Source organism: Anabrus simplex, chromosome 1 (genome assembly GCF_040414725.1).
Source record: "Anabrus simplex isolate iqAnaSimp1 chromosome 1, ASM4041472v1, whole genome shotgun sequence".
Lineage (NCBI taxonomy): Eukaryota > Metazoa > Arthropoda > Insecta > Orthoptera > Tettigoniidae > Anabrus > Anabrus simplex.
Window position 1 is genome coordinate 1,443,548,479 of NC_090265.1, and position 72,089 is coordinate 1,443,620,567.

The 72,089-nt window shown below is 41.3% G+C and overlaps 1 protein-coding gene across 1 annotated transcript; it reads right to left on the bottom strand.

Moving 5' to 3' along the window:
• Window positions 1-19,005: 19,005 nt before the first annotated feature.
• On the bottom strand, window positions 19,006-52,354 carry LOC136860605 (uncharacterized). The gene is made up of 4 exons (XM_067138768.2): window positions 52,305-52,354; window positions 37,760-38,381; window positions 19,453-19,751; window positions 19,006-19,192 (listed from the first exon to the last, which is right to left on the bottom strand). Exons 1-4 carry the CDS (start codon window positions 52,349-52,351, stop codon window positions 19,006-19,008), a joined length of 1,155 nt encoding a protein of 384 aa, XP_066994869.2. The 5' UTR covers window positions 52,352-52,354.
• Window positions 52,355-72,089: the final 19,735 nt, after the last annotated feature.

Here is a 72,089-nt window from a genome sequence, read left to right on the forward strand (position 1 = left end):
GTCGACCAGCACATCCCGTGAGACATATTAACGAGTTTCAAGTCGCAAGGGCCATCACTTGATCCAGGAATGGTGGACTTTTCGTCGTGTTGCTGTGAATCTTAAAGCCTCTCCGTCAATTATTCACCGCTTGTGGAATCTCTACAATGAGACAGGCCATTTCACAAGGAGGGTTGGACACGGTCGTGGACACATGACAACCCCACAGGATGACCGATATCTGACCATCTGTGCGTTGCGGCATCGTTCAACAACTGCCAGAGAACTGCAACAAGACCTCAGGAGGGTCACTGGAGTCACAGTGCCTGATCGGACAGTAACGAACAGGTTAAGAGAAGTGTCCTCACGACCCAGACGTCATGTTTGAGTACCTCGTTTAACGCAGCAACATCGCGCAGCTCGCATTCTGTTTGCCCGTACCCACGTCAACTGGCAACTTCACCAATGGAGACCTGTGTTATTCACTGACGAGTCCAGATTTCCCCTGACACAGCGTGATGGACGTCAACGTGTATGGAGACGCCGTGGTGAGCAGTACATGCCAAATGTTGTCCAGGAAGGCGACCAATTCGGACAAGGTTCTGTGATAGTGTGGGGTGGCATCAGTATTGATGGCCGTACGGATCATGTAGTTGTCCGTGGTAATCTTACCGCTGCGGGGTACATAGAGCAGATACTACTACAGCATGCGTGTGTTGCTACATACGGTGTTGGCCCTGAATTCGTACTCATGCACGACAATGCCAGGGCTCATATAGCGCGCATCACCAGAACTGTCTTGCGAGAACTGGACATTCAAGAGATGGAACGGACAGCAGTGAGTCCCGACCTTAATCCCATCGATCATTTTTGCGATAGGCTTGACATAAGTGTTCGTGGGCGTTCTATTCCACCACAGACTCTCCAAGACCTCGAGCAGACTCTCATTGAAGAATGGGACCTGATACCGCAACGCGACCTCGGTCGACTTTTACGGAGCATCCCACGTAGGTTCCAAGCTGTGATAAATGCTCTTGGAGGACACACACCATACTTAAGCACTCCAACTGTGATAAAAATCCACCCTGAAGGACTGTTATCACTTTGTTTTCGCCCCTATTTGGACATTTCCGTTTGCGTTCAGAAAATAAACGCGAATCCATCGATGTTATTTTGTATACCTCAACGGTAAAGAATAAAGGTTTAGTTGGTAATATACTTGGGTGTGAGGTATTGTTTTGTGAAGCATGGCATACGTTCAAAGACATGTTCCCCTAATTTTTTGAACTGTGTACTATAAAGCATTGAGCGACATCGTAGTCAGTCTAACCTAGTCAGCGTTCGGGGACGGACGTATTGTGTGGAGGTCTCAGGAGAGTCAGCGTGGAATGTGAACGGTGTGTGGTATAGTAATTCGAGTGGGAAGAGGACGATGATTGGAGTGGAGCAATATCGTGCAGCTATTGGGAGATGGCAGAGGAAAGAGGGAAAGGAGATAGCTAGAAATAAAGGAGGTATAATGGAAGCAAGAATGATGGACGAGATGATATTAGCGGCAGCGGTGATATTGGTACTACTAACTATAGGAGGTGTAGAGGTAAACCCTGGCCCGACTTCTAGTGGCAACATGAACTGGGAAGACGTGGAGGTCATAAAAAAGTGGTGAAAGAAGTGGTGGAAGAAGTATGCCCGTTTGAGCAGATTAAGAATATGATGAAGGAGCAAATGAAGGAATTTGAGCATATACGACGGTGGATACAGGGAAAAACAGACGAGATAATGAGCAAAGTGGAATCCAACGAGAGAGAGATTATAACACTCAAGACAAGAATAAGGGAGATGGAAGGAGAGGTGGTGAAGCTGCGATCGGAAATTGAAGACTGTAACCGAGAACGGAGGAAGAAACACCTATTTATATATGGAGTACCGGAAGATAAAGGAGAAGATAAAGTACTGACAACATACAAAGTAGTGGAGATTATCCAGAAAATGATGAGAATTAACTTTAGCGAAGTTGACATTGATGATGTGGAAAGGATAGGCAAAAAAAGGGGTGACAGACCGATAAAACTCAAGCTGTTTTCCACCTTGATGGCGGAAGCAGTGTTAAAAGGTGCAGACAACATACGTAGCACAAAAATTTGGATCAAAGAGGACATTGGCAGAGAAGGGGTAAAGAACATTAACACACTGAAGAAACATTTGGCCAGGGCTAAATTACAAGGGTTGAGAGCCTATATTAAGGGTCAAAAATTAGTTGTGACTAACGGTATATGGACCAGAGTGTGGCCTGCGAAGAAATTACGAGAGATGGAAAATGACAGCAAAGACGAAATGGTAGTGGGGAAAAGTGTGGAAGTAAGACAGACCAGAGACAGTAAAGTGGGCGAAGACGGACATGGAGGTAAAGAAAGAACCAAGGACAATAAAGCACCGGATCCAAGCTCGCAGCAAGAAAGAAAGAAAGAAAGGGATGGATGCGATAGCTGAAGTATTCGAAGTAGCGAACAGGGAGGTATTAGCAGAGATGAGGAGGGAAATAAGGGAGACCAGGGCAATATTAAAGGAGTCCAGAACGGACGCCAGTGGGAAAGAAGAAAGAAGAAAACAGGGAGCGATTGTGGGAGTAGAAACGCAGGATGTAACAAGAGCACGCAAACGAAGCGAAAATACGACTGGGAGTCAGGAAGAAGAAGCAAGAGGTGCCCTAATGAAAGGGAGAAGTTTGAGCTTAAGAGAGATATGGGGCAAAAAGAACAGAGAAGACGAAGGCATAGTGACAAGAAGTAAAAAAGGTAATTTGTAGTTGGAAGTAAATTGCTGCGTTCTGGAGAATAGTGGAGTGTGTGCATGTTATACATAGCCATGACAAGAGTGGTTAAATGACAAGTGGGTCTGAAGAGGCATGATACCAGATGGTGAAGTGTGTAGTGAATGAGGAAGAGAGTGTGTGTAACTAGGACAGGTGCTAAGGAGAAAGTGAATATATGGGGATGGTTGGAATATGAGCTGGGGCTCTAGTAGCCTAGTGATATGTGAGTTAATATAGTTTCATCTTAGTTGACGAATTGCTTGGGCTTTAAAGGTAACTAATATAGTGAAATACTAGATGCTGATATATGAAAAGACAACAGTGACTTATTGACAATTGATTATTATCATTTCCAGTAACTTTCTTTTTTTTTTTTTTTTTTTTTGGTGTTAGTTATTTTTACTATACGAGCTTTATGATATGTGTACAGCAACTTAAGCAGACTAGGCTAGGCATTATTATTTTTCTTCTGTAAAGGATCAATAAGGCTTCATTGCTGTAGATCTAGTAGAAAAATAAAGATTACGATTACGATTACGACATCGTAGTCAGGGTCAACAGCAAGAATAGGATGGTGCTAATGGGCGATTTCAACACGAGAGTTGGAAGTAGAACTGAAGGGCACGAAAAGGTGATCGGTAAATATGGGGAAGATATGGAAGGTAACAGGAATGAGAAGAGTTTGCTGGACTTCTGTGCTAATACGGTTTTAGCATTTACGATTACATTCTTCAAGCATGGGAGGGTAGGGGCACCAGATCCATAAGAGGCTACATCTTAACAGACTTTGAATTCAGGAAATATGTTAGGAATGTGCGGGTTTTTTGGGGATTTTTTGATGATACGGACTACTATCTCATCTGTAGTGAACTAAGTATCCCTGGGCTGCATATGATTTTTTTTACAAGTTGCTTTACGTCGCACCGTCTTATGGCGACGATACTACAGGAAGGGGCTAGGAGAGGGAGAGAATCTGTCGTAGCCTTAATTTAGGTACAGTCCCAGAATTTGCCTGGTGTGGAAGTGGGAAATCACGGGAAACCATCTTCATGGCTGCCGACAGTGGGGTTCGAACCCACTATCTACCGAGTACTGGATACTGGCCGCACTTAAGCGATTGCAGCCTATCGAGCTTGGTGTAGATGAATAAGGGTAGAACATTTCCAGGATGAGTAAATTAGGCAGAAGTACACAAATATGATTACTGAAAAGTTCCAAACAATGGACAGTAAACAGGTTCTGGATATGGAAAAAGACTGGGTGGCCTACAGAGATGCTGTAGTAGAAATCGCTAGAGAATGTCTAGGAACAACTCCGTGTAAAGATGGGGAAACAAGCAAACATCTTGGCGGAATGATAAATTAAGAGCAGCTTGTAAATGTTAAATGGAGGCTTATCAGTAATGGCTCCAAACAAGGACTGACGCAGACAGAGAATTGTATGTAGTTGAAAGAAATAGAGAGAAAAAAATAATTGTTGAATCCAAGAAGTCGTGGGAATTTTTGGTAATAACCTGGAAAGGTTAGGTCGAGCAGCAGGAAAACCTTTCCGGACAGTAATAAAGTGTCTTGGCAAGGGAGGGAAAAGGAAATGAATACGGTAGTGTTTAGGGTATATCAGGTGAACTCATGATAGATCGCAGGGAATCACTGAAGAGGTGGAAGAAATCTTTTGAAAATCTTATTAACTTAAAAGGAAATCTTCCTGGTGACGTCGGGAAACAACCGGGCTCATGTGGAGGAGGACAATGATGTTGGCGAAATTATACTTGAGGAAGTGGAAAGGATGGTAAATAAACTCCATTGTCATAAAACAGCAGGAGTAGATGACATTAGACCGGAAATGGTGAAATATAATGGGAAGGCAGGGATGAAATGGCCTTCATAGAGTAAAAAGATTAGCATGAAGTGTTAGTAAGGTAAGGCTGAACGGACAAAAGCAGTAATTGCACCTATCTATAAGGAAGGCAACAGGAACGATTGCAACAACTATCGAGGTATCTCATTGATCAGTATACCAGGCAAGGTGTTCACTAGCATCTTGGGAGGGAGGATGCGATCAGTGGTTGACAGTAAGTTGGATGAAAACTAGTGTGGTTTCAAACCACAGAGGGGCTGTCAGGCTCAGATTTTCAGTAGGCGCCAGATAATTGAAAAACGCTACGAGAGGAATATACAGTTATTGTAATGTTTCGTAGATCTAGAGAAGGTATCAGCATTAGAGAATGGGAGATTGGGTCATTGCTGAAGCCAGACCTCTTCGATTACGAAAATACACGAAGGCTTATCGCGCCGAGTCGTACATCCGTTTGAATTTCGTGTTGCAAGTTGTCATCTGCCGTCTGACAAGCGTGCTGTACTGCCTACTGAAATTGACCAGTATCCTATTTCATAATATTTAGTGTGTCGTTAAAAGTAAATATATCGTGTGCAGTGCGGGGATATATAGGATCCCTAAGAAGTGTTGCATAAAGTATATCATATATGTACTCGTAGGTATGATTAACCTGTAGGCTACTTACAATGAATTCTGTGAGTAATATTCTAAGTAGACAGGACAGCGGATAGATAGAGTCAACGTCCGTTAGATCGAATTAATCCATATTAAGTGACACACCGCATGAACTGGAAAGACGGAGATAAAGACAATCGGTCGATCAACGCCTCATTTACAACTATAACATGTCGGACAATATGAAGGGCGCCAAAAGCGACGTAGATTCCAGCCAAGTATGTATACAGAATACGAGTGGTTGTTTGGTTTTGATTCAAGGAATGCGTTTCTTGTTTTCCGTGCATGTTATTCGGACATGAGATGACGTGGACGAAAACCGGAGTGACAGATCTCACATGCTTAAAAGAAAAAAAAAACACGAAAGTTCCTCCCAACATATCAATTCATGCATGGAATTAGCTGTGCTAGGGAAAGTTAATATAGTGACTAAACTGGATTCTGCTTATCGCCAAACCTGTGACCAGCATAACGATCAGGTTAGGAAAACTGGGCACATAATACGCAGAATTATTCAGAGCATAAAATTCTGTGGTGTATTTGAATTGGCAATGCGTGGCCATGATGAGACAGAAAATTCCCTAAATCCTGGAATTTTCAAAGAACTCATTAACTTTACAGCTGAAATAGACGTTGCTATGAAAGAGCACTAGACCAAAAGTTTCTGTATTTAAAAGTACGTCAAAAACCATTCAGAATAAGCTTCTAAACTGTATGTTGAATGTGTGTAGGGAACAAATTTCTTCAGAAATTGGGGAATCCCAATTCGTTGCAATAGAAGCAGATGAAACAACGGATGTTTAAATAAAAATGCCAATTGGTACTTGTTTTTCGATATGAATTCGAGGGTCACGTCCATGAACGGTTTTGGGGGTTCATGAATCAAACCGACAGGACAGCGGATAGATAGAGTCAATGTCTGTTAGAGCAAATTAATTCCATATTGACACACCGCATGAACTTATTTGTCAGAGTTATGACGGAACATGCGTGATGAACGGTTGGACAGTGGGTGTGCAAGCGAAATTGAAAGTGCACTATCCCAGTGCGCATTTCATTCATTGATATGGACACCAACCAAATTTGACAATGGAGAAGGCTTGTTCGTACAATCCCCAAGTCAAATTATTGTTCTGTAAACTATCGGCAATCCCAACTTTTTTTCCAACTCGTCTCTCAGAAGTGACCTCTTGAATGACACAATAAAGACTAGAGCCCCTCGGACAATCACTACTCGCTAGAATACAACATTCGTAGGGTAAATGCAGTTTACGAGAATAGAGAGAAACTCTTTCGTAGAATAGAAGAAGAAGAAGAAGAAGAAGAAGGTAAAACGTCTATTAGCGTAAATAAAGCCAGAGTTTCGTGCCGTGCTCTTGAGGGTACTATTTTCTTATTCTGGTTGGTTCTTTTCCATAAATTAATGTCACATGTTAACAGTTTCTACAATCAGTTACAAAAACGCGAATCAGATTCAGTCCAAATAAAAAAGGCTATTTCTGACTTCGCAAAGTGTTTAACATACTGTATCAACGTGAACAAATAGATACAGACTACAATAATTCCGATAAAAGACGTAAGAGTAAGTGACAAAAGGACCATTGCAGCGAAGTAAGTCTGTGACGTTGTAATGAACCAGGTGCATGATAGGTTTACATTTACTGGGTATATTGAAGCTGCAACACTGTTGTACTCTGATTCGTTTGAAAAATCCTCTACTAACTTTCCAGAAAATATATTAAATTCTACTGTGTTACGTTATCCAATGTTTCAGAAAGAAAAGTTAAAGACGGAATTAAAAGTGATTTATAAGCGGGCAGAATTCAGGCAAATCAAAGCAGCTCTACCACTCCTCGTTTTTGTTTTAGAAAATAATCTCGAATCAACGTTCAAAGAAAGGCTAAACCTCCTCAGGATAATTTGTAACAATACTCAGTCCGCAGCCGAAGCAAAGCGCTGTTTTTTGATACTGGCTCGTGTAAGACATTTCTACGCAATACAATGTCCGAAAAACTACTCTCTGCCCCGGTAATGATTTTTATTGCGAAAGGCCCCATTTACGATATGCCTGACTTAGACGATAAAGTTATTTCAAAGTTTGTGGATTTATGGCATAGAAGAATGGAATTCGTGCTTGAGTAAAGGAATAGCATCGCCATCGCCCTACCGTATTCTTCATTTGCATGGCCAGGGCGAGTAGACTGTACTTCATTCGTCCTGGTACAGGCAAAAGTTTCAATAGTAGGCTTATCAGTAGGTACAGTAATTTGATGGACTTGCTGATTACCTGGCCATTCAACGGTAGTTCGTTCAATAATTTATATAGCGATGTGAACGTATTTCCGATAGACTTCAGTAACAGTAGGTACACTTAAACAGTTCAAGATACTTGAATCGGGATCGCCACCTTCTTCGAATGGACACCAACATTTCATTCAACATTTTCTCTTAAAATGAAAAAGAAGGGAGTGAAGTAGGTGAGTAATGATCAAGTATTAAACATTGTGTAATGTGTATCCGGGTATGCATTTGTTTACTTTTGTGCGTTTAGTAAGAACGTAAATTTGTAAAACATTAGTGCCCATCCACACCCCCAACCACCATCCCCACCCCTCAGCAGCCGCTGCCGGATTCAGTTAGGTGAAAATGTAGTAAGCGGCCTGGCCTATGCTGATGACTTGGTCTACCCTTTGCCTACTGTTGGTACTAATAAGTTCCAGTAATTTTAAACACCAATAAATGTTATACTTATAACTATTCTGCCGTTGTCTTCTGTCGGTACTCTCTAGTACCCCTTTCTTTGTATGGAAAACACACAATACTATGAAGTTTGCTGGCTGGTCACCAGATGGCAGAGGAAGAGTCGCTGTGTACATCACCTGATCTCGTGCTTGTTTTGAGTACTTGGAAACATTGTGCTTACTCATTGTGTATGCAAGGTAAATACCGTAAATGCTATTTTTTACACACTCTTGTACGTAATTGAAAAATGTATTTAGTCCATAAAAAACATACTGAATGATTGAAACATCTGAGAAAATGCAAATAATTTAACTTTGACTTATAAGTACCGTCGGTAGTCTATTGACCAATGTTGAAACCTAACTTCTTTTCATAACACTGTCGTTGAAGATTATATAGTGGGGCAATTTGTGGTGATTCTTATGCAGTTTTAGTCTGTTATTGATAAGAATTGATGTTCGTACTCTTAATAATAAATAGAACGTACATTTTATAACACAATATAAGAGGCCCAGTTTCATGGCCTATTTGTTGATACATAACCTCTTTTCATAACACCACCTTTGAAAGTTAGTGGATTTTTAAGTATTTCTTATGTAGTTTTAGCATGTTGTTTTATAATTATTGATATTCTTACACCCAAATAATAAATTAAACATAATTTTTTATAGTATGAGACAATGTAGAAGGCCTAATAGTGAGTACAATAATATGTTTCTGTGCAATAGTCCTGCTAAATGTAGGAATGTGTCACATGAATGATTTCACGATTTCTTATATTTTGTCTTCTAGATGGCGCATTCTTTAACAGATTTGGAAATAGTTAACATTATATATGCTGATATTCCAAATGTGGAGGCATCCTCAGATGTAAGTGACATTGATGATGATGATGGTGATAGTCAACCCACATCTATCCTGCATAGGAATAACTTTGATGATGTGTTCAATACAACACTGGAAGAGCAAAATCAAGCAAGTTCAAATGCATCCTGTCCTGAAAGAATGGAGGAATCGTGTGAACCTGAACCTGACTTGAATTTCAGTACTGCACTGGAAACAGCTATCAGTCTAGTCGTCGAGGAGCAAAGCAGACTGAAGCTGAACCAGATAGAAAGTGGCGGAAAAGGGAGCTGATCACGCATATACCACCGTATAACCTTTCTGAAGGTATTCTTATTCTTATTCTTCTTCTTCATGTATTTATTTATTTATTTATTTATTTATTTATTTATTTATTTATTTATTTATTTATTTATTATTCGCTAAACGACCAACTAGGGACCACGATAAGTTTCATTATGCATTATGGCGTTTAATCAGTTTGTGAATGATTATATTATTATTATTATTATTATTATTATTATGATTATGATTATTATTATTATTATTATTATTATTATTATTATTATTATTATTATTATTATTATTAAATATTCTAATACACTGTACTTGCAGAAAAGCTCACGTCGCCTATTTTGTGTTTGTTACAGATGTCATTCAAGAGAAATTTGCACAATGTGAAACGCCAACTGATGTGTTCCTCACATTACTTGTAGAAGACATTATAAAACACATCACTTATCAATCAAATCTGTATGCTACGCAGAAAAATAAGACATTGAACCTGAAAGAACATGAGTTACCCTGCACATTGGGAATCAACTTCATGATGGAGTACAATTCCTTGCCTTCAATTGAACATTACTGGACAAGTTCAGATGACATGAACGTAAGTGCTATATCTAGTGCTATGCCTCGAGCACGGTTTCAAGAAATATTGTCAAACGTCCATGTCAATGACAATCAAGCCATTCCTGCAAGTTGCAAAGATGAACTCTATAAATTGCGCCCACTGATTGATTCACTAAATAAGCAATTCCAGTCCTCATATAATGGGACCCGTGAAATAAGTATAGATGAGTCAATCATAAAATTCAAAGGGCGTAGCTCAATAAAACAATATAACCCATGAAGCCCATCAAAAGGTGTGCCTGCGATCAAAAGGGATACACATTGGAGTTTATAGTATATCAAGGGAAAGACGGAGCACTAGAAGAAGAGTTTGCAGGGTATGGTTTGGGGAAAGGGTAGTACTCCAGTTAACAAAACCTTTATGGGGACAATACAGAAAAGTTTTCTTTGACAACTTTTTTTCATCATTACGTCTAGTGGAACGCTTGAAAATGGAGAAAACATTGGCATGTGGGACAATTAGAGCTACCAGGAAAGGTGCTCCGATGAATTTGGCACAAGATAAGACTTTGAAGAGGGGTGATTTTGATTTCAAATTTTCTAGTTCTGATATTGGATACTTCAAATGGATGGACAACAGAGCAGTTCAATTTGTATCCAATTTCCATGGGTCGGAAGAGACTACAGTTCTTCGTACTTCCAAGGATGGGTCCAGGCAGGAAGTTAAGTGCCTTACGGTAGTTTCATCATACAATAAATACATGGGAGGAGTGGATCATGCAGGAGCCTTTACCACGAGGACAGGAAATCAAAGAAATGGTGGCACCGATTATTTTGGGGTTTCTTTGACATTGCACTTGTCAACAGCTTTGTCACTTATTGTTCGATGTTTGAAACTTCTGACATGCTGGCCTTCAGACGGCCAGTAGCTCGAGGACTCAAAGAGCTCCACCTAGCAAGAGAGGACGTCCAGTCATTTCACCTAAGACAACGGCGAATTCAAGAAAGCGTCGAAAATCTGGATTTTCTGTACCAAAGGATGTTTGTTTTGGCAATCGGGGCATACACTGGGTAACATTCGATACCCATCGTGGGCGCTGTGAAGTGTGTAATTGTAAGAACATTCAGTCTCGTCCTCATTCAAAGTGCTCCCACTGCAAAGTGTTCCTGTGTGTAAATGAAAAAAAGAATTACTTTGCCGAGTACCACGGTGTGGATGTGTGACAGGCAGTCATCGGTTTCATTGTGTAGTGTAGCCTATATAATACTGATATTCATTTTTTATTACTTGTATGTATTATATCATGTGCAATAAATCATTCATTTGGAACTCCTCATTTTTATCAGAAAAGTTGGGCTACAAACTACTGACGGTACTTTTAAGTACCACCTTCCACGTTCCATTAGATCATAATATTTTTTTTTTGAAAATTCCAAAAGATCCGTAGTCTGCTATTTGAGGAGTCCTATTAACAAATATATATATATATATATATATATAAAATAAGAGTTTTGTCTGTACATTGCTCAGAATTTGAAAATAATGGTATTTCTGTATCGGTCATGTCCATAGTAACAAGAAAATGCACTTTTTACTTTTCCGTAATTTCTGTCTGTCTGTCTGTCTGTCTGTCTGTCTGTCTGTCTGTCTGTCTATCTGTCTGTCTGTCTGTCTGTCTGTCTGTCTGTCTGTCTGTCTGTCTGTCTGTCTGTCTGTCTGTCTGTCTGTCTGTCTGTCTGTCTGTCTGTATGTATGTACAAGCATCACGAGAAAACGGTTGAAGAGAATTTAATGAAAATCGGTATGTGAAGTCGGGGGATAAGCCTCTACAATCTAGGCTATAAATTATTTTACTCACGCTGAGTGAAATGGTAGTTTAGGGGAAGGCCTAAAATTGAATTCTCAACTATTTATATTATTAGTGGTCTAATGAAAATCGGTATGTGAAGTCGGGGGATGAGCCGCTACAATCTAGGCTATAAATCATTTTACTCACGCTGAGTGAAATGGTAGTTTAGGGGAAGGCCTAAAATTGAATTCTCAACTATTTATGTTATTAGTGGTCGTATTTTAAAGAAAATGGGTATGCAAAGTTGGGGAATAAATTGCTACAATCTAGGCTATCAATAATTGTATTCACGCTGAGAAAAAATGGTAGTTTAGGGGAAGGCCTAAAATTTAACTTCCCAAATATTGTTGTTATTAGTAGTCCTATCTTGATGAAAATCGGTATGCAAAGTCAGGAAATAAGTCGCTATAGTCTAGGCTGTAAATTGTTTTATTCACGCTGAGTGAAATGGTAGTTTAGGGGAAGGCCTAAAATGTAATTCTCGAATATTTCTTATTAGAAGTGTAGTCGATGAATGCTAGATAACTAAGGTTATATAGTATTAAATTTCCTATTATTCATTTCTTATACATTGTTACTGTACCGGCTATGATCACCAAGATATTCATGAATTTGGATTTTTGTTACTAAGTCCATATCAGCGCCGAGTAACGAGAAAATCGGTAAACAGTATTTAATGAAAATCGGTATGTAAAGTCGGAGAATAAGAAACTACAGTTTACGGTATAAAATATTTTACAGATCACAGAGTCGAAAGAAAACTAAAAGTGTAGGCCTACAATATAGAAAGCTCATAACATTGATCAACAATAACATTACATTGACCATTGTTTGTCGTGATGTGCTTTGTGCCTTCTGTTGCCCCTCATCTCCGGTAGATAGGATTACTGCTGCGTACAGAGTATTTATTATTTTATTTCCGTCGCACCGACATAGATAGGTTTTTGGCGACGATGGGATAGGAAAGGGCTAGGAGTGCCTTAGGCCTTAATTAAGGTACAGGCCCAGCATTTGACTGGTGTGAAAGTGGGGAAACCACGCAATACCATCTTCAGCGCTGCCGACAATGGGGTTCGAATCCACTATCTCTCGGATGCAAGCTCACAGCTGCGCACCACTAACCACACGGTCAACTCGCCCAGTCGGACAGAGTGTAACAGCCTGCCTGAATAATGATGGGAAGTAGCTGGGGAGTTAGATAACTTTCTTCTTTAGCATGCCATTCCCCTGGTTTATAAATTTTCTGATACTACTGGTACGCAACACACTGGATCATCATAGCATTGGGGCTATTCAATCCCTACTCTGAGGCACTGATTCGAATGAACAGTGTGCATATTTAGCGGAATAATGACAGATGAGTGTTCATGGCAATCTGCGGCCTGGTCATCCCAGCTCTGGAACTTTGGACTATTAGATTGGCACCGCAATCTAACCGCAGCACTGTTCATTAAAAGTGATAAGACGTGCGGCTTTCCATTTCATCGAGTATTTTATATGATAGCATTGCTTTCAATCGCTATATTCATATTTACGTTTTTGTAATGACCTATGTTGATTTCAGTTAGGAAAACCACAAAGTCAGTCTTTCTGAGAATCCCATAGCGAAGCACGGGTACATCAGCTAGTAATAACATAAAATTGTAGATAGTAACCGTTGATCATAATATGGTAGTCAAAGGGTTAATGGCAGATTGTACCGAAAGCCTGCAGTCTAATATCTCGGAACTTGAAAATAGGTTCAATAAGTATGATATGAAAATCAGCCTTTCCGAGACTAAACTGATGCCAGTAGGTAAGAAATCGAAGAGAAATGAATGTCAGATTGGTGATACAAAGCTGGAACGAATATTTAGGATGTGTGTTCTCCCTGGATTGTAGAATAGTAAGTGAGATTGAATGAAGGTGCAGGAAAACTAATCAGTGAGTTCGCAGTTGCGATCAACAGTATTCTGTAAAAAGCAATACAGCTCCCGGACGAAACTATCTTTACATCGGGCTGTTTTCAGACCAACTTTGCCTTTTTTTTTTTTTTTTTTTTTTTGAGTGAAAGCTGGGTGTGCTCAGGTTACCTTATCATAAGTAAGAAGTAACAGACATAAAAGTAGCGAGAATGGTTGCTGGTACAAACAGGTGGGAACAATAGCAGGGGGTTACTCAGAATGAGGAGATAAAAGATAAGTTAGGAATGAACTCGATGAATGAATCTGTACGCGTAAACTGGTTTCGGTGGTGGGGTCATGTAAGGCGAATGGAGGAGGATAGGTTACCTAGGATTATAATGGACTCTGGAGGGTAAGACAAGTAGAGGAGGGAGACAAAATACGACAATGGTTAGGCTCAGTTTCTAACGATTTAAATATAAGAGGTATAGAAACAAATGAGGCTACAGAATAAGTTACAAATAGCAGATTGTCGCGGTGGTTAGTAAATTCACAGAGACTGAACGCTCAACGGCATAAAATTCTATAATGAAGATGTTAGTAATAAATTAAGTTGACAATTAATGTAGATCTTACCTGTCATCAAATCAGCTGTTGTCCTCGATACAAACGTTGCGTCGGCGTACATTCCGAAACACTCGTTGTATCTCCGTCTCTGAAATTTTCTATATCTGTCGTCTGATTTCATTATCCAAGGCTTTTAGGGTACGAGGATTGTTTTTGTGCAGTTTCTGTTTTAAAGTTCCCGCAAATAAAAATCACAGGTTCTTAAATCGGAGAACGAGGAGGCCAAAGTCTACGACTTATTATTCGCTCATCAAACACTTGTTCTAACACATGCATTGACTGATGAGCTGTACGGAGCTGCTAGAAGTAGGCATACTTATTCTCTTCCTCAGTCAACAACTCAAAATATGGCTGCAGTATATTTTGCACATAACGTCACCGTACTGATAGTAACACATATAACGTTCAACAACAAGTGTAGAAATGCAACAGCATATGCGTTAATAACGTGCGCTGAAAAGAAATGCACTTGTAATCACCGTTAGCCATGCTCGCTGTGCTGCCTAACCATGCACTCTACTCCCGCATTTTTGGGAACAAACAAAGCATTTTCCCAGTCTACCTGAGTGGCAACGCTGGCTAAAGTGCCGGTAACTTTTCGCTGCCTCACTCTGTACCGGTATGTAATATTTGTAATATCTATGCTTGTCAACCTATTTTGAGAAAAATAATGCAAATATCAAAGTGTGAGTGAATCCCCTGCTTGTCATATCTTACATGTTCTCACTACACATGTGATGCCCAGGAAGCAAAATTAATCTTCATAGATCCCTGTAATGAAAATGTAAATTAAGACACATTGCACAGTAACCATACAATTTGTTGGACGAAGACCAAAATTCAATATTTTGCTCCAAGATGTTTTAAAGTCTGCCTCTGTGGTGTAGTGGTTAGTGTGATTAGCTGCCACCCCCGGAGATCCGGGTTCGATTCCCGACTTTGCCACGAAATTTGAAAAGTGGTACGAGGGCTGGAACGAGGTCCACTCAGCCTCGTGAGGTAAACTGAGTAGAGGTGGGTTCGATTCCCTGGAAGTAGTTTTCCGTGGTTTCCCCACTTCTCCTCCAGGCAAAGGCCACGGCCGCTTCCTTCCCAGTCCTAGCCCTTTCCTGTCCAATCGTCGTCATAAGACCTATCTGTGTCGGTGCGACGTAAAGCCAATAGGAAAGAAAAGAAGTACTCGCCTAAATTGTCCCCAACAGGTTGCCAATTATGTGGGAAACGTCGGATACCAGTCGCCTCACTACGTCTGAATTTTGCAATCACGTGTTTCACAGCGTTGGCAATGCCCTCTCTTGTCCCAAACCGTCTCCCACGCAATGGTTCTTTCATTTCGGGGATGAGCTCAAAATCGCACGGAGACAGGTCCGGTAAGTATGGAGGATGTTCCAGTACTTCCCACCCCTAGCACCGAAGTTGCCTCCGTACAGCCTCTACTGCATGCGGTCTGGCGTTGTTATGAAGAACGATGATATTGTTGAGAAGATCCGGGCCTTCGTCTCAAATGAGACGTTGAAACTCTCTTTGCAGGAAGGTTCTGAAGTACGTTGCTGTCACCATTGTGCTATGTGGAACGAAGTGACACGTAATCATACCTCTGACGTTGTACGCCACTGTGAGCATCAGCTTCACGGGAGAAGAGTTTTGCCGAAACTTCCGTCTTCGTGGTGATACTGCATGTCACCATTCTGCAGACTGGCGTTTGAGTTCTGGTTCATACGCCCTGGCCTAAAATTCATTCGGCACATCCATTCTGCACAGAGCCTGATTCACTAATGCTGTCCCATCGCCCTGTGCGTGGTTCCTGTCCAATACAGCGTCATCTAGTGCTGCACTATGAGTGTCATGCTTCCCATGGTAGCACCGGGCAAATGTGAGGGAAAATGTAGTTGCCGCGACGTGTGCCCCAACCCTCGTATGAATGTCGTCTACTTTCTATTCATAGTTTACCCTCTCTTATAATTTAAAATCATATAACATGTGTGTCCTGTATCCCTTTGAGGTTGGAAACTCCTGCTCTAAAACGTTTCATATTTTCCAGTTGTATTATGGGATAGATAGCTATTGCGTACCATTTACATGATACTTACAGACGTATCTTTCCAAACAGACCTTTAAAAGTTATTTACTAATTAGCATCTGTAATAAGATTATGTTTACATTAATTTACAACACACACAAATAATTTACTTCGTGTTTTATTGTTAACTGCATAAAATATTATAATAAATAGACAATACATTGAAGAATAACAGCCAAAGTATGACTAATAATGTTCATTACTTATTTGTTTTCTATTTAAAGATTTATCTGAATGAAATGGCAATATACGAGTACCTCCTGCGCGATAAAACTCGGCGCGCACTTGTATCCCTTCCCACCACCTCCTTCACCAACCAACACATTACACATAGGACTCCAGCAAGCCCAATGGCATGGAGGACAATGTTAAAGTTCTTCTTAACGAGAATACAACTGTTAATTAATTTATCTAACGCAAGTTATTTGGGTTGTCCAGCTGACACACAATGTACACAATCAATGTTTCTAGAAAGTACCTGAACAGTTAAAGAGAACAATTGCACTGAACCAATCTATAACCACATGCAGGCTGCTGAGCAACAGGCTACAAATTACGTGCTGCGTACGCCATGCGGATGGTGTCCCACTATTGAGACAGAATATTTAAAGAAGCAGGTCACAATTTCATCTTGGAAACTTTTGTCCAATCGATATTTACAAATGCTGTCGGAATTGTACCCCTCGCGCCAAAGAAGAGACCCGTCACACCAATCTTAGACTATTTATGACTGAGACAAAAAGGGGATGGAAGGTCTTCGTTTCCTAATCAACGTCAGTACGTTGAGAGACAGTTGATTCGAAGAGTATAGTTTGATCTATAATATCATCTTCACTCTTCGCTCTGTTGCAGTTAAAGTAAAATGTTAGCATGAGACAAAGCACTGAAGAAAATTAGCGTTATATCTAAAGTCGTGAATATCTCCGCGATGAGAAATAATGTACTGGAAGTGTCTTTTGATCTGTACATGGTTTCGATACGACTAATAGTCTCGGATATAACTGTCAATTTACCTTCGAAAATAAGTCACTCCACCCTGAACTACTCAAGGAATCTGTAACCTGGGATTCAGTTATCTCACATTTAAAATACTTAGTTTCGCACAAATGTGTTCAGCTGTTTACACGCGATGTAACATATGAACAACGAGATGAACCATCTGACAAATATATTACTGAATAACTGAACCTAATTTTTGATTGTTCTTTTTGCCCGATTTCTGATGAATCAATAGATGGAATGATTACAGAAAAAAATATTTCATATCGCCCATGTTGGTCTACAGAAGATTCACGTACACCAGAGATGAGCACTGACCAGGTTCTTACGCGTTATGCATTGTGTTGTGTTGCTGAACATGATCCAGTCGACTTCCACAGCGTCCGAGTGCTTCAAAGGCTGGAAGAAGTTTTAAGATCATTCTAAAGTCTTGAAAGCTACCAGCTATTTTACTAATTATGTGTAACACAACTAAAATAAATATTTTCATATTACGCTGTGTATAATGAAGAGGCTTTTCCGTGAAAATAAAAGAACGATATATATAAATTAATTAATAGCACCAAATAAGAAGCCAGTCCCTTGATGTAGAGATAGTGTGTGCCCACCTCCTGCCTGGAGTACCCTTGTTCGATTTCCAACTCACCCTAAGGAGGAATTTAATCGTAGACTGAAGGTTGGAACGAGATTCACTGAGCCTCGAGTGACTATCTGAGGAGCTGTTTGATAAGAGAGGCAGCGCAACCCGTCATGAAAGCCAAGTAATAGGACTGAAGTTGTTACAATGACTACGTGGCACTCCATTATCTCCTGGTCATATAACTGAGCACAGCAGTCATCTCGACAGGACAGGGCAGACAGAATGGCAGATAAGCTAAAATCTAGTCTAATTTACGAAGTCTTTTGTCGACTGATTTAGAGATACAGACAAGATTTATGCATAGTTCTATGTGCTGAGATGATAAAGAAAACATGTGGTGCCTCTTTCTTCGATTTGGTAGTGTCACGCAATTCCAATTTCTACATTTCAGTATTAACGAGGTTGTTACAGAACTCTTCACATGGTTATGATGGACTGTAGTACGGATGTAAGGGAGGGGGCGTATAAATCTCTGGTTAAACCGTAGTTAGATAGTGGTTCCGGTGTATGAGATCCTCACCAGGACTACTTGATACGAGAACTGGAAAAAGTTCAAAGGGCAGCAGCGCGATTTGTTCTGGGTGAATTCCGACAAAGGAGTCGTGTTACGAAAAAGTTCCAAACTTTGGGCTGGGAAGACTTGGGAGTAAGGAAAAGAGATATTCGGCTATGCGGTGTGCTTCGAGCTGTCAGTGGAGAGAAGGCGTGCTGTGTCATAAGTAGACGAATAAGCTTGAGCGGAGCTTTTAAAAATAGGAAGATAAAATTGGATTTCAAGAGGACAAATTGGAGCAAATATTGATTTATAGGATGAGGAGTAAGAGATTGGAACAAATTATCAAGGGGAATGTTCGATAAATTTCCAAAGTTCTTTCAAAACGTCCAAGAAAATGTTAGGTAAACAATTGATAGGGAATCTGCCACCCGGGCAACAGCCCTAAATGCAGATTATTTTGTTTGTTTGATTGATTGATTGATTGATTGATTGATTGATTGATTGATTGATTGATTGATTGATTGATTGATTGATTGATTGGAGCATGTGATCTGAGGGGACAACCCATTTAACTCTGCTCATCCTCTATTCAACCACCGGCATATTTGATGCTACTCATTTCAAAAGTGACGGTCGATAAGGGAATTTATTTCGAATAGCTGTCTTTTGAACAGAACAGCGTTACAATGGGCTAAGCTATGTCTCCTTGTCGACGGCGTCTTCTAGCACGCTCTATGTCATCTTCTTGGCATCCTGCATAGAGTACATCGCAGCGAGAACGTCCGAGTCCCAGAACAGATGCCTTCAGGAAGCTCAGCATCATGGCAGATCTGGAATCTGGCGTTATGAAACGGCCCGAAACATAGCTCACACCCAGACTGTCAAAAGATAAAATTACACTTAGTGATACCATCAGATAATACGTATATTTGATCGCTTATAATTGTTTTCATAGAAAATCCAACATGCACAATTACGAGGAATCTCTTCCTGAGAGATAGTTCATTGGACATTTTCAGGAGAAAAATATCGTAGTGTGTTAATATAAGAGGGCCCGGGATGAGGTGGCAATAGTCAAACAAGTATGATATGATTCTTACCGCACTAAACTTATTTATCATGAGTACTTTACACTTACCTCCAAACAGGAAGCCATACGCGACTGTTTCCCTGCAAACTACGTGCGTATCTGTTATTTTCACACAGGACTCGTTTCAGACACTCGCCATCATCTTCTTGGAGCGCTAATAAAGTCTCTATGGAGAGCAGAACTCGCTGAGCCATATGGTTCAGCACCTCGTGCGAAGCCTCGGGAACGTGTGGGGTTGCGCGACGAGCTCTGCGACCGTCAGTGGTAACACCTGGAGTTCCACCCGTTCCTGCTGCTGGAACACCAGCTGCTGTACCGGCGCCGGCAGTCATCATCGTCGTCATGTTCTGTCCAGAAATAGGCAAATTTACCAGAATTACACTAAGAGTAAAGTACAATAGCTAGCCACTACAGGCTCTATTAACAGACAAGTGTAAGAGTACATTTCGGTATGATTCCACATGATTAAACACGATCAGATACATTGTAACCAATTTCGTTCTACTGGACTAACGAAAGGACGCCAGTAGAATACACCACCATGCAGTACCTAGTGATAGTGCACGACTGTGACTCGTACAAGTGTGTTACATCTGTCAGCGTTGCAAAGTAGGCTTCGGCCACGGATCGTCTCTGGTCCTACAGCTCTGCACTCCGACCGACCAACCGAGCAGAAGACTGGTGGCCACGGCCCTACCGTGGCTATACACCTCTGCATTCTGGTCTCCACCGTTATCTGTCCTGAGAATGATTTTCCGTTGTTTTCCATTCTCCTGTACTGAGGTGAATGCCCGGACAGTTCTTAGTACCGACCACGGCCGTCAACCTCCTCACCTTCTCCATATATCACCTTCACCGCTCCAAATCTTCCTGGCCTGAGAGAAGCCCGCCGCACCCCTTCAGGGCAAGGAATGAAAAATTTGTAGTTAGTTAACTATTGCCTTTTAAATCGGAAACTGGTCCTCGGTATAATTTTCACATGTGGTATTATTTTTGGAGGAGAAGGATGTAGCAACTTATGATTAATTGTACAAAAGAGCATAGAGCAGGATAATATAAAAACAAAGTGAAATAATACGAACATAGTAACACATCACTCCATATAATGAGGTACGTGAGAAAGGTCTTCCCATGACGTATCTCGGGTAACGTTTGTTACCAGAGCGGCTCACTTTCTCGATACTGATTATTCTCAAGTTTCTTTAATATCCTTGGAATCAGTAGCTTTTCTAAAATTCTCCCTTTTCAGGGAAAATGACTCAGCTCTCATAGTGATGTCGAAGGTTTCTCATCAAGCAAAGCAGGCTGATATTTGTTCAAAACCCAAGTGCGATACCCCTGTATCCAGGAGATCCACCGCGCTGCTGATCAGCGGCCACCAGCCATTCCAGGCATATGACTGATTATTCATCGTCCAAGCTCTATGTATAGCAGTGCTATCTTCTGCCGACCTGGACAGACAATCTTCTCTACATATATTAGCGAGAAGGAAGATACTGCAATTCTAACCGTAGAAATCAAAAGTGCACCATAACATCATTCTACAAACCACTTCAAGGAAGTTTACCTTTACAGAATGTGCAAACTTCAGTAACCAATGTGTAAAGGTTGTTGTAGACGACTTCAACAGCCACAGTACAAGCTGGGATGTAATAAGACTAATGAAAATGGGGAAGCTGCTGAGCGATGGGTAGAAGCAAATGATCTGAGTGTCGAATACAACTCCAAACAGCCCATATCATTCACAAGCAGGTGCTGGTCTAGTCACACTAACCCAGACAGCATCTTTATCAGTGCTAGTATAAGAACTTGATGTATAAAAGCTAAGAGTGACTGCTTCCCACACAGCCAATATCGACCCATAATGTGCAGAATAACATCTGCCATTCATCTCCTGTACTCAACAAGCCAATCCCGTTTCAATTTCAATAAGGCTGATTGGGAGGAGTTCAAACTACAGCTAGACCCTTCTGTTGAAAGTATTCCCTCCAAATGTGAAGGATACAAAGACGTCACTACTGCTATACGAGAAATCTGAAAACCGAGTATTCCTAGGGGTACACGAAGAATGTATATTCCAGGACTAAGGAGGAAAAATCACTACTAAAAGAACTCAGTTTCTCAGCAGAGGTTACCATCGTATCCAACAAGCACAGTGACCTCATAGGCAAAAGAAAGGAAAATGGCAGAAGATTATTTCTGAGATCATCTGTCAAACAGTAGCCGGAAAACATGGACAACGTTTCACCGACAGTCTGGCATTAAACAACACTACGTAGGCCACTAAAATGTTACTCCAAATCAAGTGACCCAGCAGTTAATCATTAACGGGAAGCCTGATAAATACATGCAGAAGACACTCCCACGTCTCAAGCAGCCAGTAGTCGATCAACCCTCTTGACTGGATATATCGGTTACTCATAAGGAAGTCAAAAAAACATTCAAAATCTCAAAGTAGAAACGTCTGCATGTTTAGATGGTATTAGGAAAGAATAGATCAATAATTTGGTGCAAATGTTTTGCAATTTCATCAATTTTGTACCTGTTTTGAGACGATTCCATAGAACTGGCTTAAGGCAAAAGTGGTGGCGCTCTTGAAACCAGGTAAGACACCAGACGACACCAAGAACTTCAGGGCTGTTTCTTTCCTGAGTCACCTTTTCAAACTGTTTGAACGCCTTATACTCAATAGAATGACTTCTCTTGTAGATGGTAAACTGATAAATGAATAGGCATGTTGCAGACCATGACGACCGTGCACAGACCAATTGCTGAACATTACCCAGTGCATTGAGGATGGATTTCAGAAGGACTATGTAACTGACGCTGTTTTCTTCGACCTGACTGCTGCTTGCGATACGTTCAACCACCAACTTCGCATACAAAAGATGTTTAAAATGACAGAAAACTGCATTCTTACAAGAATAATTCAAAGCTTGTTATTGAACAGAAGATCCAAAGTGGCACTTCAAGGTAAAGAAGGTGGAGGAACCAGAAAATATTCTCTCACATGGTTGTGTCCTTGCACCAATTTCCTTCAATATTTACACTAATGAACAAACTATTGGACTGAATATCTGGCATTCCCTATTTTCTGACGATCTTGGTGTTGGAATTCAGTCCAGATAATTTTGGGAAGTAGAATCCAGACTGTAGAACTGCCTTAATCAATTGTCCTTGTATTACAGGGACAACCACCTTAAGCCGAATCCTAGGAAAACTGAGATTACACTTTTCCATCTATGTAATCGTGCTTCTAATATCAGATAGGATGGAAGGCAGCTTGAGTTCACCCCTGTAATCAAATACTTTGGAGTTCAGCTTGATCGGTCTCTTACCACGTAGAAAAAGATCTAAAATGGGACACCCACGTAGGAAATGTGATTACTAAAGCGTGCGAGTCCTTACACTTCGTGATGAGAGTGCTACACGGCAGCAGTTCCCAGGCGAACGCGCAGGGCTATACATCACTCGTTAGGTCAGTACTGGAATATGGAGCAGCCGTATGGGGTCCGTACCAAACAGGACTCATTAAGGAATTTGAGATGGTACAGCGAAAGGCTGCAAAATACGTGCTCAGCTATTTCAATCCTTGAAGTAGTGTGACAAGGAAAACTTGGGTGGGAGACACTGGGACTAGAAGAAAACGAACACGGTTATGTGGCATTATATTGCCTACACGAATAAGCCAGTTTAGGAGAGTTGAACAGTTGACTAAAAAAGTCCTGTTACATAAGCAGGGTAGATGATCCACATAAAGTAAAAGGTAGATTGCAGAAAATTAATGATAGTAAATATTCGTTTGTAAATCGTGAAATTCATTATTGGAATGCATTACCTGCAGGTGTCTTAGAGCTTTTTACCAAAAGTGTAAGATGCTTCAAGAATAGACTCCAGCAATCTGCAAGTCTCAATCCACTGTAGATTGTAGTATTAAGGCATCTGAATGATTTAATGTATGTGTGAATTTGTTTATGAACGTGTTGTTTATACAATACTAAGATAATATTTGGACCTCTCAGTCTACTAAAGGTACGTAGTAAGCTCAACTTATAGTATTGTAAGCCGCAGTGTAAAGCACTGGAAATACTTAAGTTGTGTGTGAATTTGTATGTGATGATGATGGATTTAGAATGTTAAACTAGTATTTTCTTGTAATATTTTTTCATGGAATTGCTTCTTGTACTCTTCTTGTTCTTGTTACTTTGTTGTTGTTGTTGTTGTTATTGTTGTTGTTGTTGTTGTTGTTGTTGTTGTTGTTGTAAGTCGGGGCCTCTCAGGGTGCATGCACTGTGCACGGTGCAAAAGACGACTTCGCTTGGTTGATCAGAGTGCAGACCCCCACTCCTCGATTTGGAGCAATAGCGCGCTCTCTCTCTCTTTCCCCACGCCTGTTTCGCTCGCTCCCCCTGTCTCCCTCTTCCTCACTTGCTCCGTAGTGCTCCAAATCTGAGCCGAGTTGAGCCGAGCGGGACCGATGAACAGTGCACGGAGCTCTTCCACTTCGATTTGCACGCGTGAGATTTTGGGCGTTTGAGAGGCCCTGTTGCAAGTCATAGTGTAAACTTTTGAAATACTTAAGGTACGTGTATATTTGTATATGACGGTTTTGTAATGTTAAGCTAGTAGTAAGCTCAACTTATAGTATTTTAAGCCGTAATGTTAAGCACTGGTAATACTTAAGTTGTGTGTGAATTTGTATATGATGATGATGGATTTAGAATATTAAAGTAGTATTTCTTGTAATATTTTATTTCCATGGAATTACACTGACTGACAGAGCAAATGCAACACCAAGGAGGAGTGGTTCGAAAGGGATGAAAGTTGGGGAAAAAACAGAGACGGCACGGACGAATAATTGATGTTTATTTCAAACCGATATGCAGGTTACACAATGCGCACGGCATCGACTCAGTAGGATGTAGGACCACCGCGAGCGGCGATGCACGCAGAAACACGTCGAGGTACAGAGTCAATAAGAGTGCGGATGGTGTCCTGAGGGATGGTTCTCCATTCTCTGTCAACCATTTGCCACAGTTGGTCGTCCGTACGAGGCTGGGGCAGAGTTTGCAAACGGCGTCCAATGAGATCCCACACGTGTTCGATTGGTGAGAGATCCGGAGAGTACGCTGGCCACGGAAGCATCTGTACACCTCGTAGAGCCTGTTGGGAGATGCGAGCAGTGTGTGGGCGGGCATTATCCTGCTGAAACAGAGCATTGGGCAGCCCCTGAAGGTACGGGAGTGCCACCGGCCGCAGCACATGCTGCACGTAGCGGTGGGCATTTAACGTGCCTTGAATACGCACTAGAGGTGACGTGGAATCATACGCAATAGCGCCCCAAACCATGATGCCGCGTTGTCTAGCGGTAGGGCGCTCCACAGTTACTGCCGGATTTGACCTTTCTCCACCTCGACGCCACACTCGTCTGCGGTGACTATCACTGACAGAACAGAAGCGTGACTCATAGGAGAACACGACGTTCCGCCATTCCCTCATCCAAGTCGCTCTAGCCCGGCACCATGCCAGGCGTGCACGTCTATGCTGTGGAGTCAATGGTAGTCTTCTGAGCGGACGCCGGGAGTGCAGACCTCCTTCAACCAATCGACGGGAAATTGTTCTGGTCGATATTGGAACAGCCAGGGTGTCTTGCACATGCTGAAGAATGGCGGTTGACGTGGCGTGCGGGGCTGCCACCGCTTGGCGGCGGATGCGCCGATCCTCGCGTGCTGACGTCACTCGGGCTGCGCCTGGACCCCTCGCACGTGCCACATGTCCCTGCGCCAACCATCTTCGCCACAGGCGCTGCACCGTGGACACATCCCTATGGGTATCGGCTGCGATTTGACGAAGCGACCAACCTGCCCTTCTCAGCCCGATCACCATACCCCTCGTAAAGTCGTCTGTCTGCTGGAAATGCCTCCGTTGACGGCGGCCTGGCATTCTTAGCTATACACGTGTCCTGTGGCACACGACAACACGTTCTACAATGACTGTCGGCTGAGAAATCACAGTACGAAGTGGGCCATTCGCCAACGCTGTGTCCCATTTATCGTTCGCTACGTGCGCAGCACAGCGGCGCATTTCACATCATGAGCATACCAAAGTGACGTCAGTCTACCCTGCAATTGGCATAAAGTTCTGACCACTCCTTCTTGGTGTTGCATTTGCTCTGTCAGTCAGTGTACTTGTTGTACTCTTGTTGTAGTTGTAGTAGTAGTAGTAGTTGTTGTTGTTGTTGTTGGGTAGTTATGTTTTTATTTATTTTCACACTACTGTAGGTGATATTGCCACCGAGATATTTTCCAATTACGATGTATTTATTATTATTATTATTATTATTATTATTATTATTATTATTATTATTATTATTATTATTATTTGCAGAGCACATTGTTATATGCAGGTCAGAACCAGAAAAAATCTACTACGCATGTTAACGGCGTCTCAATGTGGAGAGCACATCCAACAACTGTACGAACTACGGTCGTGGCACGTTCTTCTCTACAGCTGAGTATGCTTGTCCTGTGTGGGTCAACTCTGTTCATTCCAATAAAATGGATATTATTTTGAATGGCATGTGCCGTGCAGTTTCTACCTGCCTCAAACCAACAAACGTCAAAAAGCTATACCACACTTGTGGCATTGCTCCACCTTCAATCCGACGGCAAGTAGCAGCTGAAACTGAGCAAAATCAAAGAAGAGGTGGGCAACTGTTATCTTCTTTGTGGTCATGAAGTAGTAAAACAGCGTCGTAGATCACGGAGGAGTTTCATTAATAACACCAGGCCACACAATGCTGGCAGCAACAGTCTACACTATCCGACTAGAATCGGCCAACAGAAGACACTCCAGACATAATTTGCAACCTTCGCCTGTCTGGAAGACCCTGAATAGGGTAAGAATGTTAATTCTTAGAAAATAGGCTACAGTCAAAAGATGGGGTTATGCACAGAATGCCGACTGCGACTGTGGTTTAATTCAAGATCATGAGCATTTATTTCACTGTCCAAAGTGCCCTGTGCAAACCCAACTTGAAGACTTCATTCGGTCAGTGATAAAGCTATTGTGGGAGCTCCATACTGGAACATTTTCAACATTTGAGGATAATTGGATACGATCATTATCACTCTATATAATGATGGTGATGATGATCGCTGTTTACTGTCACTGGCCCCTAAGTCCATACATCGATATGAGGAGATACCATGAACGACATTCAAAGTATAAAATAAGTTGACCAAACGTGAAAATGAAAGAATAACGCCAGTTTTGTATCGGCTCGTACTCAGTACCATAATACACTGGTGGAAAATATCCAAACACCATGAAATAAGGAATGTAGAATACTGATATTTTGGCAATATATTTGTCGAGGTAACATATTTAATTGATTAAAGGTACAAGGCTACAGGTTATACCCGCGCGAGAAGAGCCATCGCAAATGTGCCATGCTGGCCCGTTAATAACCGGTGTATCGCCTGACTGTTGAGAGCAGGCATTGTGTCGTACAGGTGCCGGACGTCAGCTTTGGGGATGGAGTTCCATGTTTGTTGCACTTGGTCGGTCAATACAGGGACGGTTAATGCCGGTTGTGGATGACGCTGGAGTTTTCGACCAATGATGTCCCATACGTGCTCGACTGGGGACAGATCGGGGAATCGAGCAGCCCAAGGCAACATGTCGACACTCTGTAGAGCACGTTGGGTTACTGTGCATTATCCTGTAGAAAAAATCCCCAGGAATGCTGTTCATGAATGGCAGCACAACAATTCGAATCACTAGACGGACGTAGGCATACACATACGCAGTCAGGGTGCGTGGGATAACCATGAGAGTGCTCCTGGTGTCGTAGAAAATTGCTCCCCTGACCAGAACTCCCGGTGTAGGTCCAGTGTGTCGATGCCGCAGACAGGAGGAATGCAGGCGCTCACCTGGCCTCCTATCCAATACCCGACCATCACTGGCACCAACGCAGAGCCGGCTTTCGTCGGAAAACACAACGAACCTCCACTCCATCCTCCAATGAGCGGTCGCTTGACACCACTGAAGTCGCAGACGGCGGTGATTTGGGGTAAGTGGAATGCACGCCGCAGGGCGTCAGTCTCGTAGCTGTTCTTCAAGTAACCGATTTCGAACAGTTCGTTTCGTCACTGCGGTGCCAACTGCCACTCTAATTACTGCTGCAGACGCAGTCCGCTGCGCCAAGGCCATATGCCAAATACGGCGGTCCTCCCTCTCGCTGGTGCCACGGGGATGTCCGGAACCCGGTCTTCTTGCGAGCGTACCTTCTCGTGACCACTGCTGCCAGCACGCATGCACAGTGGAGACATTTCTGCCAAGTCATTCTGCAATAGCGCGGAAGGGAAATCCACCTTCACGTAGCCCTAATATACGGCCTCGTTCAAACGCATTGAGCTGTTGATACGGGCCTCTTCGTCATCGTAAAGGCATTCTTGACTCACTCACAGTCACTCAGTCCAATCTCACAGGTAACTAACGCTCTCTCACAATACAGCCCGTATTTAAAGCAAACCTGATGTACAATGTCATGGGGCCGCTACTAGAGCCACGCTTATGCGATTTGCGGGAAATTTGAATCAGCGTCATCTTTCAGATGTATAAACACGCCTACCAACGTTCGTTAGTCTAGCACAACACCTTCTTGGTGTTCAGAAACCTTTTCCTCCAGTGTAATAATAATAATCGTCATCAACATCATCATTCGTCATCGTTGGCATTCACTCACTGTCATCTGGAAAGATGACGTAAAATGACCAAGTCCCTACACCGCTGGCTGCGCAAAAGCGTGTGATTGGGGAAGATATGTCCATGCGCGTACCGCCATGTAGTGGGCGCTCCTAAGCTTGACGAGGAGATCGTAGTGTGGAATTCAAGCATTAACTTACGTATATACGTACACATAAAACCACCCGTCGACAGGTTACTTTTATTCCTACGACATGGGATAACACAGTAAGAAGAGACAATGAAAATGAAAACCTACAACCTGTTTTCCAGTCATTGACCGGACCAGGGATGGAATGAATGAAACATATATAGGCTGTTATTATAATGGGGTCGCCACTCCCAAAGTGATTTATTAATGAGTGATAAATGCTATGAAATGATAATGGAGAGTGTTGCTGGAATGAAAGATGATAGGGAAAACCAGAGTACCCGGAGAAAAACCTGTCCCGCCTCCGCTTTGTCCAGCACAAATCACATGGAGTGACCGGAATTTGAACCACGGTATCCAACGGTGAGAGGCCGACGCGCTGCCGTCTTAGCCACGGAGGCTCTAAGAACAGACAATAATAATAATAAGAAGAAGAAGAAGAAGGAGAAGAAGAAGAAGAAGAAGAAGAAGAAGAAGGCCTGAGGCCTGGAGTAGGTCGTCCTGCGCGCCTGTGAGGTTTGGGCCCTACTTGTCATGAATTCTAGTGTTGAAGAAGAAATACCTCCAAACCCCCGAGCCATCGAAATTAACCAATGAAGGTTGAATCCCCAACCCCGCCGGGAATCGAACTCGTGACCCTCTGGACCAAAAACCTGCACGCTAACCATTTAGCCGTACAGCCTGACAGTAAGAACAGATGTTAATTAGATACATGGAAAATAAAATTATAAAAAGGTGTGGCAATAGGAAGCAGAAGATCCGTACGGAAATTCTCGTCATTTTGCAAACTGAAACTACTGTGTTACTAATTTTAAATGAAATACCACGCAGAAGTTAAACAGGATATTAATCCTGAGGTCTCAATTGTAAAAGTGGACCGTATTAATTGTCGGAAAGTGTCCAATAATGTCTCATAGCAAGCCTCAGGGTATCTTAGCCATTCCCTGGTCCTAGTAAATTAACGAGAGCCTACACTGACTACCATGCACACACGCAATATACATATATATCAAGACTGTGGTAATATTAAAATATACTTTTGTATAAAACTGAACACATTTTGCATTGTCATTGAACAATTTCCACAAATCCTTTGGGGAGCCTATAGGTGGCACACATAAAAAAGAGCCTTTAACCGACTGAATAAGACTGAAAAATAACACTAGTAATAAATATATATATATAAGCACATATTTAAAATTTAGTCCCCCAAAACAGAAAGAAAAAAAAACAGTAGGCCTACCTTAAAAATTGTTATGTCGATCACATTAATAAAAGATTCATGTTTGTAACTGATTTGTTTGAACGTTAGGTACAGATACATGTCATTAGGCTGTACACCTTACCTTTATTGAACATACGAGGAAATGTTCAATTGACAGCAGTCTACAACTTAAATATGATTGTAGATCGTGATATAAAATTTGCCTGTCTCTCAGCAGACTGGAGAACACATTAATTAATAAATAATGAAATATTTACAAAGTCCTGTACCGACAGCAAGAATGTTCAATATCAACAAAAATAAAATCTGAGAAATAAAATGTTTCTATAAACGGTACAAAGCTTATAATTCGTCTGATAATTACAGCAAGCTTTACTCTTTTCTGTGAACAGTTTTTAAAAGGTACTTGGTTGTAGAAACTTTTCTAAAAAGATTACATCTTTTAATCAGTTTCTGGGTGGGAAATACCGTCCCCCGGTGTAGGGATAGCGTACCTACCTCTTACCCGGAGGCCCCGAATTCGATCCACGGCCAGGTCAATGTTACCTGGATCTGACGGCTGTTTCGAGGTCTACTCAGTGTACGTGATTACAGTTGAGGAACAATCTGACGGTTAGATGGCGGTCCCGGTCTAGAAAGCCAAGAATAACGGCCTAGAGGATTCGTCGTGCTGACCACATGACACCTCGTAATCTGCAGGCCTTCGGGATGAGCAGCGATCGCTTGGAAGGCCATGGCCCTCTGGAGCTGTTGTACCATGTGGTTTGGTTTCGTTTGAATATGAAATAACTTAACTGGATGTGTAGAACTTTAATTATCACTTCTGTGTGCTTTGGATTTGGTTAAATGTTGCCTGACAATGGCTACACTGGTGCTAGTCTACCTCAGAGTCACCTCTGTTGTAAGAATGTTTCTTAAAACGAAATGAACGTCTAGCTTAGTTTCAGTTTCTCACAGTGGTTTAGGTTTCAGTAAGAAAGGTAAAATTTAAGATATAAAACACTCCTCATAATATTCTCTTCTTAAATGCCAATATTATTGCTTGTAAGGACTCAAAATGAATTAACATTATCTGAGCACAAATAAAAATTGAAAATGTATTCAAATTTTTCTGTAATATGAACACCATGATTTACATCAAAATTACCGGGCGAGTTGGCCGTGTGGTTAGGGGCGCGCAGCTGTGAGCTTGCGTCCGGGAGATAGTGGGTTCAAATCCACTGTCGGCAGCCCTGAAAATGGTTTTCCATACTTTCCCATTTTCACACCAGGCAATTGCTGGTGCTGTTTCTTAATTAAGGACAGCGCCACTTCCTTCCCACTCCTAGGCCTTTCCCATCCCATCGTCACCATAAGACCTACCTGTGTCGGTGTGACGTAAAAAAGTACATCAGAAACAAATAAATGAAATCAAATGTAAAGCACTTGCAAAAAAAGATGAATATCATAGTTAAACAGGTATACGTTTTCTAGTGCAGAGTAGGATTCATAGGATTGCAATGAGCTTTATATAAACTGAGCCCTTGTCAGATTTCTCTGGAATAGGGCATTAACAATTGTATTATTTTATTATAAACAAGTGTAAAAAAAACTGGAGAACTTAAGACATACAGTACCAATAATTTATTTTTGCAGATAATTGATAGTAATTTGAAGCAACCCTTTATCCTAATATTGTACCATATCAGAGCCGTGAATTAGTGATCCAGGCACATGTATTCAAAAATGTATTCAACATGTTCTGTATTTGGCGTGTGCGGATACGAGAGGTGGACGCGTGAGGACTCATGCCATGGAAATTTCCACGCAAAGAGCGAATACGATGGAGATAATTGTGTGGCAAAAACAGAAGAGGGCAGGTCTCGAGAGCGAACCACGTGATAATGCCGTGGGGAGAAAATCGCAAGTAGCCAACATTCCGCACAGAAATTTTATGTGGATAGCATAACGGGACGAAAAATTGGAGTTAAATTTGCACCTGGATTTACACTATAATTAGGATAACTAATGACACTATATGCCTCCTCAGAATGAAGGAGAAAAATTGATCGGAACGGATGTGGTATATATTCTCGAGTACTGAAAATTACGCAGTTGTGATACTATCACATGAATGAAGTGTCCCCACACGAGACAAAGAACACATGGCCTGCTGCGGGAATTCCCCCGATTGCCTCAAAGTCAGGGATGACTCTGGCCAATTGCAAGAAGTTTACAATCAAGACTCATAAGATCATATTAGTTACCTGTCGAACGCGCTGCTTCACTGATATTTGTGATATCAATGGAAATATTGATATCCCCTCTGAGAGGTTTCTATGGTCAGCCATTCTGTGCCAGTTTTAAATAAACAGGCGAGACAGACGCGCACCCCAATCAGTCTGGGAATAGTCACAGGGCACGCTCCACGTGACTCGTCGCAAAGTTCAGTCTCTGTGTGCGGTCTTAGACAATAAGCAGAAATACTGTGCTTAGGTATATAAAGTCTTATTCAAAAACAGTTCACTATGTACTTGTTTGATAGCTCCCGAATTTAGAATAATTCCTGTAATATTTAGAGATGGATTTGTGATTATTATATATATAATCGGGCATAAATTGAGTGCGGTACGATTGCCTTGATATCACTGTAGAGTGTGATTTGAAGTTACGTGGACGTGTGGCTAATATTTTGTGTTGATGCAACAGCTTTCTTCAGTGGAGAACGAGATACAAACTATGTTCCAGGAAACAGCTACTGAGTTCTGGACCCCTGATATTCCAAGGATGATCACCGCTGGAATGGAGTTGTAAGGCTTTTTGAAATAGGAATGCACTCGATATATACTTTTTATGTCAATTATTAGTAGTTTTTTAGCATTTGGTCCATGGGTGCAGATTTGTTGTATGGTGTACTATGAACGACGCTGGAATTCGAATCCAAGACCTCCATTTACAGTAGATAGAGCTTTCCGTACGTAAGCACTTTCATATTAATTTCTTCCCCTGAATTTTAAAGAGGTACATATACGTTTTTATATGGCAGGTCATTTGAGTTTAAGAGTGTTGTTTTTCCTTGGACGTGCTCAGGTCATGAACCACGGTCTATATTTCTTGAGGCTGTGTTAGCAGGAAATGGACAGCGAGAAAATGCCTTTTAACGATATCATTATTTCAAGTTGTGATTTGTTTGTCCTGCCAAAGGTATTGGTAGTGACATATGAGATGGGATTTAAGTGATTATATTCTCAATAGAATGAGACGTTTGAAGTATTGTGTGAGGTTTTCATGCAGAGTTGATTTTTAAAAGGGCTTTGTATGGTAGAAGACTGCGCCAGCAATGCGAACGGCGGACCATGTCTGTTACGTATCAACCCTCAACTGTCAGTGTTAACGGATGGCCTTCTTTAAGGGCATGATGACCGCTAGGGAGAGAAAGAAAGACACACTTCTTGACCTAGTTCGTATTATACAATCACAAGGGAGATTTAAAGATTTTATGTTTCTTTTAAATACTAGGAGATAGTTCGGTCGTAAGGTCAGGTAATTAATTAACGAATGTAAATTTTAGGTACCCCTATCGTAAATGAAGTATTTAGGGTTTTCTCTTCCAGCTACCCGCCTGGATGGCAGAAGATCCATAATTCGAATTCCGGCAAGACCAACGTGAATTCGCCCGTGTTTTCCTTGACCTGGACAGAAATGTACATACAGCCAGTGGTTGATTTTGTATTGTTTAATTGTTCTGTTGTTTCTTGCTTGCTGATATATGCGGTTTCGTTTGTTTGTTGTGAGTAAATTCTGACTTTACTCACGTAATGATTGTGGGTTCATATTTTCTCGGGCCCAAGTTTTGGATCATTCTATTTCACTGTATAATTTCATTTTTATGTTGTAAATGGTAGGAGGGCATTAACCATTGAAATAGCTTCGAGTAGTATTCTTGTTAATTTTAACTTGGTTCCCAGTGTCGAAGGGAGTGTAATATAGGGTTCACTGACGCATTCGTAATTACAATAATTTATTAATGGGGATGTACTTATCTGAAGCAAATTCAAAATCATTTCATCATGTGAGTTTTTTATTTTTTATATTTCGGAGGGTCACGTATCCAATGTATGGTCTTAAGGACCTATGTAAGAATATGTATTTATAATACAGTTCTTTTTGTCGTCAAGGCCATTAAATATTAGTTTGCTCATATTGGGAGAATTTGATTTGCCGTAGCATAGAGCATCCTGCATTTTCCTTCATACCCTTAAGCCTGTAAGCTAGATGTAATTTTTCTAGATTCGAATAAACAACCCCGAGTGATCCGGTAATCAAGATCAAGGGCGCGGAGAAGTGTGCGTTCGAATCTTGCACAGGCATTGGGCGTTGCCACATCTGTTGTCAAGGATACTCGGCTTTAGCTTTCATGGTGGCATAGTATACTAGGCGAGAAATGGTTCAATATTAATGGGTTTTATCAAGTTCTATCAATCATATTTTACGGATTCTAGGCCCAAATTTATCAAATTTGTATTACCGGAACACAGTCTGTATGAAAAATATGTGGTCCTATGCTTTTTCAGAACAGTTGTTCATTGGGAAAAAAGCCAAGAATAATAATAATAAGAAGAAGAAGGAGAAGCGTAAACATTCTAAATGTAATGTACATGCGTTCTCTGAATCAACCACCCTATAACCTGTTTAGTTGTCGATTTTGATCATTGAAAGCCTTTTCGTAACAGTTTAATTTCTACTCACATGTGAAAATATATACCAGAACCCTTCTGATAGCGATCTGTACAAATAAAGGCTGCACATGAATTCACCCTTCCCATTCTACAGGTAGAGCCTAACTTTCCATTTAATATTAACGATCAATTTAAGTACCGTAATGTATAAGTTCCTATATTCCTTGAACGTATCTGACAATATACCATCACTCCGTCACATATAATACCAAAACAGATTCACTAAAAGACACGATTAAATTCGAAAACAAAACAGCGCGCTCTTTGAGTCTAGATAAGTAATATTAAAGTCTTTGGAAATGACTTAGTAGGCGCATGAGTTTGAATGATATGAAGATAGCGTAAGAATTCAAGAGCAGAAATTGTGGCAAATATTATTTTATCAGAAGAGGAATTTGTGATTTGAATAATTTACCAAAGGAGATGTTCGATAAATTTTCAACTTCTTTGAAATCTTTTAAGAAAAGGCTAAGTAAACAACTGATAGGGAATAAGCCATCTGAGTGACAGCCGTAAATATAGATCAATGGTAACTCACTGAATTCTAGAACCACAAGCTGCTGCAATGTTGACACACCAAATTGTTGCTGTAGAACGTCATTCTTTTCTACAACCTATTCCATAAAAGTCGTGCCTTCGTCACGGTGCAAAATGTCGGAAGCTTCCATTGAAATGTTCACGAGCTATCTAATGACTACTTCACCTAAATTGTTTAGTAGAGGTTTTTTGAGGAATTTTGCCAAAATGTTTTCAACGCGCGAACCCTGTTTAAAAATTCCTTCCGAGGGAAGTAAGTAGAAGAGTTCTCTTTGAGAAACCGAGTGCCGTCTTTTGATCACAGAGAGTTTGGGCCTTGATTTGACGAGCAACAGACAACTTTAGTGGCGTTGAAGAAGAATTGCTTTCGGTTAGAATTTGCACTTCAAGTGGCTTTGCAGTTCACCTTCCTTCAGCGTCGGGCCCTTCAGTGTATTTCAGCTTTGACTTCTTGGTATTGTAGGGATTTTACGGCTTTCCCAAGCATCGTATGTTTTTATTTTCTAGTCTGTGAGACTTTGATTTTCTCTTTCAGTCTTGTCAAATTAGTCCCAGCCCTTTTGACAAATCCCATTGGCTCCTCACAGGTTAAGCATATTGCTCATTTAAATACCGACCTGAATTTATCAGTGCCTTTTAGATATTCAGATGGTATATTTTCATTCAAAACAGCCTGAAAGTTTAATTTAGTTGTGTCATCTTCGAGGCGTTCAGTGTTCAATTTAATCCTTGCCTGTTTATTTTGGATCCACTGTTTCTGATTAACACGCAACTCCGTTATAGACCCTATTGAATCGGTTGTCAGTCCAGTAATCATCAGCACTTTTCATGTCTCTTGTAATTCATATATCACGCTAATTTCTGGCACATATTGTTACATAATCAATTAGATGCTCTTACTTTGACCTCACCTAGGGTGTCACCATACCATTTTGAACTTATTCTTCTGGAGAAATAGTGTGTTTATTATGACGAGATTGTGCTCTTAACGTTTACTCTGCAAGTGGATTACATTACAGTTATTCTATCCCACGCCTTCTTTACACACGGTTCCTATCCAGACATTAGAATTTCTTATGGAAGACAATTTTGTCAGAACTAGGTATATTTTATAAGACTCCATCAAGTTGGCGGTAATATTCCTTTCTTTTTGTCGCCATCTGATTTTAAACATGCAGCATATACGCTGATAACAGAAGCTCGCTGGTTGTTACCGAGCTTGATACGGAGCGCCACGAGTCTTTCCCGTATTCCGGAAGGGAGATCGTCAAGGTGATCAAGGAGTTTGTTCTGTATTGCAAGTGCAATTCTGTGAATACACGATTCATGTATTTCTTTTCCTTTCCAATAGAGGGCGCGTCCTCCACTTTACTACTTGAGATGAGCCTTGCTGAAGTCTAGTTTCACTCAGAGCAGCAATATTGATGCCAAATATTTCAGTTCACAAGGCAAAATTGCTTTTCGAAGTTGCAGTCCAGTGTTGGTGTCAGTTGCTATTAAAGTTCGGAAGTTCTTTTGGTTGCATTTTGACACCATTTGGAGTAACCTCTGGATGCGGCTGTCCACTCGAGTAGTGGTTAGGCTGACTATTTAACATAACCTGTATAGCCCTCCCTACTTTTAGATTGATAAAAGGTCCTAAATGTATCAGCCTAATCACGAATGTAGCACACGAATCGATCTACACCGTGTCCTCGAGTAGAACGGCGATCACACACTCCCTGGCCACATCCTGCTTTGTCTTTATGAGCTCCCAGACTATATAGTATAACCCTGATCTCGTGGCAACTCTCCGATTGCTGTAGGACTTTTCTGCACATCAAGAACCGTTGTTCTAGCAATACGCCTGTGTGTGAGAAATACTAACGGCCCTACATACTTTCGAAGCACGTAATCTACGACGATTGGAGACTCTTGGACTGTTGCAACCTTCCAGTCTGCGGGGACATTAAAGGTCGATACGGTCGTTGCACTTGTAGCGACATAGGGGTATACAGTAGATGACCTTTCCGGGACACATTATTTGTTTGCGCTTCTTTTGGATACAGGTAGTACGGTTCAGCCAGGATGCCAAAGGAGGAGATCTGGCCTGATTATACTTTCTTATCAATCCAAAGGAAACGTAAATAACCTCTTCAGCTAAATTGGCTATACTGAAGGACTCCTTCGCTGAACCTAACGTTGAAGACTTCATTTCAACCCTGCCATGGACCATCAATGTACTACCAGACGGACCATCTGGACCAATGGTCCTTAAAGAGGTATTAATTCTCTATACCCCCTTCCGTTTGCCCCAACTTGTATATTATTGGCGTTATAGCGTTTAGAAGAATCCATTAATAACTTTATATAAACTGTTAAGAAAAAATATCGATTGTGTATATGACGACTCGTAGGCAGAGCTTGTGAAAAACAATGAGATGAATTTGAAATAAGAGAAATCAAACGTCTTGTGTGATGTATGGTTGATGTGGTCGAATGGAATAAATGTAACACTACTACATGTAATCAATTTAAAGAATTTTGTCACTTCCAAACAAGGGTCCACCTAGCTGAGGTGGTAAAAGATTCACTCATAAGGCCATCGCGAAATCGAAACATTTAAGAAACGAGCTGGAATGGTACATGCCCGTGAGGATTATTCATCCTACACAGAAATTGAGCACCAGGTTAAATCCTGGGGGCAAAGATAGCTGAACAAAGAGTTAGCCACTCTATCCCACTTAATGCCGAGGTTATGGATAATGGAATCCTTTACCTTCCACTGCTCCAAAGGCCTTCATGGCCTGTGCGGAGATGGCATAGCTTTTCGCTTTGTATTACGTCTAAAACTGCTGATTCCCAGACAAATGTCTTTACTTATCAGTACAATGTAGTGTGAATAATATATTGGTGATCGTACTGTGTGTTGCATGGAAGATGGTTAAAGTATACTCATGAAAAGAAAAGAGAGAAAATATAGCGGTTGTGACTTACCGGAGTGACGAAGCACGTCATGATGAGATTGAGGACGAACATTCCGAAAGAGAGGAAGGCAAGTGCCGTGAGAGCCAGTTCGAAGAGGTCCTTGAGCTTCATAGCCTTCTCTGCCTTGTCACCTCCTCCTCCACCTGGGTGATAGATCGGGGGAGGCATCGGTGCATGGTGGACTTGAATGATTGTCTCGGGCCCAGAAGAATCGTAGTTCGGGTGGGCACCACCGCCTCCACCACCATAACCGGCGTGCTTTCCTCCTCCTCCTCCACCACCACCACCATATCCTCCTCCGCCTCCTCCACCGTATCCTCCCCCTCCGCCAACACCGCCGTAGCTGCCGTGTCCTCCTCCCCCGTAGCTGTCGTGACCTCCTCCTCCTCCTCCATAGCTGTCATGTCCTCCTCCACCACCTCCTCCTCCGTAGCTGTCATATCCACCGCCACCTCCACCTCCCCCTCCGCCGTAGCCTGTGCTGCCAACCTTGCCTGGTGCTGGCTGGTGGGCTGGCTCCATAGCGTAGCCAGTGACCTCACCGTCATATTCCGGTAGCACTTCCTTCGGGGCGTCACCTGCTGCCTCAAGATCTTCGTAGTGTCGGTAAATATCTTCCAGTGATGTAGTTCTGAAGATTTAAGAGTAGTTTAATAAACACAGAGAATTAAGATAGTGTACACACATTAGTAAATAAAATACGCCATGGTACATACATACACTAGTAAATAAAGTACCTTATGGGCTTATTGTAAGTACCTAATGTAAGGTTATGACAATCAGAAAGAATGTTTTCCCAAAGTTTACATGCAACACATATCAAGCTGACTGGCCTGTAATTGTACACTTTATGTGTATCACCCTTCCTTCTGTAAACAGATGTAATCATAATTAGATCGCAATTATTTTAAAACTCCCTTATGCCTGTCTTATCAACCGTACGGATATTGCAATGGCCCAGTCGTTACGGACAACGACATGAGACATGTATAATAAGTAATACGTAGGTATTCTGATAAATTTCCATTTACGTAACTCTATGTCTTTATCTGTATATATATTGCCGGCCAAAAGTTTCCAGACAAGCATTGAACTGTTAAAGATTGGACTGAGATTAAAACAAAACAACATACCTATGGAAGGAATTGACAAATATATATTCTAAAACTAATATTTTACAATAAAACTAGGTTCTTACATTACATCTCAGCAAGAAATAGGGAGTATGTAGACATTAACTCTCACAGATCACCAGAACACATCAAACTCTCTTCTCATCAAAGACACCCCGCTTTGCTGCAAGTACACTTTCAACTATTCTCGGCATTCTCAGAACATTTTTTTCTAACACTGATGCAGGTATACTTTGCCAAACATTCTGCAAGATGTCGCACAGCCTTTTCCGGACTTTCCAATCCAACTCCTCCCACAGCAGGTCAATTAAATCTGGGGATGGGGGGAGGGGGATATTTCCATTTTAAAAGTCCGCAGAGTTTTGTTTGTTTTGCAGATACTTTGTGTGTCTGGGGTCATTGCTTTGTTAGAGGACAAACCCACGTTGCTGTCCAGACGAAAGAGCATAATGAGAAAGAATAGAATGGTAGCCGTTTTTTCCCAGTGTTCCTTAAATTCGGTGCAGTCTACCAAGTCCGCGTAATGTGAAACAACCCCAAACCATCAAAGAGTCCCCTCAATGTTTCACTGTAGGTTTTATACAGTAGGATGCAATTTTTCCCATGCTGAACGTCGGACATAAACTCTTCGCCCGAAAACCTTCGAAACTTGGCTACAGTAATATATTCTGTCATTAAACAATCATTAAACATATTCATACTGGTACGTATGTTTTGTCCGTAAACTTTTGACCGGCAGTATTATGGTCATTTATAACTGTTAGGTTCTTCCATCTACCGAACCTGGTCACTTGACAATCTTACATACATCTTGCTATTTAATTATTCAGTTTCTATAAATATTGAAGAATACCAAATAGGCATTCTTTCCTAAAACCCATGGTGGTATACTTTTAAATAGGGAAGATATTAAATCTCAGAACATTGACACAATTAATGGTGTTAAGACAGAGAAAAACTGAAAAGAGCTGGCTTAAGATATCACAACATATTATAGAGTAATTCATTTGTATATGTTCCTCATCATCACTTCATTTTATACAACATTACGTGCGTTGAAAGACAAATTTGGCAAACAATTTACTATATCGGTTGTACCCTCAAGCTGAAGGACACTGGCAAGCAAAATGGAATTCTGAGGATACAAAGTCACTAGAACTTCAAGTTTTAATGTCTTCCCAGCGACATATCCGTAATTATGGCGCACATAATTGAATATAGCACCTCCCACCAGCTTGAGAAGCTATGAGATCTGTGCACACGGCGGAATATTCTGCTCTATATGGAGATGCTTACCAGGGCCAGGACTCCGAAGAAGGCGAAGAAGAATAAGATGAATAAGAAGAGAAATAATTGGGACACGTGACTCTCTCAATAGAGTGGGCTAATTCTATCCTATATACGCAAGGATCCGACAAAGAAGACTCTAATTCTGACGCTTATTCCTGATATACTTCTCGGTATCACTATCTGAGAGCAGTTACCTGGTATCTCGTACGATTTGCAAAATATCTTGTCTCGACCAACCTGGTCACTTGACAATGTTAGAGACATCTTGCTGTTTAATTATTCAGTTTCTGTAAATATGGATGAATACCAAACAGGCATTCTCTCCTAAAACCCATAATTATGACAGATATTAGATCTTAGAATATTGGCACCACAGATGGTGTTAAGATAGAGAAAAAGACAACATATCTAGTAGTGACCTGATGCACGCTGAGAAGGCAGGAATAGAAGGGAGTAGGAAAGTTCAGGGAGACCAGATGACCACGATGACACCCAGGACCACAGAAGGAAGCCGAACTTGAAAGACGACGATTGGTGAGCCAATGTTGGTAAACTGTTGCAAGTCGTGCGATAGTAAAAACTTTCATTAATGTTAAATTCCAACATCATTTCAAATTTCAATTCCGTCTTGTTTATCAGCTCCGTAAATTCATTTTGATTTAATAAAATTTGACAATTTCTTCTCATAACATTCTTCATAACTATGTTAATTAATTTTGTTTCCTTGCAGCACAGAAGCATTTACTGATCGGCGTCCCGTCGCCTCACCCCTGGCAATCTACAGTACATATTTAAAACACTAGGCTCATGTTTATTACCGCGAGTGTAAGACAACGGCTGAACCGATTGAGTTTGTGAAGCATTCTGATAAAAGCACTGGGCCTGTAGATTTACAGAGTGTCTTTTAAGACATAAACATTTCTTGTCGTATATTTTTAAATTATTAAAGAAAATGTAGCATTCTGATTCGCTAAGGCGCTCACCAGTACTTCAAGGCCATCTGACTGTGGGAGCGCTGAGTCTGGCTGAGCCATACGATGCGAGAGCGGATGTGGAAGGGGGCAAGCACTCATGCGCAATCGGACGTATTCCTGATCAGCTGTTCCAGTCTGTGTTCTGTTGCAGAATCGCTTAGTAGTGATGGGCTGCGAATGGACTCGCGAAGACTCGAATCTGGGATCGTAAAACTCGAGGTACTCGAGTCCGGACTCGAGGCCGAGGACGCTGTCAGCGTTATCTGCGAGCCGTGTATGGAAACAACACGATGCTTAATATTGTAGGCAGGCCAAGGACAAGTACTGGGTCCATTTCTCAATAATGCACAGTGATATAATGTACAAACTTATGTTGCGATGCGGTACTTAACATCACTTTAAAGAAATGTGTTCACAGTCACCCTTTGAAACAGTCGTTAATTCCGAAGCATACACACAGTACCTTACCGAAAAAATAAGTACGATATTATACGGCAGGACAAAATCCGGAGGTGGAAACAATATAATTGTTATTCTTGGATACCTCACCAAATGCCCAGAGCGTTCCTTCAATCAACTGAACGTTGTGGACGTTTAACTAGGGCATTCGTTGTTTTACTGCACAACAATATATACAACCGAACATGTACATTATGCCGTATTTACATGAATGTATAGACCTACACAACAAAACCATATTGTAACGTAAACTAAGCAACGTGTGGACACAGGTGCTTATGAGCCACAGTCCGACGCCATGGATAAATGGTTAGCGTGCTGGTCTTTGGTCACAGGGGTCGCGGGTTCGATACGCGGCAGGGTAGCGAATTTTAACCACCATTGGTTAATTTTGCCGACACGGGGGCTGGGTGAGTGTGTTGTCTTCAACATCACTTCATCCTCATTATGACGCGCAGGGCACCTACGGGTATCAAATCGAAAGACCTGCATCTGGCTAGCCGAACATGTCCTCGGACACACCCGGCACTAAAAGCCATACGCCATTTCATTTTACCGGCGCAGTGTGAAATTGTAGAGATCAGGCAGAACAAACGTACATTTACGACTAATCTATTTATATTATAGAGGGCATTATTGTACGCTCGTGGCTATACAAAGATTACCTGACCGCAAAGCTTTTAAAGCTGTGTGTGGTATATCTGATCTCACAATTGTGTGAACATTGCGCCCCTTACCGAACCTTGCGTCTCGCACTGTGTGTTCAGATTAATCTACGTAACTAGCGACTGTGTTAAGATATTTTTAATGTGAAATAGGAATACAGCTAGATTGTTATCTTTCTTTCTTAATCTGCTTACCCTCCAGGGTTGGTTTTTCCCTCGGACTCTGCCAGGGATCCCATCTCTACCGCCTCAAGGGCAGTGTCCTGGAGCGTGAGACATTGGGTCGGGGGATACAACTGGGTAGAATGACCAGTACCTTGCCCAGGCAGCCTCATCTGCTATGCTGAACAGGGGCCTTGGTGGGGGATGGGAAGATTGAAGGGATAGACAAGGAAGAGGGAAGGAAGCCTACGATGAATAGCTAAATTATGTTCCTAATCCTCACTCCGTATCTCAAGTTACCAAAGGCTAACCTACTGGGCGATATAATGCAAATATGCAAACTTATATCCTCATCCCGAGGTGGTGCAGCTCCTTTCGGGAAAACCCCCATTGCAGGTGAGCTGCATATACCATTTCAATCACATACACGCCTTCCTGACATTCTAAAATTTCTGGCGGTATCGGGATTCGAACCCAGGCTTCCAAGGATGTAAGTTAATAACACTACCCGTTACGCCACATAGGCGCTGTAATGAACGAGTCCATCTAAAGGCGGAACAAAGGAAAAAAGGAAGAATGTCATTGAGTGACAAACTAAACGAATGGCATTTCGATCCACTTTTCCAACTACCAGAGTGGAAGAAGTTCGTAGCCTTAGTGTTAAAATTACGACATGAAGAAAAGGAATACTACATTTCTCCGATCGATTTCAAGATAGCAAATATAGCGAGAGCTATAAAGAGGCAGTAACACTGCGCTGAATACCTTCTTCTCGACTAAGCGACAGTGATGTGCGCGAGTGACGCTTGGACTCGCGAGAATCGAGTCTGGCGAGTCCAAGCCTCGCCGAGTAACCCGTGCGCAGTACTCGAGTCTCCACGGTGACGTCACGTTCCGTAACCGCGACCTGTTGCCGAGCAGTCGCAATAAATGCCCCAATAATTAAGTACTATTACAATAGCTACGTAAATGATGACCATAACGTGAAACAAGCGAGTGTAAGACCGAAACAAGTCTCGTGAGCAGGTATCACTCGCCAAAATTAATAGCTGCTGAATATATTAAACAGATCCTAGAATCACCGGGTAAAGTATGTTCAACCGAAACAGAGATACGCCAACTCGTAAATAAATTCCGAGGTAGCATTGATGCGCTGAACGCACTAGATACTAAGATAAGCATTCTAGATCTTCTCCTAAACGAGCTTTTACTATCGCAAGTGGATAAGAAATTGAGACTAGAATTCGAAAATAAACATTCTCATCTCGAAGCTGTAGAGTTTAAAGAACTTGCTAAGTTCTTGGAGAGACGTTGTCAGACATTGCAACTTTTTGCCTCCAACCCCTCTCCCAGTCTATCGCAACACCATCAGACAAGTTCAAGGTCAAAAATCGCAGCTCAACAGTCATACATTACAACGTCAAGACAATGTTGCATCTGTCTAGATGAAAATCAGATTTACAGGTGCCCAGATTTTCTTAAATTAGATTGTGCTGAAAGGTTCAAAGTAGTAAAGGATAAAAATCTATGCAGCAATTGCCTGAGCTCATCCCACACTTGGAAGGCATGTACATCAAAAACATCATGTAGATTATGTAACAAATATCACCACACATTGTTGCATCATGAGACTGACCATATATCATCTCCTGCAAATCAAAACAACAATCCACAACAATCATCTTATCATTCTCTGAGAAGCACATCCAAGAATCAGATACTTCTGAGTACGGCTTTAGTAAAGATCACGGACGGTCAGAGAAGATTCCGTTTAGTTCGTGCCATACTCGACAATGGTTCGCAGAGTAACTTTATATCCGAACACATGGTGCAACAACTGAGACTGAAAAAGAAAAAGACCAGCGCCATAACACTGCAAGCTTTTGGTGAACTCACATCCCAAGTAAACACAGCAGTGAATATTGAGGTTCACTCAACAATCAACGATTATCACTTCAACATGGAATGTATTGTTCTTCCCAGAATAACTGGCAATATACCTGTCTCACATATCAATTGCAAGGACTGGAACATTCCACAAGACATCACTCTCGCTGATCCTGAGTTTCACATCCCTCAGGCTACCAATTTACTGACTGGCGCTCAGTTTTTTTACAGCTCCCGCAACCCGAAAGAAAAAGCCGACAAGGGTACCCATGCCTACAGAACACACAGCTAGGATGGGTTCTCAGCGAAGAATATTCACAACTCAATCGAGAAAGGGAAGAGGACACACCAACCAAGTCGCTCTTTATCAGGTCTGACCTCAACTTAGAAATACAAATTCAGAAGTTCTGGAGCCTTGAGGAAGTGAACCATGTTACACACTCACCTGAAGAGAAGGAATGTGAAGCCCACTTCAAGGACACTACAAGAAGAGATGAAACTGGGAGATTCATCGTAGAGCTACCACTTAAGAGAGAGTTGAAACTTGGAAACTAAATGCAGACTGCCAGCCGACGTTTTCATCTATTAGAACGGAAACTACAAACTCAAGACGACCTTCGTCAAAATTACATCACCTTCATGAGAGAGTACCAGACCCTTGGACACATGACGGAACTTCAGTCAGAACCCGTTGAAGGAGAAAGATATTATATGCCTCATCATGCTGTTGTCAAGCATTCTAGCAGCACTACTAAAACAAGAGTCGTATTTGATGGATCAGCAAGGACTGACAACGGTACTGCCTTAAACGATATCCTAATGGTAGGACCTACAAATCAAGAAGATCTTTGCTCAATAGTTATGAGATTCCGCACTCAGAACATTGCTTTCACCGCTGATATTGAAAAGATGTACCGCCAGATAATGGTTCATCCTAAACATCGACACTTACAGTGCATCCTATGGAGAGAACATCCTCAAGATAATCTAAAATCTTATGCTCTTAACACTGTCACATACGGCACGTCTGCAGCATCGTTTCTGTCCACAAGATGTCTCCAGCAATTAGCACTCGAAGAAGCGTCCGAATTCCCGAGAGCGGCCGCGATCCTCAAACGTGACTTCTATGTTGATGACTGTCTTTCTGGAGCAGATACCTTAGAAGAAGCCCTGGAGCTGCGAATCGAGTTACAACAGCTTCTCAGTCGTGCAGGGTTTCCTTTGCGAAAATGGTGTTCCAATAGTCCTGAATTACTGAACTCCATCCCAGAAAGCTTACGAGAAACTAATCACTCGTTAAATGACAACGTTAGTGACATGGTAAAGACCTTAGGGTTGACTTGGCATCCATCCACGGACAAGTTTCAAATAAACTGTAACGCAAATTTTCAAGAATTAATGGGTGATACGACGTTCACAAAGAGAATGGTGCTCTCAACGATATCCTCAATTTTCGACCCACTTGGATTTATAAGCCCTGTAGTAATCAGCGTCAGGGTTTTCATGCAACGTCTCTGGCAGGAAAGGTCAGGATGGAATGATCCTTTACCAGTAAACTTAATTGATATGTGGTTGAAATTATATGATCAGATCCCCACGCTTAATAGCATCAAGGTCCCAAGGTGTGTTCTCGCTGAAGGGAAAATCAAGTCCATATACATCCATGGTTTCTGCGATGCTTCACATCACGTTTATGGCGCCTGTATTTACGTGAGGTCTGTGAACAACAAAGGTGACGTTCTTATCAGATTGTTATGAGCAAAATCGAGAGTCCCGCCTTTAAAGCAAGTCTCAATTCCCCGACTAGAATTGTGTGGTGCCTTACTGCTCTCCCATCTCCTGAAGAAAACACTTGCCTCTCTACAACTGCCATTCACTAAGATACAGCTTTGGACTGACTCGACAATTGTACTAGCATGGTTAAATGCGTGCCCCACTAAATGGAAGACGTTCGTAGCAAATAGGGTTGCAGAAATTCAAGAAATTGCTCCCTCGAATCACTGGTCTCATGTTAAATCACAGGATAACCCAGCAGATCTCGTCTCGCGAGGCATTGAACCAACAGACATGAAGAACAACATGCTGTGGTGGCACGGTCCAGCATGGCTATGCTTAGATCCCCCAGCTTGGCCGAAACGAGAAACTGTCTCCGACCCTAACAAGATACCAGACAAAAGAATATTAACTTCACTTGTTATTGTGCAACATAACGACTCATTTCTAAACACATTCTCTTCGTTAAACCGACTACTCAGGACGATTAGCTATTGCCTCAGATTTGCTTCAAACTGCAGGAGAAACCCCGATGATCGCAACATGTCCCCATTAAGGCCTCAAGAAATGAGTAATGCCCTCAATGAATGTATGAAAATTGTTCAAGCAATATCCTATCATGAAGAAATTCGTTGCCTCGAGCAAGGAAAGAACATTCACTCAGCTAGCAAAATTAGGAATTTAAGCCCGACTCTGGACCAACATGGCTATCTTCGTGTTGGTGGAAGACTGTACAATGCATCATCCATCTCTTACGAAGCTAAACATCAACTTATATTACCTCCCAAGCATCACCTCACGAAACTTATTATTTTAAGTGAACATCAAAGATTACTCCACGCTGGACCCCAACTCCTGATATCGCCATTACGTGGGAGATATTGGGTTCCAAGAATTCGACAAGTCGTTAAAGGGTGCATTCATTCATGTCTGCCATGCTACAAATTAAAATTAACAACGAATCAACAGATGGGAAATCTTCCCAAAGAAAGAATCACCCCTGCAAGACCATTCCTGAACGTGAGGGTAGACTATGCTGGTCCATTTTTATAAGAATTGAAACACTGTGAAGCAAACGAACGGGCAAGGCCTACGTCGCCATCTTCACTTGCCTTGCCACAAGAGCTGTACATTTGGAAGTTGTCTCAGACCTTACAACGGATGCATTCATGGCCTCACTGCGACGTTTCACGTCACGCAGAGGATGTCCATCAAATATCTATAGGGACAATGGCACTAACTTCGTCGGTGCTGCAAAGAAGCTGAAAGAACTGCAAGAATTTCTCCAAGATTCTGACCAAAACAGAAATATTGTCGAAGCTGCAACCACAAAGGGGATCGCCTGGCATTTCATCCCTCCATCAGCACCACATTTCGGCGGAGTTTAGGAGTCCATGGTGAAATCTTTCAAGTACCATCTGCGAAGAACTATAAGTAGCACGGTGCTTACCTTTGAAGAATTAACTACCCTTTCTTCCCAAATAGAGGCCTGCCTGAATTCTCGTCCTCTAACAAGACTCAGCGATGACCCTACAGACTTATCTTGTTTAACCCCATCTCATTTCCTAATTGGGGAACAAATTACTGCACTTCCTGATCATGACCTTGTTCACTGTTCCATAAACAGACTTTCCAGATGGCAACATCTTCAAAAGATGACCCAGGACTTCTGGAAACAATGGCATAGGGAATATATTAACACTCTGCAGCAGCGCCACAAGTGGACTGAGAAACATCCTAATCTTCGAATTGGAGATCTTGTGTTCATCAAAGATGACAACCTACCACCTCTGCAATGGTGAATGGGCGTAATAGTCAGTTCATCCTGGTGAAGACAACCTCGTATGGGTCGCCACTGTGAGAACAAACTCCGGTATCATAAAACGACCCATCAAGAAGTTGTGTGTTTTGCCTGAGAATGAGAAAGAATACTAAAAGTTTCGAGTTACACAGTGATGTGATTTATACCTTTATGAACTCCCTGACTATCTGTGTTATGTTTTTATTCCTGAAGTGAATTATCTTTCTTCTTCCCTTCTTAAAAGGCCAGTGCCTTTTGGTGGGCGGTATGTTTGGGAAATTTTTACCTTTTCTTGTAAATTTGTGTGTTGGTACATTCAAACAGTTGAATGTTAATAAATATGGTGTTCGAATATACATTCCCATCAAAAACTAACCAGTTTCTTTTTATTTGATTCCATTTGTTTTTAGCCCATACACGTGTTTTTTATTTAAGTTCCTAAAATAAGTTTTGCCATATTCACTTTCCGCAGATTTTTAGCTCACCGTTATTTTCTGGCATGTTTCTAATAAAGTAATGTATCATATCGGGGATGGGGTTACTAGGTCATAAAACTATATCAGTGGGATAGTCTACACTTATTGAACAGGTAGGCCCCGAAGACTGACGATTATCGTTCAGAATTAAATGGGAAGGCTCTTCAATTTAACTGAAGACGAGATTTGAATGTTGGTGATCCTGAGGCGATTCTAGTCACACATTTTTAATCATAAGTCATGGATCCTGGGGCTGTTGTTCAATTCTCTCATCAGTGGTGTGACTCTGTACAGGTTTCTGTAGAAATATCAATAAGTATCTGCTGTGCGAGCGTACAACATACATTACATAAAAAATATTGAACACGAACTTGATAATAAAATCGAATGCATTTCAGGAAAACCTAAACATTACTTAAATCAGTGCCCCCATTATCACTAACACAAAATGGAGCGCGCGCTATTATACGAGGGCTGTACATAAAGTAGGAGCAATATTGATAGAACTCAATATTTAATGAACTAACAAGTACAGTTGCATTTTATTCCTTCAGTGGAGTCACCCGAAAAGTTTATTACCTTTTGCCAAATCTCGGGAAGCCGTTGGGGAGCGTTAGCAAGGCGTTCTCTGTTGATGACAGGGACGGAGCGCCCTACCTCGCTGAGTACAGATGACACGTGAGGAAATCGGCCGTCTCGGGGGAGGGGGGTTCTTCAACTTCGGAAACAGGTCGAAGTCACAAGGACTCATGTCTGGTGAGTACGGATGGTGTTCCAAGATCTCCTAACGCCGCCGTTGCAATAAGAACTTGGCATTGTTTGCGTCGTGACAACAAGCGTTGTCATGCAGCACGATAGGGTGATCGTCTCGCAATAAACGTTGGCGTTTGCGCCGCATAGCCGGACGCAGATGTCGCTCTAGAAATCGACAATAGTAGTCACTGTTGACGATTTGTCCCTCACGCACAGCATGCGTAAGAATAACACCCTCGTTGCCGTATGCCATAATCAGCATAAGCTTTACCCGACTGGTTCCTGTCGAAATTTCTGTGGACGTGATGAACCTGAGTGACACCATTCATTCGATTGAAGCCTTAATTCAGGCTCGTGGGCTCGTGTCCACGTCTCATCAATGGTGTCAATACGCTGCAGAAATGTGTCTCCTTCGTTGCAGTATTTGTCCAAATGGATGCCAGTCAGTGCATAATGGTGCCATTTCTGTACGTCGGTGAGTTGATGTGGAACCCAACGGGACGCAATGTTCCTCATGTTAAGACATTTCGTCAGTATGTGCCACAGTGATTGATGACTGAGACCAACCTCTTCAGACAATTTTCAGACTGTCTGTCGATGGTCTACGGAAACGGGGCCACTCATGATGTCAATGGACAGCCGACCTGTGGGGTGCAAATCCGCAGTCTCATTCCGACCTGCACGAAACGCTTTGACTCACCATGCAACCGCCCTATACGGCAATACATTCTCGCCACAGGCTTCACGTAATCCTCAACAACATTCGGATGCATTTCTGTCATGGGCGACCTTGATTTTAATCCACGAACGCTGACCACCGTTTGAAAACATGCTTTAGGGCGTTGAAATCGACACTCTTCAATTCAATGTCACACAGCAAGAACACTCCCAACTGGATGCCCGGCAAATGCACACTACACGTTAACACATTAAACGATGTATCGGTGGAGGCCTTGATAAGTTACTTCTCGTGTAATATCATGATATCATTGGATTAGAGTTAAAGTAATTACAGTTAGCCTAAGAACAGAAGGGAGTTATCATATTGGTGGAATCATTTGATTATTCATATAGTTGTTGTTATTGCTACAATGGCACCCGCAAGAGGTCAAGGTTAACTAAGTGATAAGGGTGATTTGAATGTGTTGCCATAATTTATAGGGTGGCTAGAATAGCAAAGTGATAGGACTGAATAATTGTTACTACTGATTCTAATGCTATTAACAATATTTGAGCAATAGGTAGGACAGAAAGTGTTAAGAGAACTAAGGAGGGTTAAAAAGAGATGGCCGGCAATTATATTAGCTTCTTCTCCTTCGATGGACTGCAATCAGTGCTGCTGCAGCTATTTAACATAAGCTTTTGATTGGCAATTCATATTCAAATGGTTGTAATAATGGAATCTCAATTATTTTTCTTCTGAAATATTGAGGAATTCCTTTCCGGTATGAACAGGAAAAATTAAGGTGAACCAATTACTTGATGTCAAGAGCAAATGTTAAATCTGTTGAAATAAAAAATTGAAATTAAATTTCCTACTGATGAGGAAGATACCCTATTTATTTAGTATATAAGTGCATTTGACTTCCAATCAAAAAGATTGATTAATTCAAAATGAATTATCTGAATCATATTCATTGTTACAATATTCACAATTATCTTAACATCAATTGTAATGGCTATGGCTTCCATTCTGTCAAAAAACTTTTAATGTCAGAAAAACCTCTCGTTTTGAATGTTGATTTGATCCTAAAAGTTCTGTACGGCTCCCCTTTTCTCTACGATTCTTTCTGATTACCGTAAATGTTCTCATCTTTGATGTAGAAATTGCCCTGCTTTTGCTGGTTATCATCATCATAAACTGATCAAATATCATATCATGAACAATTATTAGCACATAGTTTTGACTCAATTCAATCAAGTCTTTAGAAAAGTAACACAGTAATGCAAAACAATGTGGATGGAGAAGAAAACTAACAATCACTTTGATTCAAGTTTATTTCGACTTTAAAGTATACTTTAATTATTAATTCATTACACATCAGTCTTGGTTAGTAATATAGGGCGGGGTCGCATCGCTCACTTTTTATGATTACGTGATTAATATGACATTATCAACTGTGCACAGAAGCTATGCATTTGTCAACAAAGTTTGTGTAATAAGCACTAATAATCGAGGTAATAATAACCTCGATTATTAGTGCTTATTATTTACTTTCTTTTAAAAGTAAAATTAAAAAATAAGGTGAATACAATTATTTCTACTTACCAAGCGAATTTCACTCCTGTGCACACATCGCATTCCATTTCTCCTCTCAAACAGCAGCATGCGACACTGTCATTGATGATTCAACTTACTTTTTATTTCTGTAATTTTGACATGCCATATTCCAAAGGCAGAAAAACATTTCAATGCTTATAATTACTTCATTATCTATAAAACCAATGCCCTGGTCACTCATATTAAATACAGTACAGACATCACTTCATACAGCAAGTGAGTGTAGCTCGGCCAGTCGCATGCGGACCATGTAGCACGTATGGCTGATCAAGAGACGAGAAATGTCGCGAGGAAAATGGATTCGGGCGCATTCCCAAGCAACATGGCCCTAAAGCCGCTCCTGTTGTGTCGCGCGGCATTTGCCTCTCGTGTCAGAGTCATTTGAATCTGATAGCGTCCATTCCTGACGTGATAAAAACCGTCGGTAACAGAACGGCAAAAATTCTTCCGTTAAAAGAGACACCAAACAATCGAGTGAGCTGGCTGCTGAAAGTTTGAATTCGGGAGAGGGTGGGTTCGAACCCCATCATCGGTAGCACTGAACATGGATTTTCCGTTGTTTCCAAATTTCATACCAGACTGTACCTCAATTAAGGCCACGGCCCATTCCTTTCCTATCCTACCGTACGACATCAATAATAATAATTGTAATAGTAATAATAATGTCAGCTAAATGGAAATTATGTTTTAAAAGTAGATTGGATTTATCACACAGATGTATTATTCAGTGCAATATTGTGGTTAGTACATTATTCAGTACTTATGACAGTGCAATTGCCCCGTTGTTCTATATTACGAACGTGTGTCTGACTGAACAAAATTGGAGATACGTCATATTTCACCAGCATACAATGAAAATAAAATACGATTAGACTAGACATACCGGTAGCGACGACTAACCTGGAAAGCCAGTCCTGATAGTTTGATGATCCAGCGTCCGCCAGCATACTCTCTTTAACGGCACCCAGATCCACCTTCTTTGGTTTGTTAGTCTTGCGTTTGGCGGGTGGTATGCTGGCCGGGGTAGTTGAGGCAGGTTTGCCCACACGTCTCTGGACATGAAGCGGAGGAGCCACCTCGTTTAGGATCTGCTGCGCGACGTAGCTCCGGCACAGGTACTCGTTCATCATTTTCCTAGGGGCAGAAAGAAAGCAACAATCTCAAAACCAAAGATGAGTGTATGAGGGACACGGAGCGAGCTGGCTGCGTGGTTACAGAGCTATGTAACTCTAAGCTTGCATTTGGAGTATAGTTGGTTCGAATTAAACCATCGCAGCCCTGAAAATGATTTTCAGTGGTTTACCATTTTCACACCAGGAAAATGCTGACGATGTATCTTAATTAAGGCCACAGCCGCTTCCTTCCCAATCTTACTTCTCCCATCATCGCCGAAAAACCTTTTGTGTTAGAGTGACGCTGAACCACTAGCAAAACACAAAGACCTTCATCGAATTCCCGAATTTCCTTACACTATAACACATAACAACGCAACAATAGCGTCAGGTTTGAATTGTGACGTTGATACCGACCATCATCTTCTACACACTCCAGTGTAATGCTACGATGGTACCCGAACCCAATATTATGGATTGTTCGTATTATAAAGGCACGGGAAAACACACTACGTATTTACGATTTCTGTGTCAAACAAAAATTCCTCTAACGTAGTTACGATTACAGTAACCGACGGCGCAGAAAACTAAGCTAAGATATGATTCGAAAGTTACACGGCCCTGAGAGGTGCGTGCAATCTTACCAAGCCTAGTAAACAAGGGTATTGCAACTCTTAAGCAAAGACGTATTGAAAAATAGATGTTTGTACAAGGTTCTAGAAGGAATGCTATCGTATTGACAAATATGAAATATCACTGAGGCAAAGGATGTTTACCAGTATGGAGTAACACAATATTGGGACTAATGACAGTCACGTTACCCAGGGAGTGATTTAAAAAAGGCTAGCCCGGTGAATAGACGGAGGAGACGAAATGTAGCTATTGACGAAGCTCTGCTCACTGTACCAGTAAGACCAACCTACTCTTCGTCGAAAATTACAGACCTGTAAAGAACGAATTAGTCGTGGTCGTTGATAGAAGAACCCGTCGAGTAGTACGCAAGTAAAGAACGGTTTTGCCTGTTTTCTCGTGCCTTTAAGTAGAAGTTTGTTGAATTTGTATCAAGTCTTATAAACACTTCGATTTAAAATGATATAGGCCTATATATCGACATAGTAGGAAAGAGAGTCGTTTCTCAATTTAGTATTCATTCGAAACATTCTCCATCTCCTACACGGTAGATGACGATTACGCGTATTCCTGTAGGCCTCACGATACTAAATCACAATTAGGCTACACTTAACTCTCGATAATTCGTGTTACCCACTATCATAAACACAGCAGTTGTCAGGATAAATGGCAAGGTGTCTGAAATCTTCAAGACACAAAGGGCCAAGGCTGTATATCGTCACCCCAGCTTTTTAATATTTATGGTGAGTACATCATGAGAACTGCATTGGCTGGATGGACTGGTGGATTCCCTATTGGTGGCAGAAAGATATAAAATCTCCGATATGCAGATGACACTGTATTGATTGCCATGGATGAGGCAGAAATGACATAGCTTTTAGACCGTGAGAACTGAGAGCATCAGTTTGGGTTTGAAGATCAACATGCGAAAGACAAAAATTATGGTAGTTGATAGGCCTGGCAAGCTGAATGAACTCAGTGCCTTCAGAGAAATGGAAATGGTTTCAGAAATTTTGTACCTGGGTGCCATTATAACTAGCAACAACAGCTGTGAAATATGAGGAGAAGGATTGCCTTGGCCAAGAATATCATGTCTCAGTTATCTCATATTTGGAAGGATCGCTCCATTTCTATAAATCTAAAGATGAGACTGGTACAGACACTGGTATTCTCTATCTTCCTCTATGATGCTGAAACGTGGACTTCATGAGCTTCAGACTTGAATAAGATCAACTCATTCGAGATGTGGTGCTGGAAAAGAATGCTTCGCATTCTTTGGGCAGCATTTCGAACCAACGAATCCATCTTCAACGAGCTGAACATCAGTACCATGTTATCCGCAAAATGTCAACAGAGGATTCTGCAATTCTTTGGTCATATTATGCGTCGTGGAGAAGGAAGCCTTGAAAACCACATAATCTTGGGAAACGTGCCTGGAAAGAGGGAGCGTGGGCGAGCACCTATACGCTGGACAGATGGCATAAAACATGCAACAAAGACATCGTTCATACAATCTACCCGTATAGGCGTATAGCAGAAGACCGTGGAGGATGGAAATGGGTACAAAGAAATATCTTCAGAGATCACGATCCTCAGGATTGACGGACCGATATAGATAGACAGACTGTAAAGTAGTCGTAGATCCGTCCGACTTACCTGAAGGCCGTCTTGTCGAGGAGGAACAATATTGTGTCTAAGAAATTAAACCGATGCGTATTTCAAAGTAACTTATAATATAGTTTTAGGTAAAATGATGGTATAAACAGTATTACAGTTAGATACTGAATTGCCTGCAGTACATGTAAACTATCTAAGGAGTATACTGTACTGTATGTGCCAAACAACAGAATTGACTCTAATTTACTATTCCGCTACTCCATGGCTCGCACACTCTTTCATTAAGCCTGTACTAGGAGCATTAATGCGACTGGTCTGCCACTGTGATATTTTTCTCAAATAAGTAGGTTTGAAGAAGCTGCAAATTTCGTATGTGAATATTTTTTATCTTGTTTGAGTATAATTCTCATGTGCACTTTTGAAGAATCTATGGAATGACTGAAGTTCTGGGCATGAAGTCGAATCTGTAACACCCGTTGTGTATATCTAGATGTTTACAAGCACTTAACACCTTCGACTCACATAAGGGCTGTAAATTTTCCCCATTGTCTGAACTATTGTGGTCCACCAGGCCCCTAATATGTTTTCGAAATACAACGTATTTTCTACGAATTGTCCAAAAACTGATCTGTCGAGGTTCGAGCTATCGAGACTTTACTGAATTTAATATTAAGCTTACCATATTCCATATACTCGAAAAGAGTAAAAATGGAAAATAAATTTCGTAACGGAGGAATTTCTTATATTAAATAATATTTCAAAACGGTAAACTGCCTAACACGGAAATGTACCCATTTCGGGGTATCGTTTGAACAAATAACCTGATGAAAACGGAACAATTAATACGTAACTGCTAATAAACAAACTCTATCGATTCACTTTCAGTTTTGTGGTAGAGATAGCAAGCAAGGAATTATTTTTGAGACTGACTTCTAGGAACCATTATCCCTACCGTCGGTGACTGCCTTCGTCAAGAATCCTGGAAGATTCCATAGTACAGTATTTTTCACAGAGTACTTTTTCTTTTGTGCCACTGAAGATTACGAAAAGTTATTGGCAGTATAGATTTGTTAGTTTGGAATAATTCTGAACAATTACATTCGTTTCTTTTTTGCAAGTTGCTTTACGTCGCATCGAAACAGGTCATATGGCTAATTATAGAAACTGTCCCCACCACTCGGCTTTCGAAGCCGCCAATCAATGTTTAAAAGGAAACAGGGTGATCAGCACGACAACCCCAAAGACTGAGTACGTCCCTCAGGCCTCGCAGACCCATCAGGGGCAACCAACGCCCCTCAGGCACAAAAGGCCACTTTGGTCTTTCAGGCCCTTCAGTCACAAAGGGCCAAGATAAAAATCCAAACTCATAAGCTGGAGACAAGGGTAACTTGAAACCCTCAAGGATGGTGGATGAACCCCAGCCCGGGTCCTCAGCCCAAATCCCCACCGCCACCGTCCACAATAATCCCTCCTCCATAAAGGCCCAACACTCACTCCACCAAAGCAAAGAAGTAAGTTCACACACAGTGACCTCGATCTACCCAGGTGTCCTGCACTACCCGCAGGAAGAATCAAAAGATGAAACAGAATGTGAAGGTACCCGTGACACAATCCCAGCACCCACCCACTAACCACCTATAACCACCCTCTTTTCTTAAAAGCAGACCCACCGGGGAGGCGGCAGGGGGTAACGTTCAGGGGTCGGCTAGACGTACTACTGAAAACAGTCTTACCGAACATACACCTTAATAGATTCCTAATAGCAGCTGGAGGTGGCTTGTTGAGATTACTGGCCCAAACACTGTCGATTTCCTGGCTGGGAGACCTGGCGAATTTCATCTCTGACTTCATAAACCCTTGACGGCTGAACAACCTAACAATAACAACAACAATAATAATAATTGAATAGCAATACGCAGGCGCTTATATGGAACTGTGAGGACATGCGTGACCACAAAATAGAACTCGAAGCCTTCTTAGTCAAACACGCAATACACGTCACGCTATTCACGGAGGCATTTCTCCCACGGGTACCAGATTCACAGTAACAGGGCAGAAAGTGTGCAGACGCGACAGGAAAGTTCGCCTTGGAGGCGTGGAAGTTCTGGCGAGAAAATACAGCAAACATATGGAACTAGAAATATCAGAACTTGTCACACTAGAAGCGTGCCAGTGTGAGGGACACTTATTAATGTCATCTCTGCATGCTCCACCCCGAGAATCATAAGCACACGTGACATACAGGTAGTTCTGGCAGGTGGCTTCAACTCAAAACACGCTAGTTGGTGTTGCCTCAAACCTAACAAAGAAGGCGCCAAATTATACAACCACATGATATCGTAGGCCACACCGAACCCTCATTCTTAACAACGAGAGGAAATGTCTCCGATAAAATACTGTCGGATTTTGTATTATGGACACTCGAATTTTGACGTTAATTACAAATGAACCGGCAGGCTCATTTCAAAATAGTTTTACCGATATTTTGCTTGTTTAATTTTCCATTAACGCGTAGGTATAAAACAAACTTCTTTGAAGTTCATTAATTCGTTTTTATTTGTGGTTGTAGTAAATACAGTATTGTCCGTTTTAGGATTTTTTCTACGAACCGCTCACTTAAAAGTATATACATGGACAACTACTTATCTGATGGTAAAGACATTTTATATGTTGTAGCCATATGTATTTGTAGTGTAATACTTAAATTACAGTTTTTTCAGCCACCCAAAAAAAGTTCTTATAATTTTTCTACAGCAACCTTTTCTCAGCTCAGGATAAACGTATACCAGGAAATTTGGGCTTGTTTTGAAGAATTCAGTCGTGGTTATCAGAAACTAGCTAGTTGCTTTACGTCGCACCGAGACAGATAGGTCTTATGGCGACGATGGGACAGGGAGGGACTAGGAGTGGGAAGGAAGCGGCCGTGGCCTTAATTAAGGTACAGCCCCAGCATTTGCCTGGTGTGAAAATGGGAAACCACGGAAAACCATCTTCAGGGCTGCCGACAGTGGGGTTCGAACCCACGATCTCCCGAATACTGGATACTGGCCGCACTTAAGCGACTGCAGCTATCGAGCTCGGTTATCAGAAACTACAAGCACTGTAACCGTATAGTGTGATACTGAATTTACGAAGAGTAATATTGATAGGAAGTTGTATGAGTGCTGGACCGTGTCATTAACAGTAGGCGGGGTGGTGAAAGCGGGTACAGCGTTGCGCGTTCAGTAGTAAACACAGCGCGCAACGACCACAGCTTTTTGTTCACTTTCAACATTTTTTTTTTTTACTTCCTCATACAAATTCCATTTTCCATCAGATTTTCTCATAAGGACTTCGGGCGTTCAGTTGCAGGTTTACAAATGGTTGGCTTCCTAATTTAGGAATTGTACACTGTACTATGTTTACATTGGTCATTTTCATTACTATTTACATATTTACAATATTTCATTCTGTCAACATTTGTCGTCTGAAAAATCACTATGTACCGATGAATCGGACCTGCTGTCATTCATGTTGATTATGACTGGCTCGAAATGAGCGACATTTACAGCCAGTTCATCTTTCTTCCAGTAGTGCGGTAGTCTTCCATTTTCTTTGCATGCTTTTTAAATTGTTTCCAGAGTTTCCAAAGCGTAGGAATTAGCATATGAATAAAATCCCCCATATATTCCAACAGTTTCAGGTGGAGGCCTGTAATTGTGGGGGAATGCCTTATTCATGTAAAATCGCGCATATTTCTTCGTATTGTGGTCAAAGTAAAATAATTGAGTTGGAGTTTCGAACGCCCGGCCTCAAACACTACCTCTTTATTGACCTGAATGATATACACAAATTCTTGAGGTAATAAGATCAATCCGTTAGTAAAAGGCATAGGACGCTATGACGTTGATCTTTGGGAGAAACACCCCACTCCAAAACACACACTGTTTAGCCACAGGAAGAGAAGGAACAAGCTCATCCTCAACCCCCTTTCTATGCTCCCACCATTAACACACTGTACACGATACGCTAAACTGTAAATTGTTATAAAAAGCCTTTGTATTTAACTGTTTATTTGTTCGTTCGTTTGTTGGTTGGTTAGTTAGTTTGTTTGTTTGTTTGTTTGTTTGTCAGCTCTCTTCTCCATCAAGGGACACAAGTGAGGTACCGTACCGATTTACAGAAGGTGCACCAAGCTGAGCGACAAGCTATTCCACCAGCCGACGCCTCAATTCTCCTCACAATAGCGACATAGGAACGGAAACTTGATCTGCATTCTACCAAAACCGTAGCCCGATTTTTATTATTTTGTAACGTTGTCAGTATTAGGGGCCTACAGGGAGCGGAAGACACAACCCGCAATCTGCAAGAGACCTACTCACTAATTTATTTAATATGTATCTACTTATGTATTTTATTATATATGTACATGGATTCTTTCATTACTTACAGTTAAGCGACTGTGCGTGCCACTACCGCAAGAACGGCACATCGATAGGCGGAAGAAAATAGTCCCTGACAACACGTGAGGCTTGGCTCTTTATCCTCCCTTCTCCGCAAACGGAGACTTTTGGCACCAGGAACCGCGGGCTGGTGGACCGTGGGGTCATCCTGCAGCCACAAACCCCGGACTCTAGTGGACCCGAGCCCGAATCCGGCAGTGACAAGACCGACTGATCTCTTTAATAACTGAAAAATACTAGGAAAATGGTTATGATTTGCATGATACAAATCCTTAATCCTAAGTAACACTACCTTCGACTTTTACAGCCCACATCCTTGCATGTGCTATGTAGAACTTGCCAGATTTTACCTGTAGGTATTTTACTCTTTCTGCGTATGGGGATTTTCCATGTCAGCATACCTCCAGTGCCACGCAACCTAACACTATATCTGTCTGGCAGCATGTCCCACGTGGGGACAGGCACAACACTTTATTTAGTATCATCACTTTCCAAAGCTCTCTGCCGGGACCGATAACCTTAGATGTTAGGCCCCTTTAACAACAAGCATCATCACCATCAAAGCTCTCTGCTGTCTCTTTCTACTAGAACTAACAGCATATCGGAGGCGATTTAACTTGTGTTGATTGCCAAGCGGGGGGAGCAGGCTTCGCCATCACCTACCCTCCAGTTCCAGTGCTTTCGCAAGCCAGCAGGCACTGAGTAAGGGTCTGCCCCTACAGCAGGCTGATGAATCTGTGGTAATGTACATTGTTCGACCATCGCTGGCCTTATATATATATATATTTTTTTTTTTTTGCTAGGGGCTTTACGTCGCACCGACACAGATAGGTCTTATGGCGACGCTGGCGTTATTAATGCGTAGTTCATTACGACGTTTTTCCAAAGTGCTTCTGTCTGTTAGCTCACTGTTTTCTCCCCATGCAATACGTATTTAAACCATCCCTGCCCTTTCAGTAAAACAGCGTCAACTTTTAAAATATGGATACAAATTACATACGTTAAAAGGTATCTTTCATCTCAATAATATCATTGAGGCGCATATCTTTCTATTTTGAAATTTATTAGGCTATGTAATTAATCTCAAAACATAATTTCTAATTTCAAGATTGATTTTTAGTGTGAACTGTAATATACAGTCCCTGGCCAAATTATTAGGCCACTCTGAGATTATTTAGAAAAAACAAATATATCTTGTTTTATATTTTAATTTTCTTGTCTTAAGTGTACAAATAACATTTGTAAACATTTATGAACATTACACATTACAGTTTTAAAGTGATTACACCATGTCGAGACTAACAGCTCAATATTTTGTCAAGCCGCCTCTTGCTTTAATTACTTCTTGAATTCGTCGCGGCATGCTGTCTATATTGTTTACAGCCATTTATACCAAATGTTCATTTGAATTCCAATTCTAAGTGATTCTCTCAACCAATGTCACTTTGTTTGTGATTCTTTCTTTGCCAATTTGACGCTTTAGCAGCTCCCAGACGTTCTCAATGGGGTTCAGATCAGGTGAGTTGCCAGGCCAGTCTAGTAACGGTATTTTATTGTAAGCCAGAAACTTTTTCACAGATTTTGCAGTATGACATGGGGCGGAATCTTGCATAAATATTATTTCTTCATCATTTGGATACCAATCGTGCAGCTGAGGGAGGAGTTGTGTTTCAAGCACTTTTTTATATTGCACTTGATTCATCATCCCTTCCACCACGTAAAGGCGTCCAAGTCCCTTAGCACTTATCACTGACCAAATCATTACAGATTGAGGATGTTTCACAGTTTGTACAATACAGTCTTCATTATGTTTTTCATTAGGCCTGCGTTTCACATACTGTTTCCTGTCAGACAATACCTCGAAAGTCGATTAATCGCTGAAGCACACCTGCAAAACAAATTACAGTGCATGCTATACTTTGCTATAATCAATATATTAATGTGAAAATAGTTTCCAGAACTGATACTCACCTTCCTCCAGTCATCAGCAGTGAAGTTCCCGTACTTTTTGCCGGCTTGCAGTTCTTGGTGCCAAGGTTCTTCAATGTTCGCCGAACTGTTCTTTCAGATGCTGGAATTCCCACCTCATTTAAACTATCCACCACATCTTTCTTCGTTGCAGTTCTATTTTATTTAATTATTTTTATTAATTTACATTCACCTCTTGGCGAAATTATCTTTTTCCGACCACAGGAACCTTTCCTCCTAGCGCTGAAAGTCAAGCCCTTCCCTAACTTCTCCTTTATTCTTCGGATTGACTGTCGCGAAACATTGCATTTTCGGGATATTTCACTTATATTATAGTTCTCTTTTGTTAAAAGATGAGTTATTACAGCTTTTTGTTCATCTGTTAGGTCTTTGAGCTTGCCCATGTCAATATTCGGAAATTCCTCTGAAAATTTTGTCCTAGTGAGGAAACTGCCAAAACTTATTTGAAAGAAATTGAAAGGAACTGCGCCAATGAACTAAATCACAATAATTTCACCAAAGCCAACTTCACAGACCGCACTGATACGCTGACACTCAGCTAAATGATACTAAACAATGAACAGAACATTTTCAGGGAATAGATTTGTCTAGACTACTTTGTTAATTTGTTACATTATTGGCAGTTTAAGAACTGGTCAACAGTCAGGATTACATATTATTGGCCAACAATAAGTGAGTGATGTATTCCAAGTGTTAAATGACCATGAATTTGACAAGAAATATGGAAACTAAGAGCATACTGTATATTTTACATCTTTTCTTGGAGGTGGCCTAATAATCTGGCCAGGGACTGTACAAAATAAACGGTTTAGTGTCGCGGTCACGGTCACAAATTTTGACGTTAGATATGTCTGTCTGTCTATTTGTCTGTCTGTCTCTCTGTCAGTTCGGTAATCAGCCCAGAGGCTGGTTGGCTTCTCAAACAGCACCACCAGATGTTATGCGGATATAGAGGAACAGCAAAACCAATTGCAGCACCAAAATGAGGAGTACTAAGCAAGATGAGGAGTGATGTAGTTTACCATTGCTGTCCTCACAGCACCAGAATGTGCTATAGTAGCACGACTGACTCTATAAGAAACATCTTTCATAATACTGAAGACGCAGTGGTCGTGCTCCGAATGTCATTACTCAGCACCACCCATATCTCAGCAGCTTCCATATTGTCACAGCCATGGATGAGACTGAAACTTCGGTGGAAGCTATATTTTGCTGTGACCTGTTCCAAGAGAAAAAAGAATGAAAAAGTACTGCATCCATCAAGAAATAATAACAGGCGGAGTTAAGTACCTAGTCAGCATGGATTTGAAGTTTTACTGTTGGCATTTTATTTCTTTAGTCTAGACAAATGTATACATCTTCAAGGACACGAGTTCTAAGCACTTTCCACCTCTGGGGCAGTGAATATGCTCGGCCGGTACTCTAGCACCGTGGAACGAGCCTCATGATACTTGGCCGCCTTTCAGACAATCTCTATGAGGCTCATCGTTGGTGACTTTTGACTTTTTGGAATTCTGAAGAACCACTCTATTCTATCGAATACTTTTCTGATGATTTTGAATCCATTTATTGTCCATATATCCCGACAATTTTCGAAACGACACTTTTCCTACTTCTTCACACTACAATTTTCTCAAATGTTCACTATTTGACTTTTTTTCCGTACACGCATAGAACTCCCTAAGATGAATAAAACGACACTTCACATGACGTGATACCCTAGATTGCGTGCCAAAAGCCTGGATTAAATTCCAAACCTCTCCGCAGTGCTCATATGGAGTGAGGGCATATGACGCTGTTGATTGTGATTCGTCCGTCGGATGGGGACGTTAAGCCTTGAGCAGACCCCTTGGTGCTATTCGACAGGAGTAGGCTATGTGCCGGCACCGGGTTTCACCCTCTCCCTACTATCATATATCACGTCATTCATTTCATCTCTCATTAACTCCTCTGATGAGGTTGACGTCAGGAAGGGCATCCGGTCATAAAAAACCGCCACGACAAATTCATCTCACCTCATACCCGACCCCGTAGGGAAACGGGACAAGGGTTGGACAAACAAACATGACGTGATACCACGCACGATACGGCGGTTTTAGTACCTAGAGATGGCAGCACTATTGCATCACGCGATGGTCAAACCGAGGTAAGATTCCTGGTGCTAGAAGTTTTGGCCCTTCGTCTTTAAAATCACATATGAACACTGCTGTCGTCTAGAAATTCATTCGATTTTAAAACTTTCTTATTTTTGTAACGCTCGCCTGTCAGTGTAGACGTATTCTACTTCGAAACGCTTATTGAGGGCTGCCTTTCACAGACAGGTAGCCTACAAGCCGTCACGGATATTTTTGTTGAGTTTATTTATGTCAAGTAATTCTTCCACCAAAATTTAGGGTTTAGCTTTGATAGTTCAGGCAGCACAAGACATGAAAGCGCTTCGTTGACAGTTTTCTTTGGCTTCCTTCACAACAATTGCCACTGCTTAGCTCCTTGTTGTAGATTCATGTTTCACACATCCAAACCTCCCTCCATAAATGCTCCGTAGAACGGTGACAACTGCATCAAAATAGGTTTGTAGTTCACCAAATTAGCCCACACACGTGTTTAGACCATGAGAGTGATGCTACAGTATGAGCGCCTGGTAGTGATTCTGAGCAACCATTCCCTCTTAACACTAATCAGAGGAGAATATTGGCAAAAGGAAGGAAAACAATTGGTGTGAAAATGAAAGTCTCCCTAGGCCTGGCAAATTGTAGAATATTAGGTAAAATTCGCATAAGCTACAGTACGAGAAGTATTCATGTCTGAAGAAAAGAAAACAGCATACTGTATGAACCATTCTATCAACAAGAATACCAGTTGGATGATATCGAAGTCATCGAATTAATGGTTGGTGCTAGAGTAACCATTCTTTTCTTTTTTCGTCAAGTTCTACTAATCATTTAACCTCGAATAGGCATGAACAAGAGAAGTTGCAGTGACTGTCTTGAAATATTCAATCCGAATCCTGAAGAACCAGATCTTCTACACTTTTAAATGAAACAATATATCTCAACTGTACTGTATTAACCAACCAATATGCTATCAATTACACACAATTATTTTTCAAATTTATCTTGTTTTCTGTATGCTTCGACATTAGGGGAAATCTCAAGTCGGTAAACTCGAAATAAATAAATAAATAAATAAATAAATAAATAAATAAACAAATAGCAAGCAAAAGCAAAGCAAAGTCACCTCCGTATATGCCATGAGGGCCCTTGGAGGAGTGGAAGGTAAAGGCTTCCACTATTGTTAACCTCGGCACGTGAAGCAGCAGAGTGGTTAGCCTGGTATTCATTTTTGGTGTAGGCTGCGTGAGCCTCAGGGCCGTATGCACCTCCGGAAGTGGAAATCTCGTTTCTTAAATTTTACGACTTCCTGACGGGGATTCGAACCCACGTCCTTCCGGGCGAACAGAGCACGCCTTTACCGCCTCGACCAGGCAGTCCCTAAATAAATAGTAATACATAAAAATAATCTGTGAAAACAAGTTCACCAGTACTGAATGTGATCTGTATCTCGTAAGGACAGGATATTTGCGTTTTGTGATCTGGATTTTGACCAAAATATATATGTGAAAATTCTCCAATACCATTGGGGAAATAAAACACTACGTGAATCGTGTGAAGAGATAACTAATTTTAAATCAAAGCCCCAGAAATAGTTGCAACTCGAACAAGGTAAGAGAGTTACATGTTGGAGCCATCTGGACTACCTGTAATCCGTTGAGGTCGAAGACACAAGTCGCTGTTAAGTGTTAAATATCGCCCAAGCAAGCCACTTACCCAGCTCGTGGCTGCATGAAGCGTAAACTTCAGAGCGACAGTGACATGGAGCATAGCCAACGTCTTTGTTACATGGAAGAAAAACATGTGACAAACTCCGCTATTTATAACAGTGAAATATCCCTCGGGATTCTCAAACTGTAAGGGCAGTGGCGGCTGGTGGTTTAAAAGTTCGTACATACATGCATAGGGGAGACCGGGGCATGTTGTTACAATTTTTGGTTTTCATTTTTTTAAATTTTAAGGTGAATAGTAAATGAAATTTCAATTTTGCTGATAGAAGGAACAAACTTTTATCATAAGAATAGCAGTTGAAAATTTCTAGAACATGGACACATTTGTCAATAAGATACATTATTATAAGATTAGGTATTCTGTAACAACATGCCCCACAGCGGGGCAGGTTGTTACATGCGAGGGGCACTTTGTTACATAGAGTAAAATGTCACTGAAAATATGATAAATATTTAAAATTTTCATTTTAAATTAAAAATATGTTTAGCCCATTCATTAAATATAACATAATTATCTGTTCAGTCTTATCCTTGGCTTTGACAATATGACAGTGACTGAGGTATGAGCGATGCTAGTAATGTCATTCCTTATGCAGCCAGTCCCTGCTATGAATGGTGTGAAAATGTTGCTTATCAGGTCAGTTGGTGCATGCATTTCAGTGGGCTTGGCAGACTGATATGTTTGCGACTCCTGGCTCGGTGAGGAAAGCAACGGTAAACTACCTCACTCCTCATTTCCCTTGTACGCCTCTTCAGTGATGCCTAGGCCATCCATGACAGCTGATGGTGGAGTTGTTGAGGATTCAACCAGGCTTATGGCTTAGGACTGACCGTACATACACAATTAATATCATAGGTTATCACCTGCCCCTATGGCCTAATTAACATCATTTTAAACCAATACTCTACTAGTTTATAATGGTCTGAGCTGAAGTTTATTCACGTAGCCTACAGTGAAGACAAAAAAATATGAAAAAATGCCCCTCTAAAATTATTTATGTCTCAAACATGCCGTAATGCTGAATTTCCATCTTCTAATGTTTCTGGTAATTTGAGACTATCTGTGCTAATGGTAACTGTGGATATACTTGAGCCAGACTTGTTCCACGAAGAATCGTTACATGTATCAACGTGCCCCGCGTGGTAAGTAACAACTAGCCCCAGTAGGCGCCATCTTATATTTTGTGTTACAGTTAATCACAGTGGAAAGCTAGAATTATCTTACATTAGAAAACTAAGGCTTATGTCTGAGGGTTTTAATCACAAACAGAAAAAATCTGTTTACCTGTATATTTGATCACGTGGTTAAAGATCGGAAAGGTGCAAGACGCTGCCTAAACACACAGCGAAAATAAACTTTTCCATTTGAAAAATTTCACAGATCCACACGCAGCCTGAGACTCCCTTGGATTGTGAGGGACGGCAAGGTCAACACATTATATGGAGAGGGGTGCGCTGCTCCTATTGGTTTTTTCAAAAAGATGTTTGTAATAACCTGCCCCTGTAACAACTAGCCCCGGTCTCCCCTACATACATACATACATACATACATACATACATACATACATACATACATACATTATCATTATAAACTGTTATGCCTTTCAGCGTTCAGTCTGCAAGCCTCTGTGAATTTAATAAACGTCGCCACAATCCTCGATTTGCAACTAGTGTTGTGGCCTCATTTAGTTCTATACCTCTTATATTTAAATCGTTAGAAACTGAGTCTAAACATCGTCGCCTTGGTCTACCTCTACTTCTCTTACCCTCCATAACAGAGTCCATTATTCTCCTAGGTAACCTATCCTCCTCCATTCGCCTCACATGACCCCACCACCGAAGCCGGTTTATGCGTACAGCTTCATCCATCGTGTTCATTCCTAAATTAGCCTTTATATCCTCATTTCGAGTACCCTCCTGCCATTGTTCCCACCTGTTTGTACCAGTAATCATTCTTGCTATTTTCATGTCTGTTACTTCTAACTTATGAATAAGATATCCTGAGTCCACCCAGCTTTCACTCCAAGCAAAGTTGGTCTGAAAACAGACTGATGTAACGATAGCTTCGTCTGGGAGCTGACTTCCTTCTTACAGAATACTGTTGATCGCAACTGCGAGCTCACTCCATTAGCTTTACGACACCTTGATTCAATCTCGCTTACTATATTACCATCCTGTGAGAACACACAACCTAAATACTTGAAATTATCGACCTGTTCTAGCTTTGTATCCCCAGTCTGACATTCATTTCTGTTGAATTTCTTACCTACTGACATCAATTTAGTCTTCGAGAGGCTAATTTTCATACCATACCCATTGCACCTATTTTCAAGTTCCAAGATATTAGACTGCAGGCTTTCGGCACAATCTGTCATTAAGACCAAGTCGTCAGCATAGGCCAGACTGCTTACTATATTTCCACCTAACTGAATCCCTCCCTGCTATTTTATACCTTTCAGCAGATGATCCATGTAAACAATGAACAGCAAAGGTGAAAGATTACAGCCTTGTCTAACCCCTGTAAGTACCCTGAACCAAGAACTAATTCTACCATCAATTCTCACCGAAGCCCAATTGTCAACATAAATGCCTTTGATTGATCTTAATAATCTACCCTTAATTCCATACTCCCCCAGTATAGCGAACATCTTTTCCCTCGGTACCCTGTCATATGCTTTCTCTAGAGCTACGAAACATAAACACAACTGCCTATTCCTCTCGTAGCATTTTTCAATTATCTGGCGGATACTGAAAATGCACAATTTTTACCATTGATATAATATGATTACAGGCTAATTTTCAAATCCAGATACATCAACAATACTTTTTATTATTAAAAATAAAACAAACATTTTACATTTCTATTTTCAGGAATATTACTACGACCCAGTAACATTTTTTCATAGCCGGGCTGAGTGGCTCAGACGGTTAAGGCGCTGGCCTTCTGACCCCAACTTGGCAGGTTCGATCCTGGCTCAGTCCGGTGGTATTTGAAGGTACTCAAATACGTCAGCCTCGTGTCAGTAGATTTACTGGCACGTAAAAGAACTCCTGCGGGACTAAATTCCGGCACCTCGGAGCCTCCGAAAACCGTAAACGAGTAGTTAGTGGGACGTAAAACAAATAACATTATTATTACGTTTTTCATTTTAAAACTCTTTTACCATATTGAAATGAAACATTTTGAGGTAGCCTAATTCCGGTAGGTTATTGTATCTGGTTTCGAAATTAAACGTCGCGTGGGCCTACCCATTCGTTTCACCTCGGATTTTTCTTCGGCAGTCCGTTGTGGAAACGGCCTAGACATTAAAGACTGCACCGAATTCATGATCTGGCAAAATACCACTAACTGATAAAAACGCACAATAACAGAAACGCACACCTGACACAAATGTTTACACAGTGAAATCAATAAACTACTTAGCTTGTACGCACATAACAAAGCTCGCAACTATACTGAAAGAAATTGTTTTCATTTTCAAATTTAAAGCCATTAGTTATATATCCAATAGATGAACTTCCATCCAATGTCGCTAGGTGACATCCCTGTTCCATATTGAGCGCCAACGGTGGTTTCGTAGGAGCACGGCCGACTGGATCCCTCGCTGCGCTACAAGGAGCTAGTTAGAGCGACGCATCAAGTCGGCCGTGGTAGGAGGAGCCATGTTGATAAACCTTCATTTAAGTAATGTATAAGAAGCCACGCCTATATTTTCCTCTCCCCGCGCACCCCTCTAACAAACAAAAGCCGCCCCTCGATCAGCCCCGCGCACCCTTCTGGCAGCCCAGGTTTCATCCTACCCCAGGTTGACTCTCTGCTGCAAACTTTTCGGCTCCTGCAGTGAACATCTAAGAGTACCGGCTTGTAGTCTTCTGTAGTCAATATTTGCTCTTTCAAGCTCTTGAAAGGTTTGTCTTGTTGAATGAAAATACAGTAGTTGAGTAATCCAAATGATAAAACTTTACGTAAAATAAACATAAAAATTAATGGGGGTAGCGCAAACTTGCAACCTTATGGAGAAACCGCCCCTTGTAAGGGGTAGGAAACGATTCTTATTGAGAAACTGACAACATGACAAAATAACCAAACGTTGCTATCAGTTCTTGAGGTACACAATATGAGCTTTCTTCTTTGATTATATGAAGAATATCTGTTACAGCACTACAGTAGTACTGTATTTCTACTATACTATTACAGGTTTACCATCGGCTTTGCTGCATTGGGGGATTCAGCATTTTAACCTTAAAACACGATTCTACGAATCATCCTCAACAATGCAAGTAGACGATTATTCCTGATTTCAAGAAACCAATCATAGGCAAATACGTGTATGAGTGTTAATGATGCGGCATTCATTCTTGTTCTTGCATTGGGGGATTCAGCATTTTAACCTTAAAACACGATTCTACGAATCATCCTCAACAATGCAAGTAGACGATTATTCCTGATTTCAAGAAACCAATCATAGGCAAATACGTGTATGAGTGTTAATGATGCGGCATTCATTCTTGTTCTTGCATTGGGGGATTCAGCATTTTAACCTTAAAACACGATTCTACGAATCATCCTCAACAACGCAAGTTGACGATTATTCCTGATTTCAAGAAACCAATCGTAGGCAAATACGTGTGTGAGTGTTAATGATGCGGCATTCATTCTTGTTCGACTTAACGTATTATTTCTTTTCTATTATTAATCTTTCCTTTTCAACTTTAATATTAATTACAATTGTAATTAAAGTATATATAAATGTAAAAAAAATATACATTGCTTAGAATATCGACGGCTTCAAACTATTTTAAATATTTAATAGATTTAATGAATCTAATGTTTTAAAGAACACAACAGTGTAACATGTGACATTATTTTATTTACTCGCTCGCAAATCGAAGCAGTCTAGCAATGATTTGTTAACTGAGTGGTTGAAAATATAGTTGTGAGTTTAGAATTATACTTTGTGTGTTTGTTTGTGTACTTTTCTCGCATCAACGAAGATGAAGAAATGATTAATGGCGCAACCCGTTTGGCGCAACCCGTTAAAAAGCAAAGACTTGAAACAGAAAGTCAAGTTACTTCTGATGAAGATGAAGATTGAGAAAAAGTTGCAGAGCCAGCGGAAGCTGAATCCTTTTCTCATAGGAGTACGTATTCTGAACAGAAATCTCAACATAAGGTCAGAAGATATGATCCTGCGAACTTGTCTTTGGGATTTACTTATGGAGGAAGTGAGTCAAAGCTACAACCCTTTTGTGTTGTTTTTCATAAGTCCCTTTCCAACAATTCAATAAAGCTATCTTTATTAGACATTTTCATACGAAAAACGAGAAATAAGTCGCTGATCTAAGAAGCTCATCTAAGGTGTTATAAATAACAGATTGCCTCATTTTCATCTGTGAATATGAAGGGTCCGGAAGCGACATTCAAAATAAGCTTAAGATTAGGTAGGACCGGAAGACCACATACTGATGGCGGGTCATATTTACTGCCAACGGCTAAAGACATGGCGTCCAGTGTTATTGGTGAAAAAGAGGCAAATCAGCTGGGTGTTATGCCATTGTCCAACGACACGGTGTTTAGCAGAAGCTCGAGTATGCCTATTTTTTTAATAACATCTCGTAACCAACCTCAAGTCCATAGCATTTGATAGCACTTGTTAGATATATTGAATCTACCCCTGCAGTGGCGGAAGATATGCTTTTCTGCAAGGAGCTTCCAGAACGCATTTGATAGCACTTGTTAGATATATTGAGTCTACCCCGGCAGCGGCGGAAGATACACTTTTCTGCAAGGAGCTTCCAGAACAGGGACAGGGAAGAGCTAGGAGTTGGAAGGAAGCGGCCGTGGCCTTAATTAAGGTACAGCCCCAGCATTTGCCTGGTGTGAAAATGGGAAACCACGGAAAACCATCTTCAGGGCTGCCGACAGTGGGGTTCGAACCTACTATCTCCCGAATACTGGATACTGGCCGCACTTAAGCGACTGCAGCTATCGAGCTCGGTGAGGGTTTTCTAAGGCAGTATGGCGTTGACTGGGAAAAGTGCGTTAACGTGTGTAGTGACGATGCAAGAGCAATGACTGGAAAACATACCGGTGTGATTGCCCAGATCAAGAAATTTGGTCCAGAGGCAAAATTCGTTCACAATGTTCTTCACAGAGAGGCTCTAGTTGCGAAGAAGTGTCCAAATGGAATGAAAATAGTGTTGACAGAAGCAGTGAAAATAGCTCATTTCATAAAAACGAAAGCAGCCAACCCCAGATTATTTGCAATCACATGTGAAGAAATGGGTAATGAACTTAAACATCTTCTCTTCTATACTGAGGTAAGGTGGCTTTCCAAAAGGAACTGTCTTGCACGTTTGTTTGAATTAAGACAAGAAGTTCAAGTTTTTATTCCTGGTAGTAAGTGTGAGTTTAGGCTTGCAGCTGAACTGTGGCTATGCAGACTAGCTTTCTTAGCTGACATCTTCCAGTGGCTCATTGAGTTCAGTCAATCAATCAATCAATCAATCAATCAATCAATCAATCAATCAATCAATCAATCAATCAATCAATCAATCAATCAATCAATCAATCAATCGAAAAAATATAATGTGATTAGGTGGAGGAGAACGTTGCATATACAACAGACATTCGCATAACATAATGAAACACCAGTTAATCTGCAGAAATCTCATGGTGATTCAAGCCTCGAGGACTGTGTCCTGCCTGTGAAGTATTCCAATAAATGGGTAATAAAGGCTGCTAATCTTAGGTATTTGCAGAGTCTACTGCTGCTTGCACGACCTACATACGCTTCCTTTTTATCAGTTATTTAGATTAGTTAACAGTACAAGAAGTCTTGCACTGGGAAACAGAGATTAGGAACTGGATACATTCCATTATTCTCACAGACCAACCATTGATCATTGGTTCTTGTATCTTGTAATGATAGAAGCGTTAATTCATCAATAGAATTTGAGATAGCCTAGGTCCTTTTTCAGTACTCACTATCTTATTCAATTCCATGTTTCATTCCTACAGAATTGAGGCTTAAAACATTCCTCTTACCTGCAA

Excerpts from the sequence above, each read along its gene's own strand:
- LOC136860605 (XM_067138768.2), bottom strand. The coding sequence starts at position 52,351 with ATGCTGGCGGACGCTGGATCATCAAACTATCAGGACTGGCTTTCCAG. Across the intron at positions 19,752-37,759 it reads TGACGTGCTTCGTCACTCCG|AACATGACGACGATGATGAC; the intron begins GTAAGTCACAAC and ends ATTTCTGGACAG. Across the intron at positions 19,193-19,452 it reads GTATGGCTTCCTGTTTGGAG|TCTGGGTGTGAGCTATGTTT; the intron begins GTAAGTGTAAAG and ends ATCTTTTGACAG.